At 44.2% G+C, this 72,089-nt stretch overlaps 1 long non-coding RNA gene across 12 annotated transcripts; it reads right to left on the reverse strand.

Moving 5' to 3' along the window:
- Positions 1 to 16,534: 16,534 nt before the first annotated feature.
- Positions 16,535 to 40,426, reverse strand: Gm46177. Of its 12 annotated transcripts, none has more exons than XR_003948562.1 (8): positions 40,247 to 40,426; positions 35,335 to 35,397; positions 34,777 to 34,887; positions 33,928 to 34,046; positions 24,568 to 24,616; positions 24,083 to 24,456; positions 23,726 to 23,843; positions 16,535 to 18,362 (listed from the first exon to the last, which is right to left on the reverse strand). It is a non-coding gene; the product is annotated as a predicted gene, 46177 (long non-coding RNA). The 12 variants fall into 12 exon arrangements; XR_003948558.1 differs by having other exon boundaries at positions 24,083 to 24,459; XR_003948560.1 differs by lacking the exon at positions 33,928 to 34,046 and adding an exon at positions 39,924 to 39,977 and having other exon boundaries at positions 24,083 to 24,459; positions 34,665 to 34,887.
- Positions 40,427 to 72,089: the final 31,663 nt, after the last annotated feature.

Raw genomic sequence — 72,089 nt, forward strand, 5'->3', positions numbered from 1 at the left:
TTCTTAAGTGGTGGCCATGGTGGGCTGCCATTGAGACCCAAAGCATTAAAGCCATATTGCGGGAAACAAAGAGTAAATTGGGTTTGCATTTTTAAACTGTAATTAACATTCTCTTCTCTTCTTCAAGAGAGATTTTGCTCCCAAGGCTATTTAAGGAAGCAGAGAACAAAAAGTTGAAGGCTGCAGCATCCTCCTTCCATCTATAATTACCAGAATTACAAAAGGCTGAAGAGCCCCCAGAGGAGCAGGACCAGTTCCCATGGAGCCAATCTGCTGGACAGACAGCAAAGGGGGCGGGGGCGGGGGCGCGGGCGCGGGGGGTGGGGGGGGTCTCCTCCCAGAATTCTAAGCAGCATCAGAACAAGGGGCAGCTCCAAGATCCATGGGTTTCCCCTAAAAGACTGAATCATTCTTCTGGGAACCACCAAGATGCCCCGTGGGTCGGTGAGGCAGAGCCTGCATCTGTGCGGAAGCCCAGCTTCTCTGTTCTCTGGGTTCCTGCCCTGAAAGTCTTAGTATTAAAGGTATTTCTGCTTCTCCCAATCAATCCTTGGCATTTTTGCTAGCCACGTTCTCTCCTATTGACTTGCAAAGTTGTTTTTTAAGACAACTCCTGGCTTTGTGGTATGAACATTCACACTGAGGGCTAGTATTCTGCATAGCTTGTATTTCTACCAACCCACCACTCAGATCTGTACATTTATGCAAACTAAAATCTCCCATGTTGAAAAGTTTACCCTCAAAGCAATGCTACTGGGAGGTGGGAATCTTTGGGAAAGGATTAAGCTCTGAGAGTAAGACCCTTAGGACTGGGATCCACACTGTGTGCTGGGGTTTCTGTTGCTATGACGAAACACTATGGCCAAAAGCAACCTGGGGAGAAAGAGTTTATTTCACCTTACAGTTCAGAAGTCCATCGTGGAAGGAATCCAGGGCAGGAACCTGGAAGCAGGGACTGGAGAAAAGGCATGGAAGGATGCTGCCTATTGGCTTGTTTCTTGCAGTGTGTTCAGACTACTTTCTTATACAACTCAGGCCCCACCCACCACCTGCAACCCAGCCCATCTCTGTGTGAGGCTCCAATGAGAGGATAGCTATCTGTGAGAAGTGCCCTTCAGCCAGAACTAGGTGACCCAGCATCTGTAGCTCGGATGTCACAGTCTCTAGAAATGTAAGAAATAAATTTACATTTTCTATGAATGACTTAGTCTAAGGTACTTTATAGTTGTAGCCTGGATGGGCTAAGCAGCTCCTACACCAGCAATGGTACCATTATAAATGGAATATTAACGCAGGCAGAAGGCACACTCCTGTAATCCCTGTCACAGGAGGCTGAGACAGGAGGATCACAAATTCTTGGTCAACCTGGTCTACACGATGCAGTCCAAACTAGCCTGGGCTACATAAAGACACTACCCTATCTCAACAGATAAGTAAAAAGAATAAATAAATGAAGGACTCCAGTGAGTTGAGGATTCTCCCCAAATTCCTCTTAACAAAGAATTGGCTGAAAGGTGGGCAAATGGGTCAAGTATCACGAACAGGTCAAAGCCAGGGTCTCATCCGAATGGAGAACAGAGCCTCAGTCAGTACACAGTGAGCAGTGGGGGTGGGGCACTTGGGGTTGGGGAGTGAGAGGACCTTCCTTATGAACTGGCTCAGAGAGAAGATGAAGAAAGAATCCCAGACAAAGCAAAGCTAAGACCAGGCTTCCATTACAAACACGCGTTTAGACACCTGAGCCAGGGAAGAAGCCTTGTATTGGGGAAAGGCCCAGGACAGAGCAGACTCACTCTTCCAACACAGGACATGTTGCTGTCAGAACACAAATTAAACTTAGCCTGCAAGTAAGGATTGAGAAAGTCCATCAGTAGACATCATAACTCTGTAGAAAGTCTCAGATAGACACCGTCCCCACCCAAGCATTGTGGTTGGAGAAACACAGGATGAACAACTTGCCAGAGTATACCTCCTTAGGCCAGGAGTGAGGACGAATGAAACAAAGAAAAAAAAAAAAGCATTGCCATCCTGCCAAGGGCAACATCACAGGCAAACTAAGGATGTGTGCCCATCTGCCTTTGGGCACAGCACTAGAGCAATACCCACAAGGGAGGGGCTTATGAAGAACCAGACTTTGTTACTCACAGACCTAGAGGTGGGGGATGTTCCACTCACGGTGAAGGCTCATTCCCTGCTTCCAATATAGCTGTATGTTACTGATGCAATGGTGCTGCCCAAAGTTAGGAAAGGTCTTCCTACCTCAATTAACCTGCTCTAGAAAATTCCTCACAAGCATGCCCACAGGCTCTTGTCAAAATCCACATTACACAGCCACCCCAAATGTTACAGAACATGTCTCCTCACTCAAGTGATGTAGTACATGTGAGCCTCTTTATCACTTTCTGAACTTTAGAAGCCAGGTATACCGAGTCCCTGATAGGGCAAAAGAAAGTGCTATTCTTCAACACCCCAAATGTCAGTCAGTCTGGACAGATTAAATCCTTCTAGATTTAAGCAGGTAGGGGCTGGTCATTTTAAACTGGTCGTCCAACTGGAAGCTTTCAGCCCTCTCACCTGGATGCTACAGTTTCTGCAAGAACATAGGTTATCCCATGCCAATGCTGCATGCTCACTCCCTGTACCCCTCCTCACCCCCACACCCCCGCCATGGGTGCACTACCAATGCTCAAGTCTCTCCTGCAAAATATGCACTCCACAAACAGTGGTTAAATGAACTCATGCATTATGTTGTGCCACTAACTTTTACAAGTTTACATCTGGAAAAAAAAGCCTTCTGATTAAAACCTGGAGTGTAAATCATCAATAACTAATCCATACAAAGATAGTGGGTCTTATTCCTGCAGAATATTCTTGCCCCACTATCTTCTCTCCCACTAGTGAATAATCAAGCCCTAGCCCCCGAGTGTTCCTTAGTGGGGTCCCCCTGCTCAGACCTCAGCATCTACCTGCTTCACCTGTGGGACTTTCTTCACTTTTCTTTTCAGCTCTTCCTTGGGAATCTCTTCAGAATAATTACATTAATGCATGCTTAGCAAATGCTTAGCTAAATTTTAATTATTCATACAGTAATAATAGGACAGCATGGCCCATAAAGAAAATGAGGTGATTTGTAGGATTAGAAATCATATCAATAACTTTTGTTATAAATAAACTTAGTGGACTGCCAGAGCAGGTGAGGAAGCCACCTGTGTCCCAGGTCCCTCAGAGACCAGTCTGCCCAGGTGAGAGTCTGGACTGCAGAAGCAACACAGCTTCTGGGACAGACCCCGTTTCAGGCTCCAGACATCCAGGCACCTTCCCTGCCAGAGGAGAGGTGGCCACCTGGGAGGGCTCTGACCACCAGAGCAGGTGAGAGAGTCATCTTGTGTCCCAGGTCCCTCGGAGAGCAGCCTGTGCTGATGAGCCTGAAGACTGCAGAGGCAACACATCTTCTGGGACAGGCCCTGTTTCGAGCCTCCATCTTCAGCCAGGAGGCAGGTGTGAATGCCAGACCTCTGTGCACCTTCCCTGCAAGAGGAGGGCTTGCCTGCTGAGAGTACTCTGACCACTGAAACTCAGGAGAGAGCTGGACTCCCAGCACTGCTGACAGAGGCTAACAGAATCATAGGAGGAACCAGCTCCAACCAGAGACAACTATAACAACTAACACCAGAGATTACCAGATGGCAAAAGGCAAACGTAAGAATCACTAACAGAAACCAAGACCACTCACCATCATCAGAACCCAGCACTTCCACCTCAGCCAGTCCTGGACACCCCAACACACCCGAAAAGCAAGACTCGGATTTAAAATCATATCTCATGATGTGGTAGAGGACTTTAAGAAGGGCATTAATAACTCACTTAAAGAAATACAGGAGAGAGGTAGAATTCCTTAAAGAATTACAGGAAAACACAACCAAACAGGTGATGGAATTGAACAAAACCATCCAACACCTAAAAAGGGAAGTAGAAACAAAAAAAAAAAAAAACCACCAAAGTGAGACAACTCTGTAGATAGAAACCCTAGGAAAGAAATCAGGAACCATAGATGCAAGCATCAAAAACAGAATACAAGAGATGGAAGAGAGAATCTCAGGTACAGAAGATTCCATAGAGAACATACATGGGCACAACAATAAAAAAAAAAAAATGTAAAATGCAAGAAGAGCCTAACTCAAAACATCCAGGAAATCCAGGACACAATGAGAAAACCAAACCAACGGATACTAGGAGTAGATGAGAATGAAAATTTTCAACTTAAAGGGCCAGCAAATATCTTCAACAATATTATAGAAGAAAACTTTCCAAACCTAAAGAAAGAGATGCCCATGAACATATAAGAAGCCTACAGAACTCCAAATAGACTGGACCAGAAAAGAAATTCCTCCCGACACATAATAATCAGAACAACAAATGCACTAAATAAAGATAGAATATTAAAAGCAGTAAGGAAAAAAGGTCAAGTAACATATAAAAGCAGGCCTATTAGAATTACATCAGACTTCTCACCAGAGACTATGAAAGCCATAAGATCCTGGACAGATGTTATGCAGACCCTAAGAGAACACAAATGCCAGCCCAGGCTACTATACCCAACAAAACTCTCAATTACCATAGATGGAGGAACCAAAATATTCCATGATAAAACCAAATTCACACAATATCTTTCCACGAATCCAGCCCTTCAAAGGATAATAAAGGGAAAACACCAACACAAGGACAGAAACTACACCCTAGAAAAGCAAGAAAGTAATCCTTCAACAAACCTAAAACAAGACAGCTGCAAGAAACAGAATCCCAACTTTAACAACTAAAGTAACAGGAAGCAACAATTACTTTTCTTTAATTTCTCTTAACATCAATGGACTCAATTCCCCCATAAAAAGACATAGACAAATAGACTGGATATACAAACAGGACCCAACATTTTGCTGATTACAGGAAACCCACCTCAGGGAAAAGGACAGACACTACCTCAGAGTGAAAGGCTGGAAAACAATTTTTCAAGCAAATGGTCTGAAGAAACATGCTGGAGTAGCCATTCTAATATCGAATAAAATTGACTTCTAACCCAAAGTTATCAAAAAAGAAAAGGGGGGCACTTCATACTCATCAAAGGTAAAATCTACCAAGATGAACTCTCAATCCTGAATATCTATGCTCCAAATACAAGGGCAACCACATTCATTAAAGAAACTTTAGTAAAGCTCAAAGCTCAAAGCACACGTTGCACCTCACACAATAATACTGGGAGACTTCAACACCCCACTCTCAGCAATGGACAGATCATGGCAACAGAAACTAAACAGATACACAGTGAAACTAGCAGAAGTTATGAAACAAGTGGATTTAACAGATATCCATAGAACATTTTATCCTAAAACAAAAGGATATGCCTTCTTCTCAGCACCTCATGGTACCTTCTCCAAAACTGACCATATAATCGGTCACAAAACAGGCCTCAAAAGACACAAGAAGATTGAAATAATCCCATGCCTCCTATCAGATCACCACAGACTAAGGCTGATCTTCAATAACAACATAAATAATAGAAAGCCCACATACATGTGGAAGCTGAACAACACTCTACTCACTGATAACTTAGTCAAGAAAGAAATAAAGAAATTAAAGACTTTTTAGAGTTTAATGAAAATGAAGCCACAACATACCCAAACTTGTGGGACACAATGAAGGCAGTCCTAAGAGGAAAACTCATATCCCTGAGTGCCTCCAAAAAGAAACTAGAGAGAGCATGCACTAGCAGCCTGACAGCACACCTAGAAGCTCTAGAACTAAAGGAAGCAAATTCACCCAAGAGGAGTAGACGGCAGGAAATAATCAAACTCAGAGCTGAAATCAACCAAGTGGAAACAAAAAGAACTATTCAAAGAATCAACCAAACCAGGAGCTGGTTCTTTGAGAGAAATCAACAAGATAGATAAACCCTTAGCCAGACTAACTAGAGGGCATAGGGACAGTATCCTAATTAACAAAATAAAAATTGAAAAAGGAGACATAACAACAGAACCTGAGGAAATCCAAAACATCATCAGATCCTACTACAAAAGGCTATACTCAACAAAACTGGAAAACCTGGATGAAATGGACAACTTCCTAGACAGATACCAGGTACCAAAGTTAAATCAGGATCAGATTAACTTCTAAAGAAATAGAAGCAGTCATCAATAGTCTCCCAACCAAAAAAAGCCCAGGACCAGATGGGTTTAGTGCAGAGTTCTATCATACTTTCAAAGAAGACCTAATTCCAACTCTCCTCAAACTATTCCACAAAATAGAAACAGAAGGTACTTACCCAATTCATTCTATGAAGCCACAATTACTCTGATACCTAAACCACACAAAGATCCAACAAAGAAAGAGAACTTCAGACCAATTTCCCTTATGAATATCGATGCAAAAATACTCAATAAAACCCTTGCAAACTGAATCCAAGAACACATCCATCATGATCAAGTAGGCTTCATCCCAGGGATGCAGGGATGGTTTAATATACAGAAATCCATCAACGTAATCCACTATATAAACAAACTCAAAGACAAAAAACACATGATCATCTCGTTAGATGCTGAGAAAGCATTTGACAAAATCCAACACCCCTTCATGATAAAAGTCTTGGAAAGATCAGAAATTCAAGGCCCATACCTAAACATAATAAAAGCAATATACAGCAAACCAGTAGCCAACATCAAACTAAATGGAGAGAAACTTGAAGCAGTCCCACTAAAACAAGACTGCCTTCTTTCTCTCTACCTATTCAATATAGTACTTGAAGTCCTAGCCAGAGCAATTCGACAGCAAAAGGAGATCAAGGGGATACAAATTGGAAAGGAAGAAGTCAAAATATCACTATTTGCAGATGATATGATAGTATATATAAGTGACCGTAAAAATTCCACCAGAGAACTCCTAAACCTGATAAACAGCTTCAGTGAAGTAGCTGGATATAAAATTAACTCAAACAAATCAATGGCCTTTCTCTACACAAAGGATAAACAGGCTGAGAAAGAAATTAGGGAAACAACACACTTCACAATAGTCACAAATAATATAAAATAAGTTAGTGTGATTCTAACTAAGGAAGTGAAAGATCTGTATGATAAGAACTTCAAGTCTCTGAAGAAAGAAATTGAAGAAGATCTCAGAAGATGGAAAGATCTCCCATGCTCATGGATTGACAGGATTAATATAGTAAAAATGGCTATCTTGCCAAAAGCAATCTACAGACTCAATGCAGTCCCCATCAAAATTCCAACTCAATTCTTCACTGAGTTAGATAGGGCAATTTGCAAATTCATCTGGAATAATAAAAAATCTAGGATAGCAAAAACTATTCTCAACAATAGAAGAACCTCTGGTGGAATCACCATGCCTGACCTTAAGCTATACTACAGAGCAATTGTGGTAAAAACTGCATGGTACTGGTACAGTGACAAACAGGTAGATCAATGGAATAGAATTGAAGACCCAGAAATGAGTCCACGCACCTATGGTCACTTGATCTTTGACAAGGGAGTTAAAGCCATCCAGTGGAAAAAAGACAGAATTTTCAACAAATGGTGCTGGCACAACTGGCGGTTATCATGTAGAAAAATGCGAACTGATCCATTCTTATCTCCTTGTACAAAGCTCAAGTCTAAGTGGATCAAAGACCTCCACATAAAACCAGAGACTGAAATTTATAGAGGAGAAAGTAGGGAAAAGCCTTGAAGATATGAACACAGGGGAAAAATTACTAAACAGAACAGCAATGGCTTGTGCTGTAAGATCAGTAATTGACAAATGGGACCTCATAAAATTGCAAAGCTTCTGTAAGGCAGAAGACACTGTCAATAAGACAAAAATGCCACCAACAGATTGCAAAAGGATTTTTACCAATCCTAAATCTGATAGGGGACTAATATCCAATATATACAAAGAGCTCAAGAAGCTGGACCCCAGAAATTCAAATAACCCCATTAAAAATGGGGTACAGAGCTCTCTACTGAGGAATACCAAATGGCTGAGAAGCACCTGAAAAAATGTTCAACATTCTTAATCATCAGGGAATGAAAATCAAAACAACCTTGAGATTCCACCTCACACCAGTCAGAATGTCTAAGATCAAAAATTCAGGTGACAGCAGATGCTGGCGAAGATGTAGAGAAAGAGGAACACTCCTCCATTGCTGGTGGGATTGCAAGCTTGTACAACCACTCTGGAAGTCAGTCTGGCCATTCCACAGAAAATTGGACATAGTACTGCCGGAAAATCCAGCAATAACTCTCCTGGGCATATACCCAGAAGATGTTCCAACTGGTAATAAGGGCACATGCTCCACTATGTTCATAGCAGCCTTATTTATAATAGCCAGAAGCTGGAAAGAACCCAGATGTCCCTCAACAGAGGAATGGATACAGAAAATGTGGTACATTTACACAATGGACTCAGCTATTAAAAACAATGAATTTATGAAATTCTTGGGCAAATGGATGTATGTATCTGGAGGATATCATCCTTAGTGAGGTAACCCAATCACAAAAGAAGTCATTAGATATGCACTCACTGATAAGTGGATGTTAGCCCAGAAACTTAGAATACCCAAGATACAATTTGTAAAACACAAGAAAATCAAGAAGAAGGAAGACCAACATGTGGATACTTCATTCCTCCTTAGAATAGGGAACAAAATACCTATGAAAGGAGTTACAGAGACAAAGTTTGGAGCTAAGACGAAAGGATGGACTATCCAGAGACTACCCCACCCGGGGATCCATTCCATAATCAGCCACCAAACCCAGACACTATTGCATATGCCAGCAAGATTTTGCTGAAGGGACCCTAATATAGCTGTCTCATATGAGGATATGCCAGTGCCTGGCAAATACAGAAGTGGATGCTTACAGTCATCTATAGGATGGAACACAGGCCCCCAATGGAGGAGCTAGAGAAAGTACCCAAGGAGCTGAAGGGGTCTGCAACTTTATAGGTAGAACAACAATATGAACTAACCAGTACCCCCAGAGCTCATGTCTCTAGCTACATATATAGCAGAAGATGGCCTAGTTGGCCATCGTTGGGAAGAGAGACCCCCTAGGTCTTGCAAACTTTATATGTCCCAGTACAGAGGAACACCAGGGCCAAGAAGTGGAAGTGTGTGGGTAGTGGAGCAGGGTGGGGGGAGGGTATAGGGAACTTTCAGGATAGCATTTGAAATGTAAATAAAGAAAATATCTAATTAAAACAAAAACCAAAAAACAAATAAATAAACTTAGTTATTTTGTTGAGACTAAAAATAACATTTTCTAAAATTGATGACAAATGGATGTAACTGATTTTTTTCAGTTTCCCTGTCTCTGTCAGGAACGTGTCTGCTGCTTACTGACAGATTACATGCACAGTCCAAACCACACTAAGCGGAAATAATTTCTACCATTTTGCTGTCACTGTGATTACCAACATCAAAATTATAAGATCGGGGATTTTACTTTTTGAAGAGGGAAACTTTCCATAAATGATATTTAAAGCTCTATGTTCCCATCCCTGGAGCATTAGGCCAATGTCTCTGTATTTCCCAGCAGTCTTGCAGAGTGTGATCAAGTAGAGAGGGACAGCCACAGTCAAGTGACTGCTACTCCTCCCCCAAACTAGTGAGTCCTGAACCAGGAGCCCAAGTGGCCTGTGCTCTGCTCAGCTCAAGAGGAGGCAGAGACCTTATCAAAGGCCTCAGCACCATGGTACAGAAAACAGAGTTAATTACTATCAAGTGCCATACAGCAAAAGCAAGGCCCTGCCCTTGGTGCTGGTGACTAGGTGTTTAATAACACACGATAAGGCTCCTCAGAGTGTTTTATTTTGCTCCTTTAATACTACATGTCTACTAATTATAAATAAACTGAGTCATTAGTACATATAATTACATTACATACTATTGCCCAACTTACTTAATTTTATTTATTATTGCTGGTGGAGATTGCACTTGGGTCCTCACACAGGCTAGGCACACGTTCTACCTCTGAGATATACTCCCTTTCAACCCATTCAGTGAGACAAGGGAAGGAGATCAAGAGGGCACAAGTAGGAAAGGAAGAAATCCAAATACCCTTACTTGCAGGTGATATGATTCTATGCACGAAAGACCCTAAATGCTCTATCAGAAAACTCCTACAACCGACAAACACACTCAGCAAAGTAGTAGGACACAAAATTAACATGCAAAAATCAGCAGCCTTCCTACATCAAAAGAGGAAATAGGAAAGCAATCCTGTTTGCGATAGCCTCAAACATATATATTTGAATAAATTTATCCAAGAGAGTGAAAGATATCTACAATGAAAACTTTAAGACACTGCAAAAAGAAAATGAAAAGACCTCCCATACTCATGGGTGGTTAGGGTTAATATTGTGAAAATGGCCATTTTACAAAAAGCGACACACAGGTTCAAAGAAAGCCCTATCAAAATTGCAATGCAACTCTGCACAGAAATTGAAAAAATAATCTTCAGCTTCATACTGAAACACAAAGATCAGGATAGTCGAAACAATCCCAGATAATAAAACCACTGCTGAAGTATCACCAATCCCAGGTTTCAAGTTATTCTACAAAGCTATAGCAATGAAAACTTCATTGTACTGGCATAAACACAGATGCATTGGGTGACAGACTAGAATCAGCGGCCTACATTTAAACCCACCTGGTTTTTGACAAAGAAGCCAACAATGCCCACTGTAGAGAAGACACCGTCTTAGATAAATATTGCTGATCCAACTGGATAGCTTCCTGTAGAGCAAGTAGTCTCAATTTTCGCATCACAACCATTGGAAAACACATACTCCTGCTGGTCTTAGGAACCCCAACCATAACGTTATTTTCTTTGCTACTTCATGACCGTCATTTTGCTGCTGAGTGGTGTCTCGGTTCCTAAGGCCATTGTGTTTCCCAATGGTTGTGACTCACAGATCAAGAACCACTGGTGTAGAGGAAGAGAGACTTGATTCACATCTCTCATCCTACATGAAACTCAGCTCTGAGTAGACTAAGGACCTCAGTGAAAGCCTGATACTCTCAATCTGGAAGAAGAGAATGTAGGGAATATACTTAAACCCGTGGACACGGGATGTTCTGAATATCACTCTGATAGCACAAGCATTAAGACCAACAGGACTTCATGTAACCACAAAGCTTCTGTATAGCAAAGGCCACCATCACACAGGTGAAGAGGCAGTCTACAGAGGGGGATCTACAGAGGGGATCTACAGAGGGAGATCAGAAGCCCCCACTCAGCAGCTTTTCTAGTTCACTATTTGGTTCCTGAAGGCATAGATCTTTTTGCAATTTTTAGCAAAGAATAGCAAGGTGGAGCAAAAATAAGGGTTTAACCTAATAAGAATCAAACCTCTCCTCTCCTCCACCACCCAGCAGAGGTAGTGGAAGAGAAAAGTTGTTAGGATGTGGGGGAAGTGCACCTGTTCAGCAACAGTTCTTTGAGGGTGAGCTCGATCTTCTTTCAGTCCTGTAGCAAACACCAAATACAACTCAGCAGCTGCCAACCAGTCCTCTAGGCAGGCAGACACCACACACGAACCGGCAGCTACAGACCAGTCCTTTCGGCAAGCAGACACAAGGCATGAACACCAACTGGCCTGAGGCAAGGCCGCAGAAGTGGCAAGGTGCCACAGGTGCCTCACGAGCAGTTCTTCCTCGAGTTTCTCTCAATGGCAGCATTACCACAAGTTGAGCTCAACAACACTATGTAAGGCAAACCAATACACGTGTGTCATTAGTGGAAAAATATCAAGGCAGAGCAAAACAAACCAAAGCTCAGTGCTCTGTGGGGTCATATTTATACTCCTTCATCAGGAGTATAAATGTTTGCTATATCAAAACACCCTTTCACCTGTGTCTGCTTCAGGACAACATCATTTCACGTGTCTGCTTCAGCAAGACATCCTTTCACCTGTGTGCCCCAGCAAAGCATCATTTGACATAACTAACTTCCCAAAGAAACTAGAAGTTTCCATTCCAGGTTCCCAGTTGGTGGACTGTTTAAGGAGGGTTAAGAGGTGTGGCCACGTTGGAGGAAGTATGTAACTGGGGGTGGGATGTGAGTTTTCAAAGCCCAGTTTAGTTTGATCTCTGCTTTGTTCCTCAGAAGACGATGTGATTTCTCAGCTACTGCTCAGCACTATGACTGCCTCCCTGCCTCCAGATGCCCTGCAGTTATGACCAAGGGCTAACCCTCTGAAACAGCACACAAACCTCCACTTAAATCGTTTCTTTCATAAGCTGTCTCGACTGTGGTATCTCTTCACAGTGGTAGAGCAGTAGCTAAGACACCAGCTTTATATTTGACAGAGGGTTAATGTCTAGAACATATAAAAACTCAAAAAATTTCAAACTGAGAGAGCTTTTGCTATTATGATCAGTGCTGGTTTTAGAGAGGACCCTTAATAGTGTTGTTGGCTTCTTCCAGAGCTGTCAGTACTAACAGCCAGGTAGCCTTACACAGCCAACCCAAACTGTACTGCTCATTTTTCTAGATCATCAGCAAATGGTACCTGTGCTTCATCCCAGAGTTTCCTCATTAGATCAAGGTGATCACAGTTTATAGGCCACCTAGAAAAAGAACATCTTATATGCTACGGGCTGATTTTAGTCTCCCACCCCAAATCTGTACATTAAAGCCCTTGTCTTCAATGTAGGATTATCTGGGGACAGTTTTCAGGAGGTCTTAATGTTAAGAGAGGACAGAAGGAGGGAGCCACAGAATTAGTAGCTTTCTTAAAAAAAGAAAAGTCAAATGTGGAGATTCAGTTTACCCCCACCCTCACCCTAAAGAAAGACCACGTGGTCACACATTAAGAGGGCAGCCATGTATAGACTCGGGAAAGAATACTCTAGAGGAGCCAACCACACTGACAATAATCTTGAGTCTCAATCTCCAAAACAGAGAAAACAAATTCCTGCTGTCTAGGGGAAATGGAAGGAATAGAGCAGGCCAGGCAGTTAGAGAACCAGAACCACCAGCAGCTTAAAGGGGGCCTCGCTTCTGCAGGAGTTCTCATCTCCACAGGGGAAGGCAGACTGCATGGGGTTACCAGGCTTGTACCTCCCACCGTTCAACTCTTCTAGTGGTTAGCGAAGGCCACCCAGACTGATCCTTGTTCAGTCTTGAGGTGAGCCACTGTGCAGGCGATTCCCACTTACACAGTCTCCGAAGTGTGGATGCAGCCCCTATACACAAGGGTAGTCCTCACTGACTAGCCAACGTTCAGCCTTGGGTGGAGGCTGGTTCTCTGGTGCAGCATCTCTATGGTGCCAAGTTACGCCAGGATGCAGCTGGATAAGAGATATGTCTGTGAGGGGAATTTGATCTTAGGGGAAGTGCCTAATCAGAACCATTTCCTCTTCCAAGAAAGACTCTACCAAAGGTTGTACTGGGGAGCCAATCACCTTACAGAGCCTAGTGAGAGGTTGCATAAAACAGAATGAGTGACTGCAAAGCAGGCACACTGGAAGGCCTAGGCCCAGTGTAGATGATGGGTCCCATGGCTGTGTAGATGGAGCCTCTCTTCCCCTCATCTTCCCCAGTCTTTAGATTCTAACCCTCCCATGTACAGTAGGGACAGACTTGTATGAAACTTAATGGAAGAACTGACTGGATCCACAGACAAGGACCCAATGACCCTCTCACACTGCCCTATGAGGGAACGCCCACAGTCAACAAGGCCAGTTGTGAGGATCTTCTGCAAGCAGGCACAGTTGGACTTAGGAAGATGGGGTCTGTTCAGTCTAAAGGATGACACTCTGCAGCAGGGAGTGAGGTTACCAACATGACACATGTAAAAGGAGCTTACATAGAAACCAGGTTTTTACAAGGATACCAACAATGTATGCACAGGTAACATTTCAGAAGACTTAGTGCCTCTGAGTAGACAGCTGATAAAACAAGCTTAAAAGACAGCAATAGACCAAACCTTACTTGAATCTCTGCCATGTCTGTGGCCAGAATCTCAGAATCTACCTTAAAAGGATAGCAAAATAAGCCAACAGTTTCTTTTCTTGGCTTAAATGACTCAGAGTGACTGCTACTTAAAACACAGGGAGTCTGAAATATGAAATGACACTATTGTAATATACCAATATTTCCCATTGAAAATCAAATTTCAAACAATATATTTTTATACTCAGAAGCATCTTTCAAGAAGATTTTGATTTTGATTCTATTTCTGAGCCACAAACTTTGCAGAGAAAGCAATCTATGATCACCTGGGTAAGTCAGACCCCTCCATGCCAGGAAAACCTCTTATCTTCTTTCACCCCAGGCTAGGTTCCTCTTCTTGTTCTTAGTCAAATATCTCCCAAGCCAACTAGCCCTAATTGGTTAATAAACTGGCTCCAGCTGCTGCTCTTGCTGTGAAAAATTCAATAGAATGAGAGGGGGGGAAAATCGATTAGCAGCACCTGACTATATTTAGAAGCAATTTTGAAGTGGCTCCTTACTATGACAATCACAGCAACAAATGTTGAAATTGTTACAACAAATGTTAAGAATACAATGAGATTGGAAAAGAGAGAGCTGTATCTCCACCTGGGTTAATGAGACTGGCTGGGCCAAGCAACCAGAGTGATGGATAGCTGTCAGGGAAAGCCAGTCAGTCAGCTTTCCATGACTGCAACAAAATAGGTGATATCATGGTTGGAGGATGAGCGGGCTCCATAGGCTCACGTTTCGATTGCTATTACCCAATGCTGATACTATCTGGGGAGGTCGTAGGAACTGCCAAAAAGAAATTTTTGCTTAAGAAAAGAAGTCACTGTGTGTAGGTCCTTAGGGGTGCGATTACTCTCTTTGGCTTTTTCTAACCATTTTTCCTTTCCTTTGGGTCCACCATGAAGTGAACTGTATTGGTTCACTGCCATGATGCTCTGCCCAAGTGAAGGAATCAAAGTGACTGTCGATACTACAACCATGAAGGTGTCACAGTAGCCAGAAAGCAAGGGGTGTCCTAGTTAGAGTTTCTATACTGTGATGAAACACTATGACCAAAATGCAAGTTGGAGAGGAAAGGATTTTATTCAGCTTATAGTTCCATATCATCTTTAAAGGAAGTCAGGAACTCAAACAGGGCAGGAACTTAAGGGCAGGAGCTGAAGCAGAGACCATGGAAGGGTGCTGCTTAATGGCTTGCTCTCCATGGCTTTACTTGCTCAGCCTGCTTCCTTATAGAACCCAGGACCACCTCCACAACAGGCTGGTCCCTTCCCCATCAATTACTGATTAAGAAAATACCCTGTATGCTTGCCTATGGTCAGATCTTATTGAGTCATTTTCTCAATTAAGGCTCCCTCCTTTCCAGTGATTCTAGCTTGTGTCAAGTTGACGTAAAGTTAGCCAGCATGGGGTCGGGGGTAAGGAGGAAGAGGCTGTGTCACAGGATTTTCCCTGTTTGATTACATGAGGGCAGTGGGAGGCCTGTGATTGGACAGGGAAAAGGGAGGCAGAGCTAAGAGTTGCAGAGACAGAGAGCATGTTGGGGTATCGGGGAGAAAAGAAGATGGTGGCAAATGTGAATCAGAGTGGCTATGACCAGCCCCAGGTTGTTATGATATCATACAGGTTAGAATATTGGAATGATTTGTCTAATCAAGGTGGGCAGCTGTTATCATTATCAATTGGCTCTGAAATTATTGTATTGGCATCTTGTGTATTGAGAATTTATTGATATATAAATCTGATTGGTTAACTATAAGCATTGTGTCTTGTTTTTACCAGGTTACTGGGTATTGTGTTATCAAATCTCAAGGATGGCAGATCTATTTGGTTATTGCAATGTGGGACCAAGCCAGCGGAATGAGCTGACTGATCATTATTACTGCCTTGTGCAGCTCCCAGGGTTTTCCCTCCGAGTTCTGAAATGTGTAGTTATCCCTTCCCTAACATCCATGCTTCTGAAATGCACAAGTCTGGTTAGCATTCACCATCCCTGTCAAATGATAACTTGGTAGCTAAGATATAGTTGGTCCCAATTATTGCTCTGATGGCTGGTCCCAAGAGAATTCACTTTAGTTTTCAGGGTCATCCTATAGGCAGCTCGTTCCTGCTTAGCTAGGATCTGGCAGATATCATCCTCATTTTGTGGGTCAAAGAACAAAGGTACATGAGTGTGAGCGCTCCCAGACACTGAGTAGGGACTCCATGGGTCATTCTGAGTATACTGGCTCTCTCACCTCTAAGGGGATTTTCTCCAAGACCCACCCGCTTTAAGGAGAAAACTTGGCAAAACTTTACACATTGTGAGATTTATGAGAACACCCACATACAACTTATTTTTCCCACAAAACTCCATTTAAAAGACCCCTTTTAATGACCCCGATTTCCCACTTCCCAGTCCATAATTCTTGTCTGGAAATAAGTTAGGAATTTCCTCATGCTCCCAGACTTCTTGTAAGAACTTGTCTCAAAGTCCACTGCTTACAGTTGTATATGAAATGTATTGGCCCAACTAAACTACAATTTCTCAAGAGTTGGAACATTTTACATTTTTTATTAAAAACATCTGATGTAGAATTTTTTTTTTATTTTGGCATAGCACACATTTAACAATCACGTGTCAGCTGAATTAACGTGTTCAGCCAAAACTGATTTTTGCCTGACGTGTGGGGGACAAGCGATTGTCTCATGTGAAGCTTTTGAGAGAAAGACAAAATGATGATTCTGGAGACGGCAAATTGGGATAAATAATCAGAAAAAAGAGCTGGGTACCTAACAGTGGTGATGTAACAGTGACTCAGAGGACCATGAACCTTCACCCCACATCCTAGTGGATAGCCATCACCAGTCTCTGACATCACCTCAACCATCCTGTTTACACAATGAAGACAAGGCAGCCTCTTCCAATCTTACGGTGAGAAAAATGATGAGAAAACAGAGGTGAAACTTTAACAGTGTCTCGAACTTAGGGGGGAAAGCAAGACTAACCCATGTGTGCTAATTCATAGTATTCTTTAGAAATGGATTCATCGTTCTTCCGTGAAAGCGCACGGTGTCGAAGGAGCATGCGCATAGCGTTGCACGTGTGGGGGTCAGAGGTCAACTTCATGCAGTTAGTCCTCTGCTTTCCGTTCTGTGTGGGTTCTGGTTGCCAGGCCTACCTAGTGAACACATTAGCTACTGAACTGTCTCGCTAGCCCAGATTCCTATTACTCTCATTGAGTATTTAGAATAATAACGGCAAGAATAGTGTGAGGACGATGCTCTCAATTGTAAAAGCTCCATCATGCCAGCTGTAGTACATGATGCTTTCTGGGATCGCCTTTCTTGAAGACGGCACACTGTTGGGCACCATGGCCCACTGAGTTAACATTCTGAGGCTGAATCTAGAGCTCCTGGATTAAAAGCCTCAAAGGAAGCCTTTTGCGTGCTATTTCCATCCTGAGAGATGCTAATGACAGACAAAATGTCGTAGAATCAAAAAGACGTTCAGACAGCATGCTAAGGACTGCCAACAGCAAGTTGCATATAAAAAGCCCTCATTGCGTCTGAGAAGTTATTTCCAAGGTGTCTTAGCTCCCTAACATTAACCATTCATCAGGAAAACCCATTTACATCCTAATTGGAACAGAATTCACAATCAGGAGTAAAGATGTTATCTGTTTGGTAATGCTCCCAAAATGACCTCTTAGCTCTGCGGTCCCTGCAAGCATTTCTTAGAAGGCAATGGTATTGGAAGTTATTGATTAATTATTGATTGATGTAATTATTCTGTTATAAATCCTTATTTACATATTGTGTCATTTGCCAAATCAAGGCTTTTGTCAGTAAGAACATTCTATTCAATCTCTATCTATTAGCACCCAGACGTAAAACATTTACGATCATCCTGGCTACTTATTCTATCTATCACAGCAAGAAGATAATACAATGAATTTGGGAGGTAGGAAGAATCATTTGGCTTTTTTTAAAAATCTGTAATGGCAAACAGTATTTGGGTTTTTTTTTTTAAATTTCTAAAAGGTCACATTTTCTATTTAATTCAGTTTTTTGAAGATTCCATGGTACAATGTATAAGTTGGTTAACTTCAAATTTTCTAATGGCTCATCCTAAATAATGGGGGAAGATGACAGAGGTGCAAGTGAGTTTCTAAAGAAACACCCAAGAGAATTTCTAAGTGAACTCTTGAGCACTCCTTCAACATTGGCTCCCAGTTTTAATGTGAGCGGATTTAGTAGCAAACTCCTGAAGCCTGGGATAGTCAGCATTTTTCTCAGAGGCCCAGGGACATCTCATCAGCTGGCAGGGCTTCACAGAAGGTCTGGATCGGACTGTTCGGTGACTCCAAACTTGACCTCAGTTGTCATCTGGTGAAACAAAGATATGTAATTTGGCTCTCAGCCAAACGCAAGGCTCCCTTCCGACCCCAGGGAAGCCCGCTAATATGGATCATTCTGCTTGACTTTCTTGGACTCCTGGAAAACTCACATTTTTCCTTTTTTAAACCTACAACTTTTCTGTATTTCATTGTAGACTCATTGTGTTAGCTCCACACTCCCCGTCCCTTACCCTCATGACAATCCCGATGTTCTTCATCAAACTACAATAGCTGTGTGCGCAGTCTCCTTGATCTAATCAAGCTAATGGGAACATAAGTTGGGAGTCAGCCTGACTTCAATTAGCAGGTACTACTTATTGTCTTTCTTCTTAGTCGAGGAGGCAAGTGTAATCACCTTTGCTTTAATTACCAGTGTATCATATTTCCAAGCTTTTTGACAAATGAGTCTACAAAGTCCAAATCAATTTTGCCATCATAATGACTAACGCAAACACTTGATCAATAGCTATGTGCTTCTGGCACTTCTGGGTTTCCTCCATATAAAATTAAAAAAAAAATAAAATAAATGAAAGTAAAAGAAACTGACAACGTTTTCCCTAGTGACAATCATCCCCAGATGTGGAATCACTGGGTGCAGAGATTCCTGCAAAAATAGCTGTTCTCAGGGTCTTCTTCCAAAGAACTTCTCATCCAGTGCAGCACTGTTCAGTGTTTAACACGTCAAAGTCATGTCAAGTTGCCCAACCTTCTGATCTTCCTCGTGCCAGAGGTAGGTGGAATACTGAGTGGCACTTCAGAATTCTTTCCTAAATCGGAGATAGTAAGATCTGCAAAGTGTGTCCCTGGGAACAGCGCTTTCTTTTCCACCCTTGTCTTCAATACAAAGAGGAAACCCCATGTCTGCAGGAAAAGCTGAGTCCCAGAGGCAGGAAAACCTTTCAAGGGAAACCCAGGTTGTGGTCCCCATGGGTGAGTCACAGCCCAGCAGGTGAGCAGCACAGATCGGTCTTAGCCGCCCAAAGGACATGAGGTTGAGAGGGATTGGGAAGAGGGGTGAATCTGAGGATCTTGGGGAGAAGTAGAGGATAAATATGATCAAAATACATTGCATGAACATATTAAATTCCCAAAGAATAAATCAAAATGTTGTATTGATTATTTTTTAAGCCTGCATATGTAGAGCTGGGTGCCTAATACAAAAATCATAGCTAAGGTAGGAGGACTCAAAGTTCAAGGTCCACCTTGGCTTCATTGTGACTTGAAGACCAGCATGGGCTACGTGAAACCCTGTCTCAAAATGATGATGGTGGTGGTGGTGATGGTGGTGGTGGTGAAGGAAGAAGAGAAGGAGAATAGGGAAGAGGAGGAAGAAGAGGAGAAGGAGGAAAAGGAAGAAGAGGAGCAAGAAGAGGAGGAGGAAGAGGAAGAAGAAGGAGAAGAACGAGGAGGAAGAGGAGGAGGAAGAGGAAGAAGAAGGTGATTAATAACTCCAATCTAAAAAAGAGAAGTACTTACTTGAAATTACAGTACCTAGCTTCCAGAATAACCTTAGGGTTGATTCCTGTGAAAATTAACAGAGGTGGGTGTCTCCTAGACTCTCAGTAAAGAGCAGTGGTTTTAATTATTTTCACAGACAGAATCTGTTGTTCCTTTAAGGCCATTTAATTTGCCCAGCATGGGAGAAAGAGGGAGCTCAGATGAGAAAATGAAACAGAACTCCAGCCTCAGCTCACAGTGAAGGACTAGAGTGGGGCTCAGCCACTCCTTGCTGACTGCCCTCCTGAGGCCTCACACATCAATCCTCTCACCCCACCCCCTTTTCTCCTCTTTCCTGCATCTTCCCACCTCATGGGTGTGGGACCATGAAAGGTAGCCTGGTTCCCGATTGAGCTAAGGCTAAAAGCCCCAGAGAGCCTAAGGGGACTTTGTCTGTTCCCAGGCACCAGGCCCCTATCACTAGATGCAGCCCCCATAGATTTGTGGCCATAAGTCACATGAGGGCAACATCCCAAGCCTGTCCACATATAGCTCTAACATCTCAGACCAAGACAATAGGAAAAGAGTTGTGACCACAGGTCACGTAGGCTCAAGACAGAGATCTCCATTTTAAGTCCGGGAGAGCTTAGCCAGTAAGCTTTCCTTCCCAGAAATTCCTCCCTGCAAAAGGTATTTAATCTTAGACCCACCTTCAGAAGTGGAGTACAGTTTTACACATTCACTTTCCGCCATATCAATAAATGCCTTAAAACCATAAACTATCTCTTTTCATGGGGATCCGTGGAGAGCCATGGAGAAAGCCTTCACCTATAGAGCTGCCTGGTCTCCCACAGAAGGCCTCTCCGCACTCCCAACCAAGACCACCACCAAGCCCAAACCCAAGCCTCCCACCAGAAAAGCCAAGGACAATCACCATGGGGCCAGCTGGAGCCTCCTTCCCCTCCCTCCAGCCCCAGGCCAGATCGACAACATCCTCCCCACCCCCCACCCAGATTCTATTCTCAGCTCTTCCTTGACTTCCAGCAGCACCTGGGTGTCCAAGAGCCTGAAAACCTCACAGCCCCAGCCTCTTCACAGGCCTGGGAACCCCAAAACCAGCTCCGCTGTCCCATGCCTCAGACTGTGCCTTCTCACCCCCAGAGCAGTGTCCCAGGGCTTCCCTGTGGCCCATACCCTCCTGGTATGGAGTAAGCACAGTCAACTTCCTTCGTCCTATCTCCCCATGCTGCTGTGCCCTGTGGTGGAGCTGACTCAGGACCCACAACCCTACACTTGTGTATGTTTATGTCAAAGTTGGTTAGCACTGTGGGGAATACTATATGCTCTCATGTCATTTATTTTGAGTTTGGATAGTTTGAAATCAAAAGAGACATGTTTTGCAAGTAGCACGGAGAGCCACACCCATGCCGTTACTCCCAGACTTGATGTCAATGTCTCTTAGGTTCTTAGGTGGATTCTCACTCTGGTTTTATATTAAATATTATTTTGTAATCTTCCATAGGCTCTTACATGTGTGCATGTGTGTTATGCACATGTGCACGTGTGTGGAGGCCTTCTGTCTGGAGACAAGGTCGCTCACTGGTTGGGCTAGGCTGCCTGGCCAGCAGCCCCTAGGATCCTCCTGCCTTTACCTCCCTATGCTCAGATCCCAGACATTCATCACCATCCATTCCCAGCCTTGTTACCTGGGCTCTGGGGGTCTAACTTCTGGTCCTTGAGCTTGCCCAGCAACAATATTACCACCTAAGACATTTGCATAATTTGAATTTGAGCAAAATCTTTATTTCCAACAACTGAGTATTTATGTAGGTTCTGGGTTCTGGATATATTATAACCACTCAAACGTAAGACCCCTGGTACAATGACAATCTTACAGTAAAGGAATCTGAGAAAGCATACTTTCCCTTCCATTCCCCTATGAAGTAGTTGAACGATTTTCTGCGATTCCCAGAAGCTGGTCATAAAGTTCCATACGAGAAGGGCCCCCTGGTACCCAGGACACAAGGTTGCAGGGAGGTTAACTTGATGAACCAGCCTAGCTGAGCTCCTCCCGATTATTACTGTTCTATTAAACTCTTTTATCTCTATCTTATTTATTCTCAACTCTCCATCCTCTACCAAGCCTACAGTAGAAATCACTCCAGTTTAGCTGTTTCTTACAGTCTTAGTTTCCTTGTGATGGCTCCCTGTTGAGTCACATACACTCTCTCCCTCACTTACCCTATTGTTGCAGAGGACTATCGAGTGAATATAAAATGGAAAGGATGTGAAGAGCTGGCTTGTTCCTCACATACAATGTTATCTGCCTTAGAGATGGTGCTTTACTGCCCTGAAAAGTCATATGGACCCCCCCCCCAGAAAGATGTAAGCTGTTTCTGTAAAGTTAAGCTGACAAGAAAAATTAAATTGGTTTTGTCTGAATTAGACAAGCAATTAATATTACTACCAACACTGAATCCTGAAGCTTCCAAATTCCAAATTCCAATCTGTAGAGCTGACAATGCCTCTATCACCCAAGGCCAAAACACTGAGAAGATGCCAGATTAGGACATCACTACTCCATAATCGGTCATAAAACATACATGTTATGAGATAGATAGAGAGATAGATGGATAGATGGATAGATAGATAGATAGATAGATAGATAGATAGATAGATAGATAGATAGATAAGTGATAGATAGATAGATAGATAGATAGATAGATGAGATATCAATATATGGATGGATAGAGAGACAGATAGATGAGTGATAGATAAATAGATAGATAGATGAGATATCAATATATGGATGAATAGACAGATAGATAGATAGATAAGTGATAGATAGATGGATAGATAGATAGATTGATTGATTGATTGATTGATTGATGAGATATAAATATATGGATGGATAGATAGATAGATAGACAGATGAGATATCGATATATGGATGGATACATAGATAAGTGATAGATAGACAGACAGATGAGATATCAATATATATGGATGGATAGATAGATAGATAGATAGATAGATAGATAGATAGATAGATAGATCATAGATAGATAGATAGATAGATAGATAGATAGATAGATAGATAGACAGATAGATAGCTCCAGTTATTTGGAAGCTGTCTCATGTTGAAGCTACAAATTGTTACTATGGGGACTTGAGACCTGCCCAGCTGCCTAGGGTACTTGTGAGGTAAGGTTGTGCCTGCTAAAGGCATCCATAAGGGTGTGCAGCAGTGTGAGGGCCTCAGGTACCATGAGCATCCTCAGCAGTGTGAGCACCAAGGGTACAGAGGTGATGTCCCAGACTGATGCTAGATCCTTCTGCACCACCGACCGTCAGACACTGCCTTTCACATATTTGTGTTCCTGCAAGAATTAAGCCAAACTGCCACTGGCTATGGAAGAGAGCCTTCTCAGACTTCAGAGTTGCTCCTCGACTATGATGGCTCAATGGAAAACAAATCTCCCTGTACAGATGCTTTGTAGCCGGGATGAGATTACACACCAATCAACCCAATGTAAATTGGAAATGTCACATCAAAAACCTCCTAACATTACACCTTAGTCTCACCTGCCTCAAATGCCGCTAGAACATCCTACCCATGGGCAGTTAAGGGCATCGTGCCGCATAAAACCTGTTTTATAAGGCAGTGGCCTTTTTTTTTTTTTTTTTTTTTTTTTACTCTACATCAGTTATGCCTCTCATGGTTGTTACTAAGACTAAAACAACATAGGCAAAGGGTTTATTTTGACTTCCAGTGCCAAGAGCCACAGCCTGTCATGGCAGCAGGGACACGAGGCAGCTGTCATGACACTGCGTGATACACAGGAAGCAGAGGAATGTTTGTCTTCTTGGTTCTATGCAGCCCAGAACCACAGCCCGTAAACTGGAGCCACTCACCTTCGAGGTGGGAGGTGCTATTATCAATTAGCCCAATCTAGACACTCCCTCAAGGAATGCTCAGGGGTTCGGTTCCTGGATTACTTTAGATCCCGCCATGCTGACAATCAATGTTAACCTGTGAGACATGAGAGATTCACCAGTGGTTAGAGCACTTGCTGCTCATGCAGAGGACATAGGTTTGATGCCCAGCATCCACATAATGGCTCCCAACCCTCATTCCAGTCCCAGGGGATCTGTCACCCTCTTCTGACCTCCATGGGCACCAAGTATACCTGTGGCACACATACATACACGCCGACAAAACATTCATCCATGTAAAAACTAAACAAATTTCAATTTAAAAAAAATATTAACCGCCCAGCTCTACGATACCAGGTGGAAGGCTTATCGATGTGGGTTTTACAGAACAGCAGCCCTGACAGGTGTCATCTTTGGCTTCAGTAAGAAGCAAGCAGAAGAAAGTAGGTGACATCTTCTGGTGCTGCTCTCTTACACAGGCAGTGAATGTTCAATGTCGCAGCTCTTGAGTCCAGGGTGTTAGGATTCTTAGTCCTTAGGCTTGGATATTCTCTGGGACTCCTCCAGTAACCAAAGCCTGGAGTGCCCATCTCTAGATCTTCTTATCCCTCATTTTCTTTGCTTCTGCCCCGCTCATCCTGACCATTTCTGACTCCACTGTTCTCGGCCACTGTCACCAAGGCTGCCTTGTCTGCTGTCCTTTATTCACGCTGCTAGTGGTGAAAAATCAAATACAGACAAGGGTCAGCCTTGTATCGTAGGACCAGAAGGAGCCATAAGCCACTGGGTCTGTGAGTCCAGCCTAGACATTGGGTACTCACCTGGATTTGCCAGCATTGGAATGGCTTCTCACCTCCCTAAAGTTCTTATCTAGAAAAGCAAAAGGATTCTGGCTAGCTGACCAGTAACACTTTCAATGGCATTAACCTCTTTGTATCATCACTCAGTTATCTCTTGAAATAAAAGTCCCATGAGTAGAAATAAGATAGAATTTTTTCCTCCAAAGACCTTGTCTTAGTTAGGCTTCTATTGCTGTGAACAGACACCATGACCAAGGAAACTCTTATAAGGACAACATTTAATTGAGGCTGACTTTCAGATTCCAAGGTTCAATTCATTATCATCACGGTGGGAACATGGCAGCATCCAGGCAGGCAAGGTGCAGAAGGAGCTAAGAGTTCTACATCTTCATCTGAAGGCTGCTAGCAGAATACTGGTTTCCAGGCAGCTAGGATGAGCATCTTAAAGCCCACACCCACAGTGACATGCCTACTCCATCAAGGCTACACCTACTCCAACTGGGTCACAAATTCTAATAATGAGACTTCCTAGGCCAAGCATATACAAACTGTCACAGACTTCAAATTAATTCATTAACTAATTAATTCATAAAATAAAAGCCCTGCAGAATAACAACAACAACAACAAAACCATATTAACCTCACACCATTGAAACTGTGCTGAGAGTCAATAGACAGTTATGTAAAGGTACTTCTCCCCGTCCGAAGGACAGGGAAACCATCACGCCATCAAGATATCCTAAGTAAGGGGTCTTCTGTACTCCTCCTGAACACTTATGCAAACTTCTTTTAATTAAAAGATGGTACCTCCTACCATACCCAACCTGGAGGCTTAATCTGTCTCTCATGACCCAAACAAAAGAGAACTCTTAGAACTAAATTATCTTGGTTGTGCAGAACCACCAGGACCAGTTGTTTTCATAATTAATTTAAAAAAAAATGACTTCAACATTAGTTGCTGTGACTCATAATATAATGTCCCAAGAATCAGTCACCCTTATGGATCCCATTTCCGTTGTCTCATGTCATCGCAGATGGCACACAGATGGCCTTCTCATATAAGACTTTGTCTTTCACAACAGCTGAGTCAAGCTGGATTATTGAGGCCTGTGACCCCGCTACTGGAAGCTGAGGCCAGAGAACCACAAGCTCAGCCGGTTAAAGAGCACCATCAAGACCAGGCTAGGAACCTCAGTTTGACATCATCTCAAAATACAAACTATTTTCCAAAGGAATGTGGGGTGGATGCTGTAGTCCTTGAGATTCCATTTCCAGGACTGCCGTTGGGGGTGGGCTGAAGCAAAGTCCTTAGCTCCTGGCTTAGGTGCTTAGCTCTCCACCTCTTCCCTAGTATGTTGTGTGCATTCACGCTACTATGAATAAAACCTCAGAGGACTAGTTTATAATGCTGCATTCATTCAAATATACAACACATGCTGCTTGTCACCCTTTTAAATCATGAATTTATTAGTAGAAGTGCCTTTTTTCCTTCATTTACTAATCTCATTACCTCAGTGACTAGAAGCCACCTGCTCAATGGTGGCTTCTGATTCAAATCTAGAATTTGGAACAACAACAACAGAAAAAAAAGGCAGTGAAAACATAAAGACCTTGTGGGAACTAAAGGGGGTGAGGGGAAGGGAGGATAGCCCAAGTCCAACCAGAGTTCCTCCTATGCTCTGGGCAGGCAGATGTGGGAGGGCTGCCAGATGCTTTCCTCTCAGCCCTGGGTGGGCATCTAAGCCACTGAACCCACTTGACGGGGGGTGGACAAGGGGCCACCCCTGAAACAAGGGGGCCCCAGGGTTACAGGACAGAGGGCATAGGGAGAGAGGTTCCCACGCAGGCAAGAGTCCTTAGTCTGGATCTTTACTGGAGCACAGGGAAGCCTTCCATTGGGAGATTAGAAGCGGCTCATTAGGAGAAAGCCTGTCCCATCATCCAAGCACAGCAAGCTTTGATGAGCAGAGACAGTCTATGGTTTTAGAGCTTTATTATAGAAAGGCAGGGGAAAAGAGAGAAGGTAGAAAAAGAGAGAGACCAGCCATGGCCAGGAGGAGAGAAAGGGGAAAAGAGAGAAAGTGGAAAGGCTAGAAAGTAAGAGTGAGAGGAGAGGAGAGAGGAGAGAAAGGGGAGTAAGAGCAAGAACATGAGAAAGGGCCAAACAGCCCTTCTTATGCTGTGCTGCTATCTTTTCTGTTGCTAGGTAACTGGGGAGAAGTTTATCATGAAGGTCAGAAGCTTGGGACATTGCCTATGTGACTACTAACCATGCTTCTCTTGTGGGGGCTGAGGGGGCAGTAACTTCAACAGGAGCCAGAGTTCCAGGAGACATGAGAGAACTCCTTCCGTCCCATGTAGGTGAATTATCACCACCGGGTCCCGGGGTTCTGAGCTCAGCTCAACTGGAGACCAGACTGTCTGTGTATAGCCCAATGCTCCACAATACCTGAGAACAAATGTCTCAGTGTGTTCATGACAGAGGAAAATGTTAATCTCTTTAAAGATATGAAAGTGTGTGTATATTGATAGGAAAATTACTAAGGCCAGATAAATGGAAAGCTGTGTTCTTTTCTAAGGAGACTGGAGAGGACAAAGGGGAATATCAAAGAGTGAGATGTGCGGAAGTTAAAGTCAGCGAACAACACCAGCATACCAATCGAGTGGGTGGTAGACAGAAATATAAACCAGAGATCAAATGAAGAGTAGAGGTGTGGGGACCAGAAGAACCCAGACAACACTGAGACAGACCACTGAGGCCATAGGGAACGTGTGCAAAGACAGAAGAGAGCCAAGGTCAAGGAGCAGAGACGGTTAGCACGGATAGCAAAGAGTGAAGAGGCACTTGTGTAAGACAAGGGGGAAATGTGGGGATGAGGTGACTGAGAAGCCATGAAAGAGGGCTCAGAAGAGAGAGGGGCACAGCTCTTTGCACAGCATATAGCAGGATGAGAATGGAAAGTTATCAATGGCATGGTTATATCTGCTTTTCCTAACAGCTAAGTGGGATTACCCTTATCTTCATACTGATCGGACTGTAAACTCTTAAAGGCTGAGACTGTGTAATTCTAGCTATCACATGGTCCTGATATTTAGAGGATGTGTTCAATAGCTACATCGTGATGGACACCACTAGTAGGAAGCATAGGGGTTACCTAACCAAATATCCTTGGCTTTATAAATAAGGCATCCCACACCAAAGAGTGGTTAAACGGTTTCCCCACAGTCTCTTTATTAATAAGCACATGCTCTGATGGAGATATAGCCCAACACCTAGAATGTAAAGGCAAAGGGAATTGCAAGTTCAAGGCCAGCCTAGAATATCTAGCAAGACTCTATGACCACTTCCCCCAGATAATACCCGTCATTTATGCCACATGAATTCCTAATCCAGTGCACCTTTTTACTTATTGCATGTATTTCACTTAATTTTACAACAAGGTCAATAAAGAGGATTTTTTTTTTCCTCCTCTGTAGTTAGGCTCCTCTTTCTACAGAGAAGCCAGGGTTTGGGGTCTGAATCAGACAGGCTATAAACAGAAAGAAAACGTTAAAAGGAGCTGTCCCTGTGTTGAGTAAAGATACGCATATAACAAAATATGGATGCCTCCATGAAGAAGACTGAGGGGAAAGAGAAGTTGTGCTTGTATGTGAAACACTTGGTCACCAGACGCCTCTCACTCACTCTTACTCCAAACCATCAAAGTTGAAGTCTTTAGCGAACACACTGAGAGAAGTGGCCTCCTCCTTACCTCCCCCAGGTTCCCACATCCCTGCTGCTGTCTGTGGTAGAGAAGATGTCGACAAGTTACCTCAAGACCACTGTGGGGTGTCTGTCTGTCTGTCACACTTGGCAGTAATGCAGCGTTACACACTCAAGTGTTTGGTTGCATTTTGGATGCTGCCCACCAATAACTAATCAATTAAAAAGGAGCATAGTATTCCTTGTCTTCTATCTTGCCGGCTCCCGTGCCCAACCCTGGAACCCAGTGTGTTCCCACTCCCTGAGTAGTATGTCAGACGGATGGTCGTTCTGGTTTCATTTCTGTTGCTATGACAAAACATCCTGACCAAAAGCAACCCAGAGGATATAAGGAATCATTTGGCTATCAATTCCGAGTTGCAGTTCTTCCAGTCAGGGAAAACAAGGTAGAAACGCAAGCAGTGGGTCCCATCGCCTCCACAGTGAAGAGCAGAGAACAAGGCCTGTGCCCCCAGCTGCCTGGTGCTGCTCTTCCATCCAGAGAGTTTGCGTCTCTCTTTTATAGTGCACAGCTCAGTCCACGAAACTGTGCTGCCCACATCCAAGGTGGATCTTCCCACCTCAATTAACAATCAAGACGATTCCCCCTCAGACATGCCCACAGGCCGACCTGACTTAAACAACTCCTCAACTGAATCCCTTTTCAGCTAATTCTAGGCTGTGTCGGGCTGACAGTTAAAACTGATCAGCACAATGATTCACTGTGAATATTAAATAAATCAGTAGAAAAAACCACGTGTGTTCTAAGATTGCTTCCTATGAGGCCGACACCATGAGGCTAATGGCGGTGATTCCTTCACCCTGAGCGCACACAGTCTTGAGGGGGTACTGCTGTGTGTACCATAATTCCATGGGGTGTTTCTGGGGTTGTAAAATACACTCTAATATCTGTATTCAGGCTAAAGATTTCCCACTACTTAGAATTAAACTGTGAAAGCATGACCTTTCCCATTTTTGACGCAGAGAGGGCTAGATGACCAAAGCACTTAGTCGGATGCTAGTTTAGACATTTTTTCTTTTCTTTTCTTTTCTTTTTTCTTTCATCAACAAAAACAAAAATGGGAAAGAGTCGAAACCGGAATTAGGAATATGCAAATTCAGAAGACCGTGGGGGTGTTTTAAAGAAATCTGCATTTTCATTTCCAGTTAGATTGATTTTCCTTCTAGCACAGAGGGTAAGAATCTCTGATCAGACTTCTTCCATCTGATATCTCTTGAAAGAGAAGCACAGCTGACTCCTAATTCGGAAAGTTTTTCCAGTCGGTGCCCTTACCTCCAGAGAGCTCAACAGACTTGGCAGAGATACATGGCACCTGCTTTTATCCACAAAAGAAGTACCAGAATGATGTCTTAAAGAAAGGACATAACCTAGGAAAAGCCTGGCGCACAGTCTGTCCATGCTCAGTGATTGAAGCTGGCCAGTTCTAGTCCTTGACGTGAATATGCCTGTGGGGCAGACCCTTTCATAGCTTGCCTGTGCGGAATAAGTCACCACCATGGTTTGGCATTCTTTTAGGGGCTGAATTCTTACTTTGTTTGTTGTTTGATTGTTTGTTGGTTGGTTTTCATGGTTGGTTTTTTGGCTTGGGTTTTTGTTTTGTTTTTTGTTTGTTTGGTTTTGGTTTTTGTTTTGTTTGGTTTTGCCCATATCATGGGAAACTGTGTGGGGCAGTGGTCTGTGCACAGACAGCCTGGTCTCCAGTCAAGCATAGGTCTGGAACCCCAGGGACCCAATGGGTGGTGATTTCTACCTACATGGGACGGAAGGTATTGGATCATGTTTCCTAGACCCCTGGCTCCTGTGGAAGTTACCGCCCCATAGTCCCCCGCAGGAGAGGTGTGTGACTATCACTCACATAAAGTCCAAGCTTCTGGCATTCTGGCTAGACTTCACACCCACAGTTACCTGACTATAGCTGGGTATGCTCCTCCCCACAGCTACCCTGCAACAACAGGATAGCCTAGCCCACTATAAAAGGGGCTGCTTGGCCCCTCCTTTCTCTCTTTAAGCTCTGACCTTTCTTACTCTCATCTCTAGCCCTCCTTCTCTCTCTCCCATCCCCCCTCTCTCCACATGGCCATGGCCAGCCTCTCTCCCTCTTTTTACCTTCTCTCTTTGTCTCTGCCTTTCTACAATAAAGTTCTAAAACCATAGACTGTCTCTGCTCATCAAGGCCTGTCATACTTGAATGATGGAATAAATAGGCTTTCCCCGAAAGAGCCTCATCTAACCTCCCACCAGAAAGCCTTCCTGTGCTCCAGCCATGGACCAGACCAAAGACTCTCGCCTGTATGAGAACCACCCAGCGTCCCCTCTCTTGATGGCCCCTCCTCCCTTCAGCCCTGGGGATGACCAAGCCTCCCGCAGGGCCCCTATTTTGTTCTCAGCTCTTCCAAGGTGTCCAGCGGTGTCTGGGATGCCCAAGGCTGAGAACCTGGTACCTAGGACTGCCCCTTGTCCACCCCCATGGGCTGGGTCCATAGCCTCCCACAGCCAGACACCCACCCTGGGCCACATGGAAAGCATGCAGCAGTCTTCCACATCCGCCCGCCCAGAGCACCAGAACTCTGGTGGGATGCAGGCTTTCTCCCACTCCCTTTATTCCCCTATGCCTACCTCCCGGCAAGCTGAACTGAAATGTTTCTTCAAAGAGTCTGGACCAGCTGGCTGCAGTACAAGTATCATACTCCTCTCTGGGAGGAAAGATCCACAGGTCTCTCTCTGCCACACTTACTCTTCGTTCAGGGCACAGCATGTTATGGCTCTGTGATCTGACAGGCCACTGTGTTGGAAGAGCTTCATTACCTGCTGTAACGTGACAAGAATATCTGTGTCTCCTTCTCCATAAAGCTTTAGCTCATCCCAATGGAGAGGACCACACCTTACTTGCAACCATTTTCCACAACACACATATCACATCCTCTATGAGAGAATAGCACTCCTTGAACAGATGGTGAAGCCCAAGCCGTGGATAGGTGGGTTCACAGCTTCCGTGTAACTATAGTCAGCAAAATCATAACTCTAGGTGAGATGAAACATCTTGAGCAAATTGACGAACGTTGAAATCCAAATCCCTGGTGTGATGGTTTATATATGCTTGTCCCAGGGAGTGGCAATGTTTGGAGGTGTGGCCTTGTTAGAGAAGTTATGTGTCACTGGGGGAATTGGCTTTAAGACCCTCATCCTAGCTGCCTGGAAACCAGTCTTCCACTAGAAGCCTTCAGAGGAAAATAGAGATCTCTCAGCTCTGCCTGCACCATGCCTGCCTGGATGCTGCCATGATCCTACCTTGATGATAATGGACTGAACCTCTGAACCTGTAAGCCAGCCCCAATTAAATGTTGACCTTAAAAGATTTGCCTTGGTCATGGTGTCTGTTCACAGCGCAGTAAGACCCTAACTCAGACATCTAGACAAGATCTCCATGGGGTCTTGATTGAACTTCTCACCACCAGGCGGCTGACCTACCCATCATAACAGCAGAGAAGTCAGAGCATCTGACTGAGCCCAAACTCTACTCCTAGAGCAAAGCTACGAAGCATAAGATGCTAAGAGTGTTCTCAGTCTCCATGGCCTATTTCCTCACTGCGCAAAGGGGCTGCCTTTGTTGAAGCCCTAGACCAATTAAAAGCATAAAAATCTATAAAACAGTACCGTGCTTAATACTAAGCACTGCATATATGCTTGTATGTGTGTTATATAATATACAAACACACATATATGTTAGCAATAAGCATGCAAAGACATCGAGAGAGGAAGCAAAGAAACAAGTGGACTCTGTGAATGATGAAAGCGAGAAGCAGAGTGTGGTTCTGTGGTGTTTTCTCCGTTAACCTGTTGGGTTGGTTTTCCCTCATTTTTTTCTTATTTGAGTTTTGGTTTTATTTTGTGTGCAAGGGTATTTTGCCTGCACATGTGCCTGTGCATGAGACATACTCAGTGCTCACAGAGGACAGAAGAGGATGGCAGATCTCCTGGAGCTGGAGTGACAGCCAGTTGTGAGGCCTCTGGGTGCTAGAACTCAAACCTGGATCCTGTGGAAGAACAACAGCCAGTGCCCTTGACCACTAAGCCATCCTCCCTGGTCCCTCCTTTGAGCCATTGAAGATGAAAACTCAGGAATCGGGTCACCAACAAGAAATCCTTCAGTGTAAGGCAGAGTGGACAGGAGAGGAAAGAATTTCCTGTTCAGGGCTAGATGTTGTCACATGACCTCTGTTTATAAAACTACACTGCCTATGTATGGCCATAAATGTGGGTTTAAAGTTGAATTTCAAAGTGCACAGTTAGTGTCTAACAAAAAAATTTAACTATCGCTAAACCTGTGTTTGCTTTGCAGTTATAGATGGAAGCATCTGGCAATCCCACAACGGTGACAGCACTGCGTGAAAACCAACAAGGACGCACAGCAGCCTGCAGTGCAGGCGACAGCAGGCGCCCACGTGAATGACGTGTATGAGGCCACAGACCCGTGATAGGATCGTAAATGAGTACCTAAGGAATCGTGTATTAAAGGCTTGGTGCCCGGACTGCTGTGAAATTGAGAGGTAGTGGGAACTCTGAGGATGAGGTCTACCCGGAGGAATGTAGATAACTGTATACATGCCCGTCAAGGGGATGCTGGGCCCGTGCCCCTTCCTGTCTCTCTCTTTGCTTCCCACATACCACGATATGCACAGGCCTCCTCTGTCACACGCTCCCACCATGACATACTGCACTGCCACAGGCCCAACCTGGCAGAGCCAAGGAATCACAGAGTGAAATTACAGATAAGCTTTTCTCCCTTAATAAGTTGTTTATGTCAAGTGTTTTGCCACATTAACAGAAAGCTGACTAATGCATGCACATATCTTATAAATTCATATTATATAATTAAAACTATTCAAAATGTCATTGGTGGGGCAAAGGAATGCCCCTTCCTTCCTCCACCCCTTCTCTAGTTTGTCTGGAATGAACTGGACAAGCCAAATTATTTGGATAAAACACTCGCAAATTTCTTATGTGCATGGAGTCAACTACATGATGTCATTACTTGCCAAGGATTCCGAGTCTTGTACCTAGGAGAAGAGGAGAATGGACTGACGAATTGACATTTCTGGGAGATCATAAATGGTCCATTTATTTAGAGAAAGATGTCAGAGTGCAAACAGGGCAGAATCATGTTCTGCCCCAGCGAAGCCTCTAGCATCTGACAGCTTTTCCGGGCCTTTCATTTGAATCACCAGTGTACCATGGTGCCATAGTTTGTGGTGAAATTCCCCAGACTCCTTCACTACAAACATAGAGACAGACTTAGGAAAGAATTCAGCAAAATGAAAATCGCTTAACTTCATAAAGAGAGAATGTGGTGGGTCAATGATATAATTTTAAACATTCCCATTGATGTTTATAATGTTTTTAGGTGGTATACGTATATTCTACAGACTTAATTTTTCAAGAAACTAGTTATTTGGATTGGGCAAGTAGCTAATTATCTCCGATCACACATGCTAAAAACCATAACTAAAATTCTCTGAAAGATTGTTCTGCAATTGTTTTCAAAATCTCATTTACATCTATTTCTCAAATAGACCACCAGGTTCCCCATAGCAGTCCAACAGCCAGCTAGAATACTTACGTTTTAACTGTGAGCATCGCTCCACACACATGAGCTCCTCAGTCTCTGACAGTCCCAAGACATATAAACGCTGCTCTTGAAACTTTTCTCAGCACAATGAGAAATTCTTTTTTATGTAACTATTTTTATTAAGGAGTTTTATTTTTTTCAATATGGGTTTGATTTGTTGTAAGTACACATGAAAAGTTCTTCCTTATGCAATTATACCTATTTATGAGAGTAGTGTGCGAAACACCTTTGGCATTAACAATTGTAATTAAATACAGTCTTTGGTGCTATTAAAGATGTAGAAGAGACCCTCAAGAGAGATGTAATTAACATTGGCCACCTCGATGCATTAGCATTACGGTCCATTACCCCTAGGAGAACAGTTAAATTCTTTAATACCTGAAAGTTACCCTTTCCTTCCCTATTTGGCAATAAGAATTTTTGCATAGACGCAAAACCATCTATAGAAAGAAGAAAATATGGTGGGCCACTGAGAAATGGAGCCAAAGGCTCTTTCTTCTGCTGGCTGGGATGTGAGGGGCTGGCTGTCTATCCCACAGGAGCCTGTGGCTTGTCACCTGACTCTCAGAATGGCTCTGTTTGTGCAGACTTGGGCTGCACTAGACGTTCAGTGAAGAGAATGGCAGCAAATGGAGGAACAAGAATTATTCTCTCTAATTCTCTGCCTACTTGAGGCAAATGCTTCAGACTTGGGTTAACTCCTCCTTCGCAGTGTGAGATTTACTTACTGTGAGACACCAGGCTAAGAGTCTTTTCCAAACAAGCTTTGCACACTAGCAGGCAAGCTGGTCTCTAAGTCAGGCATGTCTTGATGCCTATGTCCACCTAAGGAAAGGATACAGCCTGTGTGATGACTCAGTCAGAAGCTGAACAGGCAACATCTTACAGGAAAGGCAGTTAGAAGACTGTGTGGCTGTTTGACCATTCTCCCATGTAATGTTCATCCCAGCACTGGAACAAACAAACCAAAGGGTTTTATCAAGGACAACATGAAACTCTGTTGTGCTTGTTGTCCTGGTTTGAATGCATTCCTCCGTGTTGATCTGTTTGTCCTTTTAGAATGTTGAGGGGAGTGGGTAAATTCAAGCTGATTAATCATGTTTTCCTTTGAGTTTGTTTTTTTGAGTCCCAGGGTTCGGTATTTACATAAAGGCGGCCTGCTGCTGTGAAATCACTCAAGCGTGTTTGTCTAGAAGCAGTTTTCTATAAAGCAAACCATGCTTTGCGAAGGCCGTTTGTTCTCCTGAGCATGCACCTGGCCTCACGCCCTCCAACGTCAGTCTTTGTTCAGACGTGACCTCTCGTAATGTCTCCTCCTGAGAGACAGCTAGCAAATGAATGCTAAGAACCCATAGACTATGCCTTGCACAGAATAACTGGCTTCTATTTCATCTGTACCTTGAAGCTCCGTTATGCTTCGCCATCATCAGAAAACCCAGCAAGGAGGCCTTGACATCATACCTGTGAGAATGAAAATGACCCTTCAGAATTTTGACCATTAAATTATAACCATTATTTCTATCATTTTCTTCAAAGAGCAAAACTGCTAAAATTGTTTTTTTCCCTCATTTTTGAGTACTATAAAGCAGTCGCTTAAAAAAAAAAACTATTTTACAATGGTCATAAATTTAGACAACTGAAGCCAAGCTACTGAATCCATTTGTGAAGAAGCTCACAGTGCGACCTTTCCAACCTTGCCAAAGCAGAGGGAAAAGGAGAAAGGTCACAACTTGCTTGTGCAAGATATAGTAAATTATAGTGACTTATTCAGGTCATCAGAAACACCACATCCCAAACCAAACACAAGGGTCAGCCCTTCCAGGACTCAGGGAAAACCCAGGTTTGCAGAGTAGAGGGACTGCAGTCAGACCCTGACACACTCTTGAGCCTTGCTACTACCCTTGTCCAGGAACACCAAGGCTAATGGTCGACATGGTCTGGGCTCTCTTTCCTACCCCCTCAAATTCGCAACCCTTTCAGCTATTTGATTTCAAAACAAGCTGTGTTTTGCTTCAGCTCCCTTCCACCCCGTTTGGATGATGGGAACAGGCCTCTATTTTGCCGGGCGGTGCTCTCTGCACGCCCTGCCTATTCTCCACATTTCCTCTCAGAAGAGATAAACATGTCCTTGTCTTCCACAGCTGTTCCTCCAGATGGTCCTGAACCAGGACCAAAATCAGCTTTTCTGAGCTCTCACTGTGGTCTGGTCTCCTTGCGAACTCTTGTGAGATCTGCTGTCTTCCCCGTGTGCTCCTACACAGCTCCAGAGCGTAACAGGGCAGAGCCCCTTTCCTTCTTCTGGACCTCTGCTTCCAAAGACTGGGGCTCCCTGCCTTCTCAGTAAGGGAGAAACAGACCCAGATCGAACAAGAACCTGACAGCCAGCTTGCTGTTGAAGTCCCTAAGTATGGAGTGACTAGTGGGCTGTGTGGTTTTTGTACATACTTAAATTTTATTTCGTCTTACTCTGCAAACTTAGAATTATTTAATGTATAAGAGAAGAAAACCACAGGGTGCACCTGAAATAAGGTCCCCGTTGTTTGAAACTGCCAGACAGCCACTCACAGTTGTTTATATAATAAAGTATTGACCATAGCAGCATCAGCTCCCACAAAGTCTACAGGGCTGTGTTCAACCCTACCTGACTCCACAGGGTAAATGTTTACCAGATAATTCCATTATGTCATCGAATTTCTTCCCGAGGCTCCCTTCTGTGCTGTCTTTATTCTCAGAGAGCCTCTCTCTGTGTGTATCAAAGAGGACCTCCAGAGCCAGGCTGATGTCATCCTTACAGCTAGAAATCCCAGCAGGAAGATGGGTTCTGTTTTTCTGACGATTAAAAAAAAAAAAAGGCTAAGACTTGAATCAAACAGTGAACAAGTCACTTGAATGGGATGCTCTGGCCAAGCCAGGTCATGTGTCCACCTGTGCAGCAAGATGGTGGAGTCAGATTCTACAAGCCACATGAAGCTAGTGATCTGTTGAAACGAAGAGTTAATATCCAGCTTTTAAAGTAAGAAGGGGGGGGGGTGCTGGAGAGACGGCTTAGGGGTTAAGAGCATTTGCTGCTCTTACAGAGGACCCTAGTTGGGGTTCCCAGCACACACATCAGGCAGGTCACAGCCACTTGTAATTCCAGAGCTAGGAATCAAAGCCTTCTTCTGGATTCTTGGGCAACACACACTAAAAATAACAAAAATAAAATCTTTTTTAAGTGAATAAAGAAGCAGATCCTTTCGAGATCTACACTGATACCACACTCTTGCTATGGGAGGTAAAACCCTACAGCTCTGGGATTCACGGGCATAAACCGACTCAAGTTCCAGAGACTACCCTAGAGAAGGCAGATAGGGACATACCATCAAACCCACTAAGCAGCAAAGAATGACAGGCTAGGCGAAACAGCTCCTAAAGGCTCTGCAAGTCAATTAAACACCAGCTGTTAGCGGCTTCGATTCGCTCAACCACAGCCCCACAAAGCCATTAGAGAAAGTGTCTCTCTGAGTGATGGATTTCCAGTATTTGACTTCACGATCATAAAATGTTTGTTACTCGGCCTAATTTGTGATTAAAGTATTCTGAAATACAGTTCAAATTTCCTCACCGTCTTAAACAGGGCATTTCAGTAGAATATAATGACAGGATCGTCATCGTAGACGTCAGCCGTCGTGATGGATAGCAACATAATCACCCTGCGTGCTTTCACATGTTCTAAATTTACAGTTCATGTCTGCTTCTGTCATTTTTCTCTTGCAGACTCATTTGTCGAGACAACATAAAAGCTAAAATGAAATAGTATGTTGAGCAAGATGAAAGAGCACCCAGCCTCCACATCTAGTCTCGTCCATGCTTTCTGCTGTCTTTTTTTCACATGCATGTAAGTGTATAGATGAGTGTTGGTGTGCACAGAGATGCATGTGTGTGCTCATGTGCATGCATGAGTGCCTGTGGGTGTTTGGAGACCACAAGTTGATGTCTAGAGTCCAGTGCTCACTCTTATGGTCTCTTGCTAAACTGGAAGCTCACCAACTCACCTAGTCAAGACAGCTAGCTGTCCCGTGATCCCCTGTCCCTGCTTCTCAGAGTCACCACATCTAGCTGGGTTTTACATCAGTCCCTGGATAGGGATCCAAACTCTGGTCCATTATGTTTGGGAAGCAAGCACCATACCCACTGAGCCATCTCCTCAGCCCCCTCTGCTGTCTCCTCACCTACTGCTTCAAAGCACATTAGCTGAGCAATCAAATAACCAGTCACCATGGCAGTATCCATGTGTCTCTGCCAGTGGGCTCCTGAATATGCTGATTGCTGAGTATGGTTTGGTTGCATGGCTGAAGTGTTGAGAAATAACACTCTAATGAAAAGCAGTCAATCAGCAACTACGCGGGCGGGCAGCTACTCGAATGTTTAAGGAGAACAACGCATGAGCCTCTTCCTCCTAAATGAGCTTCATGAGACACAGAGGATGAGAAGGATGCGGCAGCTCTTCTGTGTGTCCGTTCTCCTCTCACAGAGTTCAACAGGTGGAAGCAGACAGACTCAGGCCTAATTCAAACACAGCGTGATTGCCTTGTACCCAGTGATCTTCAACATACCCCCTTGTACAACACAGGAATTTAAAGGCTCTGTAGGAGCCTGGGAAGATACTGCTTTGAAGTTCTGGTTACAGGTGCTTGGAAATGATGTTCAAATTATTATTGGCATTTTTGTGGCTATTGTCACTAGTGCTTGGATCCAATGGACCCCAATCAAATGGTGGGAAGGGTGGACCAGAGATGAACAGTAGCTGCTGAGGTGAAAGGGAGATAACGGCTCAACAGTTGACGTGCTATGTTTTAACTTCCTGAACTATTTTCTAACCTTGCTGGAAGAAAGAGAGAAAGAAAGAAAGAAAGAAAGAAAGAAAGAAAGAAAGAAAGAAAGAAAGAAAGAAAGAAAGAAAGAAAGAAAGAAAGGAAAGAGGGAGGGAGGGAGGGAGGGAGGGAGGGAGGGAGGGAGGGAGGGAGGGAGGGAGGGAGGGAGGGGTGATTGCAAATTTTTTTCATTCTGAAAATTGAAAAAGTGGGGCAGTGGGCTGTGCACAGACAGGCTGGTACCTGGTCAAGCAAAGGTCTGGGACCCCAGTGACCCGGTGGGTGGTGATTTTCGCCTGCATGGGATGGAAAGTGTTCAGCCATGCCTCCTGGGCCCCCTGCTCCTGTTGCAGCTACAGCCTCCCACAGCCCCTTACAGAGAGGTATGTGGCACCAAGCCCACTCACATGCAAATAAGGTTTTCCCAAAGCTCTCAGGCCAAACCAATGAGAAGTACCTGCTGTCAGACCCTTACCCACCCCAAAACTGTATATAAGAATCCTATCTGGAAGGATTAAAGGTGTTCAAGAATTACTCCATTGTCCAAGCCTTCTGTTCTAAGAGCTGTAACACTTGGGAAGAGATCTGCTCTCCCAAAGAGCTGCCTGAAGCTCCACTGCACTCCTCACTGGCTAGTTGACCTCTGGTCAGCTCAGCCCCACCCTACCTTGTGCAGGGCAGTGCAGAGTTACCGAGTAACCTGGAAGGCATGGCAGAGGCAGAGGTGGAGCCAACTGCAGCAGCAGAAGCCTTGGAAGCGACTTTCCCTCCCTGCCCGCACTCGCTTCCCTTCACTGGAACTCTTGCACCAGGCTGGGCCAGAGACCTCTGTGGAAAGTCTCAGTGCACAGGCCCACACATGCATGCAAAGAATAAATTTGTGCTTATTATTGCAGGTGTTATGTCCTGAGTATAGATGGCTGTCGAACAGTGATAAGACGCTAACACAGTAATATCTTTATTATTAATCATCTCTGTTAGTAGTTATAAGGTAACCCTGTGGAAAGGCACACTTGTCCCACATTCTATTGGCAGTGCACATAGCATCTAGCAGGTGGTGAAACAGGTTCTAAGGCAGAAACACTGTTGTGTGACAAAGATTTTCCTGTAGACATTACAGAAATATCTACTTACCCCAGATAGGAGGCTCACCACAGAACCACAGTAAGGAAGCCACCAAAGTCCAACCTGGTAAAGCAATGAGTGTTGTCGCCTACTTACAGGAAATGTGGGTGACGGGTTATGGGGACAGAAATGACTCCAAGACAGCTGCATCTGTAGAAGTTAGGGCATTCTTCCTCAGCCCCACACTCCCAGAATCTTTTCTGCCTCCCAGATGCCCCACCCCCAATTTCCTGCATAAGCTATAGGCCACGGGCTTTTTAATTGACAGGTGATGCATCCACACACTGCAGAAGATATTCTCTCTATACACATCACCACACCAAAGTTCATACCTGCATGAACGACAGCCCACAAAACCTCAGACGGTGGAGCACAATGCAAGGCCTGCAGGCACACAGGCTGGAGGTGTCTTTAGGAGTGTCTCGGTTGCTCTAGACCTCTTCTAGGCAGCTTGGCTGGTTTTGCTTCTTTTGACAACTGATCTGATCTCAGAGTCTTCTTAGCAGCTGACTGTTTTGTTGACTTTGTCGGGGAGGGTGATCAGATCTGGTCAGTTTTAGAAACTTCCTGAAGCTGTTTTGAGATGTTTACCTTCTTGCTTAAGGAGCATCCCTATAGAATGGAATGTTTGAATCTCAAAGGAAGCCGTTACACAACCCTGGTCACTGAGCCGTCAAATCTTATGCTCCGTGACCAAGGAAATGTGTCCCTTCTGATTAACCACATGCAGGTGCAGTATGAATTGACAGAGCCTTGGTTCTGGTCCTGGGTTTCCATCTTTTTTAAAGGTTTATATACTCACTTGTTTTATAAACATATTTATGTGTGTGTATATATATGTGTGTGTGTGTATATATATATAGTGTGTGTGTATATATGTATATATATATACATATATATATATAAACTTACATCATACATCATTCACACATCATACATCATATATTATATACTACATACAAAACTATGCAGGTACACACTGAAGCCAGGAAAGGGCATCAGATCCCTTGGAACTGGAGTGGGTTTTACCCCTGAGGTGATCATTAAAACACACCTAGAAGCGTGCCTCTCCAATCTCCTACATGAAGAAGAAGAAGAAGAAGAAGAAGAAGAAGAAGAAGAAGAAGAAGAAGAAGAAGAAGAAGAAGAGAAAAAGAAGAAGAAAAAGAGGAGGAGGAAGAGGAGGGAAGAAGAAGAAGAAGAAGAAGAAGAAGAAGAAGAAGAAGAAGAAGAAGAAGAAGAAGAAGAAGAAGAAGAAGAAGAAGAAGAAGAAGAAGAAGAAGGAGAAGAAGAAGAAAGAGGAGGAGGAGAAGGAGGAGGAGGAGGAGAAGGAGAAAAAGAGGAGGAAAAAAGGAGAGAAGGAGAAGAAGGAGGAGAAGGAGGAGGAGGAGGAGGAGGAGGAGGAAGAAGAAGAAGAAGAAGAAGAAGAAGAAGAAGAAGAAGAAGAAGAAGAAGAAGAAGAAAACCAGCTAAGCTACCAGAATGAGAGTGTCCTTTCTTTCTTCTGTAGGTAGAAGCTAGCTCCTTCAGAACAATTGATGATTTTTCCTTTCCTATTGTGTGTCTTTGGAAGATGCACTTGATTATAGGTATGTTTGGATCTCCAAAGCTATTTGCTTGCCTTGACGCACACCGTGTGTCACAGTATGATGCTGTGGTTGTTACTGAGTCTGTACTGGTCAACTCTGCATCGCTGTAACAAACAATCTAAGGACACTCACATGAAAATGAAAGGTTAAGCCAGGCAGTGGTGGCACATGCCTTTAATCCCAGCACTTGGGAGGCAGAGGCAGGTGGATTTCTGAGTTCGAGGCCAGCCTGGTCTACAAAGTGAGTTCCAGGACAGCCAGGGCTACACAGAGAAACCCTGTCTCAAAAAAGAAAAAAGAAAAAGAAAAGAGAAAAGGAGAGGAGAGGAGAGGAGAGGAGAGGAGAGGAGAGGAGAGGAGAGGAGAGGAGAGGAGAGGAGAGGAGAGGAGAGGAGAGGAGAGGAGAGGAGAGGAAAGGAAAGGAAAGGAAAGGAAAGGAAAGGAAAGGAAAGGAAAGGAAAGGAAAGGAAAGGAAAGGAAAGGAAAGGAAAGGAAAGGAAAGGTTGACTCAGGTCATGGTTTTAAGAGTCTCTAAGACACAGTATCTGCGTGAGCTTAGTTCTGGTGAGGATGACAGGCAGTGGCATATCGTGGAAGCAGAGTGTGAAAAGCTGGTATGGACAGAGAGACTAGAATCTGTGCTGCCTTTGTCGGCGCACCTTCACTGACTCATGGGCTTCCACCAGGCTTCACCTCTCACAGGACCACAGATGTTCACAATGCTGTACCCTGGGACCAAGCCACGGCTTGTGACCCTTTGCAAGACGTTCCTCCAAACCAGTGTTTCTCAGCCTGTGGGTTGTAACCCCTTTGACAAACCTTTATCTCCAAAAGTATTTACATTAAGACTCTTAGCAATAGCAAAATTATAGTTATGAAGTAGCAATGAAAACAATTTTATGGTTGGGGTCACCACAGTCTAAGGAACTGTGCTAAAGGGTCTCAGCATCAGGAAGGGTGAGAACCATGGCGAAACCATAGCAATGAGACCAGGGAGATGGTTCAGCAGGTGGAGGGGCCTGCCGAACCTGATGCTCCTAGTTTGCTCTCTGGGACCCACATGGCAGAAGGAAAGCATCAAGTCCAGCAAGTTGGCCTCTGGCCTTGTCATAAATGCTGAGGGATGTGCATGCACACACACACACACACACAGAGGTATACAAACACACACAGGTATACAGACACAGGGAAGGAAGGAGGGAGGGAGGGAGGGAGGAAGGAAGGAAGGAAGGAAGGAAGGAAGGAAGGAAGGAAGGAAGGAAGGAAGGAAGGAAGGAAGGAAGGAAGGCGAGGGAAGGAGAATTTCTAAAACGATAATGTCAAATCATACCATACCAACAGTTTTATAATATCTTTTGAAAGCTCGTAGTATGAAACCTTCAGCTTGATCTTTTCTTATCAAGACTTTTGAGCTATTTGGAGTCTTTTTGTGGTTCCACACAAATTTTGTGATCTCCCTCTTTCTACAAAGAATAACTTTGAAAGTATAATGCTTGCATTCAGTTTGCTGTCACTTGAGTGGTGAGGGGGAGTGAGAAGGAGGCAAGTAAGAAGGGAAATCTGGAGAAAGAGCTCTAAGATGGTTGCTTTGCTCCCAGAAGACATTGTGGGGAGACATGGCATACAGAATGGAGGTAGATATCTGAACAAGACCAGTAGAGCAAAGTGGGGAATCTAAGAGCCCTATAGGACACTCAAGCAAGGGCCCTCTTCCATCCCAAAGGAGCTCTTTACTTCAGTAAAGCTGCTTTAACTTTGTGATCCCCTAGACCAGTGTTTCTCAACCTTCCTCACGCTGTGACCCTTTAGTACAGCTCCTCATGTGTGGTGACCCCAACCATAAAACTACTTCATAACTATAATTTTCCTACTTCAAGAATCATAATGTAAACATCTGATTTTCCCCATGGTCTTAGGTGACCTCTGTGAAAGAGTCATTGACCTCCAACAGGTCAAGACTCATAGGTTAAGAAATTCTGCTCTAGACAACCATCAGCACTGCCATGGACATAGTATGGGCATTTAATGGTACAGACAAAAAGGTGCCCATACTCCTGTGTAAAGTGCAGCCTTAGTTGTAACAGTCAAGATATAGAACCCAAAGTGCTCATCAGCACATGAGCAGAGAAAGTGGTACTTGGTGGAATACTACTCAGCCCTAATTAAGCAGAAGGTTCTGTCATTGTGGCATAAATAAACCTAGCAGACAGTGTGCAGAATGAAGTAAAGACATGTCCCACATGGTGTGGCCTCTGTGCACAATCTGAAATGGTCAGTGCTGAGAAAGAGAGTATCAGATATCCAGGCTGGGATCAGGGGTGAGGAGGAGAGGGGATGTGTTGGTCAGAGCAGACAGTTTTGACTACAGGAGAGTAATGGGTTCTGGGGCTCACTGCACACTTTAATAATAACAGTTAATGGGGTGTACTACATTTCAAAATAACTTTGAATGTGGGTTTCAAATGTTCTCACCATAAAGGAATTAGTATTTGAGGTGGCAGATATGTTTACTCCCTGATCAGACCACTCCATAGCAAATACCATATTGTACCCTAGAGCTGTGTACCATTATCGTCTGCGATTAAATAAAACCTATTGGGCGGAAGAGATGGCTCAGTGGTTAAGAGCACTGACTGCTCTTCCAGAGGTCCTGAGTTCAATTCCCAGCAACCACGTGGTGGCTCACAACCATCTGTAATGGAATCAGGTGCCCTCTTCTAGTGTGTCTGAAGATAGCTACAGTGTACTCATATACAATAAATGAATAAATAAATCTTAAAAATAAAACTTAAAAGTAAGAAATCAATGCCCATGAGACAATCACAATCGTTTCCCTCTGTCACTTCAAGGAAAGCCACTGGTATGACCAAGAACACTCCTATCAACTGTCTGGTTTGAGTCTTTCAATAACCTGGAGATACATATCCCGACTTCACAAATGAGAAGGCTGAGGACTCAAGACAGGAGTGAGCGACCTTCAGTCTGTAGCTGATGAGCGGCTGAGCAGGTAACCCATTTCTGTTGGTCTGAATCCAGAGCCATCGTCACAAAGCTTCAAAAATGGCCTGCTATTCAAGCACCAAAACCAAACCTTACACACAACACAGTCACTTCACTTGCTATGTGAGCTGGCCAAAGTCCCAAGTCAGGACCACACACAGGCTTTCCATTCCAGAACACGGCGTGGGATTTCCACAGCAAATGCATGGCCTTTGGAGCTATAGAAATGCATTCACTTAAGACCACAGTAGATGAGGAAGAAGCAGGCACTCGGTAGGGAAGAGACAGATAGAAGGGAGGCTTACTGGCCACACTAAGGAGTTCAGATACAATCAGATACAGAGGAGTGATGAGGAGCTGTTGGCCCAGGAGGGAGGGATAGAGTCTGGCTCATGTGTGACCTGGCTGACAGGGAAGAGGCTCACTTTGTGCTAGACACAATCTTAGTGTCTCCCCTACTCACCCCTCAAGAAGGTCTTACTGCATGTGGGAGAGAAAAGGAGTCACAAGGAGTCTCTCGTTCAGTAGCCTGAGCTACACAGGGAGATTTTTAGCTCAAAGCAAACAAGAGAGACCAGGGAGAAGGAAGGAGGAAGGAAAGAAGGAAGGAAGGAAGGAAGGAAGGAAGGAAGGAAGGAAGGAAGGAAGGAAGGAAGGAAGGAAGGAAGGAAGGAAGGAAGGAAGGGGAAAGGAGGAAAGGATGGAGGGAGAAAGGAGGGGAAGAAAGAGATGGAGAAAGGGGAGGGAAGAAAATAATCAAGTATGAGGGAGCTAATTAGAGCTCAGGGACTAGCGGAAGACACATGGCTGGCACCAACCAGAGTGTTAATTTTCACAAAGGGAAAGAGTGAATGAGGAAGTCCTTGATAAAATACTCCATGGGCTCACTATTTAGTGCTTAGTAACATACTGCACAACACAACGGCAGACAGCAGTGCAAATAAAAACAGCCTGAACCCTTTCATGGGAGGTTTAACACAGGTGTGTGTGTGTGTGTGTGTGTGTGTGTGTGTGTGTGTGTGTGTGCATGCATACGCGTGCATGTGCATCTGTGTGTTTGTTTGTGTCAGTGGCCCGGGGCATCTTTAGGCTCACAATTCAGTCTTGAGACCTCCATCTTCTCTGCTGGCCTCCACTAGGAAAGCATGGAGCCACCATCTTCTAGTTCCCTATCTGGATTCCTTCTCAGCCTTATTTCTCTACCCTATTCTTTTCCAAAAGGTCTTATTCTTTCTTTGTGATTTATAACATCCTTTTGAACATTGAGTACCTATAGATTCCTGGTCATTGCTCCTCAAGGGGGAGGACGGAACTGTCTGCATCAGTTGTGACGTTGTGTGTCGCTGTGACCAAATGCCCGATGTAAACAACCAGAGAGGGGTTGATTTTGGTTCAGTCCACGGCTGTCCGCCCCCGTGCACTTGAGTGAAATGTCCTGGTGACAAGAGCATGGATGGAGGATGTCCTTCACTTCTTGACAGATGGGAGCAGAGAAGAACACAGGGGATGTAGCCAGCAAGAACTGGTTTCCTGTGCCCCAGTTTGTCAGCTTTATATCTTTGACCACATCCCAACAATGTCAGAGTCTGTCATTCACATCAGAGAATCTGTCAGTCATTCATGCCACAGAATCTGTCATTCACATCACAGAGTCTGTCAGTCATTCATGCCACAGAGTCTGTCAGTCATTCGTGTCATAGAATCTGTCTTTCACATCACAGAATCTGTCATTCATCAAAGGATTTGTCCCATCGTTTCATCAGCACCCACGGGATACAACTCTCCCTGCGGACACCATAGGTACCTCTAGAGATGTGTGTTAGTAATCTCCTAGGAGTTTCTTAATTCAATCAACTTGAACTGATAATGAAAATTAGCCATTACACAATCTGTCTTATGAATGACATGACTTCCCACAGAGATTTGTGGTGACATGCTATTATTTTTAGCTATATGTAACAGTAGCAGGAAGCGCTTTTAGAACGTTTACTGAAGCACTGAGCTGAGCATGCTCTCAGAGCTCCACACTCACCCTTTGACCCTGCTCTGCACTGATGTTATCCAATTTTACAGGCGGTGAAACTAAGACAAGACGTTAAGTACTGTGCTCAGACTCCAGAACAAGTAAGAGATGCCGCCTGAGTTGAGTCCCAACTGTCTGACTTCAAGAATGTGTCTTTACTTCCTTATTGTTTCCATAGAAAAATCTAGAAAATATTTGAATTCATGAGCCACCTGGTCCTTTAATGAATGTCTACTGCTTGACAGAGCATGAAGGAATTTAAATGTACTTAAGAAAGCAAAAGTGAGGAACATTAATGGTTCTGACGTGGAGCAGGGAGTCCAACCAGCTTAGCATTTCTCCTGTGAAAGACAGGCAAATCGATGTTTTAATAGAAAGACATGGAGGAAAACATGAACTAAAACCCTTTGAAAGAGCTTTTGCCTGCTGAAACTGTGCAAGATGGAGGATAATCCATCAATCTGTTTCTTTTACACCACCCATGAAGCCTGAGCCTGGAAGGGGAAGCCGGCATCCTAGCAAATACACTCACTTTGGTTCAAATGCTCATTGTTCCCTATGGTGGGCCTGACCTAGAGTGTTGTACAATGCCCTAAATCGTATGGAGCAGAGTAAAGTAGTGGGCGAGTCCCAGGGAGCCTCCAGTGTCCTGCAGAATTCTCCTGAACTTGGTGAGCTTGGTGGTGTAGACACTGGGTCAGGCACCTTAGGAAAGGACAGGGTGTTCATCCACTGCTTGAGAGTCTCCTACTTGTGGCTCTGGGCATCTCCCAACATGGGGCTTTGTCCTACCTGTGGCTCTGGGCATCTCCCAACATGGGGCTTTGTCCTCCCTGTGGCTCTGGGCATCTCCCAACATGGGGCTTTGTCCTCCCTGTGGCTCTGGGCATCTGCCAACATGGGGATTTGTCCTACTTGTGGCTCTGGGCATCTCCCAACATGGGGCTTTGTCCTACCTGTGGCTCTGGGCATCTCCCAACATGGGGCTTTGTCCTCCCTGTGGCTCTGGGCATCTGCCAACATGGGGCTTTGTCCTCCCTGTGGCTCTGGGCATCTGCCAACATGGGGCTTTGTGCTGGGAATTTTGTGAGAAGAGTCTTTGTAAGGCAGCCATTGAGTGAAAAAAAAGGGTACCAATCCAGGATCACATGATCCCTCAAAGAGCACAGCTCCAGTGCTCTAACTTCCTCTCAGTAAATGCCACCTCCTAAAGGTTACACTGCCTTCCACTAGTGCCAACGCCTGGTGACCCAGCCTTCACCACACTGTTGAGGTCATTGCAGGTCCGAACTAAAGCAGCAACCAGCTCCCAGAGGTCAACATTATATGGAAGTGTCGATTCTTTCCAGCTTTTTGTCTCCCTTCAGAGAGCTTCCTAATCACCCATGCTGTGGCTCCTCCTGAAGCCCCATTCTGGTTATGTTCCTCATTGCACAAGGGTCTTGACTGGAATCCTCATGGGAAATCCAAATGACTGACAGGTCACCAAGCCCACTCTTGACTCGAGCTTCTTTTCGTAAAGCATGTTCCCACTTTCCCTGGATCAGCAGAAACACACAGTTTACCCGTGGAGTCTTCAGTACAGGAACAATGTAATCAAAGTCACTCTGACAGACATTTAAATATCATCTCCCACCTCCTACAAAAAGAAGAGGAGGAGGAGGAAAAGGAAGAGGAAGAGAGGAGGAGGAGGGGAAGGGAAGGGAAGGGAAAGAGGAGGAAGAAGGAGAAGGAGGAGGAGGAGGAGGAGAAGGAGAAAAGGAGAAGGAGAAAAGGAGAAGGAGAAAAGGAAGAAGAAGGAGAAGAAGAAGGAGGAGGAGGAGGAGGAAGAAGAAGAAGAAGAAGAAGAAGAAGAAGAAGAAGAAGAAGAAGAAGAAGAAGAAAGAAAGAAAGAAAGAAAGAAAGAAAGAAAGAAAGAAAGAAAGAAAGAAAGAAAGAAAGAAAGAAAGAAAGAAAGAAAGAACCCAACAACTTTAGGTTTTAGAGCAAGCCTACCTGTTGGGAGTGACCCTGTTTGAATGTTAACTGCCTTGTCAGCCATCAGTGCTTACTTACAAAGTCTTGGCCTTAGTGGAAAAGTACCAGCTTAGTTGATATTTCTGTGGGAAAAGTTGAGGCCTCTGAAGGAAAGTACTACCCCCAGTTAAGAATAAATAGCTATAGATCTTGTGGACAGGTACCTAGCAACCTATTCTATTCTGTTCCTCCTGCTGAACTTTTTACCTAGCCAATATCCTGCTTTTGGGAACAGGTGCATTCCCCCAGAAATAAAGTGATTCTGCATCATACCCCTCCCCATTTCCTGCTTCTATGAGTATAAAACCTGCCTGGGAAAAATAAAATTTGTCAACTTGATCAATCAGACTTGCTGTCCATTCTTTGTGTTTCTTGCCCCCGACCCCATTCTCTCCACAGGTGGTTCCTCAAACCCTGTTTGACGGTCCAGAGGGCCGGGACACCTACCACCCAGTGTGTATCCTTCCATGAGGTTCTGATAAGCTGTGGAAGGATCACCCATGCCATTTTGTTCAATAGGATAGGAAACTCAGGCAGTGGGGATAGCCCAATCTGTAAAACACTTGCCTTGGAAGTATGGGGACCTGAACTCTATCCCCAGAACCCATGTTTTAATGAGGAAGAAACAAGCCAAGTACAAAAGGGTGGTGGCAGCCATGACAGCACACACTTGTAACCACATGGCTTGTCAGGCAGTGTAGCCCAATGCACAGCAATAACCCCAGTACTGTGAGAGGTCTTGCCCTAGAGCAGGTGGGTTGCATTTCCAGGGATAACAATGGAGGATATCTTTTGGGCTTCATACATGTGCAGTGTGCACACGCACACACACATACACACCACATGAACACATGTTTAAATTAGGGACAGTAGGAAGCTTTCCCTGGAGACGGATGAATCTGGTCTGGATACTTTCTCACATCTCTGATGTAGGCTGTCATTACTACAAGAGAACAGTGAGCTACGGAGGCTCAGGCACCTCTCGGCTTGGAGGATGAGAGATGATAAACACAAAACAACCTCAGACTATTCATCACATATTTCAGAAGAAATGTGTTGTAATATGGAAAATCACAAGGAAAAATCTCCAAGGGAACTATAGCTGGAGGTTCAAGTGTCAGCGAGGGCCCCTCTGAGGACGTCGCCACAGAACTCTGCACACAGGGAGAAACTGTGTGCCTGGACAATCTTTTACAGCAAATGTCTCTGCTTTGGGTATTGGATGGATGCAGCGCTTCTCCTCAGCTGGGGGTGCTTTGAATTGATTTCTCAGAAAGAACTCCTGTTGTCACAAATGATGGTTACCTCTGAATCTATAGAGAGGCAAATGGAACTCACCAGGAAGATGATGACACAGACAGGCTTTTGCCTAAATCAGAGAACAGGGAAATAGATAAGTATCAACTTGAAATTACCTACTATAGCAGGTAAAATGGGAGACGGAGCAGTAGATGCTGTGCTGAGAAAATGGGAAAGCTATTTGTGTGTAAGAAAAACACCATGTGAGATAGATCTGAGCCAGAGAAGAGGCGCCATGGGCATTCTTAACATGGCAGAGGTGAGTCCTAACATAGACTATGAAGAAAGGGGGGGGGGTGTCTGTGTGTGTCTGTGTGTGTGCATGTATGTGTATGTGTTTGGATGAACAAACGCATGTTCATCTATTCACATGTATACAGACATCAGGGGTCAACCTTCAGTGTCCATCCTTAGGAGTCATCCCCTTTGGCTTTCCAGACAGGCTCTCTCACTGGAGCTCAGCAAATAGGTTAGGCTTCCTGGCCAGTGAGGCCCAAGGGTCTGCCTGCCTTCCCCCTCTCCAGGGCTGAGGTTTGAGGTGTACCAGCTCTAAGGATTGAAGTCAGGTTTCCATGTATGTGCCACAAACATTCTATTGAATTATCTCCCCAAGCTGGAAGCATTATATTTAAGGGACTTCTCCTACATTGATCTAAGACAGTCTAGCCAGGTGGGTTCAACAATGCTTACTTGGCAGAGCAAAGCAGAGCCTAAGAATGAAATCACTTGGAGCACAGAAGTAGGAAGTAGAGGCCACCTCCGAAACAGCGTACTCAGACGCCCATCACCTACATTTCTGCATTGAACTGGCTCTGTACATGCCACCTTGTGTGAAAATTCACGTGAGCGGGAAGCCACAGTGGCTTGCCCAGACACAGCTGATTCTCATGCATATGAGAACAGTGACCTTCACTTGGATGGAAGCATGAAGAGAAGTCTCTTCTTACCCTGTCTTGTAGCATCCTCTTCTCTGGAGCTCACCAGGTCTGTGGTGCAGGCAGGCAGGTCTCAGCATGGTGGAGACAAGACTGTGGGGAAAGCTATCTTGGGGATTGCCTCACAACTTGTACAAGAGAGGGGGACAAACCCAAAGGCACATGGAATGTATCAAGTATGATTTCATCAACAAAGGCCAGCCCTCTTTCTTCCTGACTACCAAAGTATAGATTAGGGTTTAAAGTAGTTTTCCCACCACTAGGATCTATTTCTCCTTGTGCTTCACAGAGACCTCGTGCTTTGCAAGATCCTTATCCACTGAATTTCATTTAAGTAAATTAAATTCAATCACCACATTTTATTCATCAAAGACGTAAGTGAAGATCAAAGCTCCTAATCTGCCTGAGATAACTAATATTTCCACGGGGTGCTAATTACAATTCCAGGCTAATGCAAAGACAGTTGACATTAAATTAGCGTGGGCATAGGAAGCGAGGCGATTCTGTTGATTCTTTTGCAAATATTGAAAATAGCTTCCAGTCCTTTGGTGGTTCCAGGAAGCTCAAGCTCAGCAGGTAAGGAGAGGTGAGTTCTCCACCCTGAAACTGCGTCAAAGGCCTGGGATGTGATCCCAGAGGGCCACTGCACATGACCCAGCATGCTTTCTACAGGCTTTGTGATGTTTGCATATGTGCATAGAGTCTGGTCTTTGCATTCATTCCTAACCGCATGATCTTCCACACCTGTGCTTTGCCCAAAATTCTAATGATTACAATTCTCCCTAACTCACGTTGTCAATACCTGTTTGATTACACATCTAGTCAAATACACTGGCACACATACAGAGAAAAATTATTCATCAGAATGTAAAAGGGTCTTTCCCCTCACTCCTAACTCAGATTTGGTGGACAGTGTCACGTGAGTAGAGACAAAGTTCCATGGCCACAGAGAACCACTAGGAACATTTGTAGGAGACAGGTAGGCATTAGAGATCATGAATTGGGGACCAGTGTGTAACTGACAGGTCAATAACACAGTGGGAGGGACTGTGAGTCAACCCACCCCTGCCAAACAGATATATTCCTCACAGACAGACCAGAATGTACACCCTGATGCATTCAAGATCACAGGGCTAAAGACAAAAAGCAGATGCAGGAAGCTCCCCTCACACACACACACACACACACACACACACACACACACACATATACATACACACACACACACACATATATATATATATACACACATATATATATATACACACTCACACATGCATACTCATATGCACACATACATACACACACTCAATACACATACACACACACACATCTGAAAGCACAACAGATTTGCAAAGACAAAAGGTATCTTGTCTCCCTTATTCAAGAAAAACAAAGATTCTTTGAGTTGAATGTGTCCCCTAAGAACTTCTGTGCTGACCGTGATCCTTGGCCTGGAGATGTAAACAGGCAATGGGGGGCTTTAAGAGGTAGGATTGAGTGGAAACGCCTTAGATCACTGGAAGCCCTGCCATTGGTGGTGTTTTCGTGAAATTCCTCGAGAGAGCAAGTTCTTTCAAAAGCTTAAGCCTGACGGAGAGCCACCTTTCTAGCTCTCTATCTGTCCCAGTATCACCTCTACCCTCTACACACATTCTGCTACTGTCCGCCCATGAGTTCTCCCAGAGTGCAGGCTAATGAGACTATCAGGCCCCTGGACCCCCAGAACTCTCACATGATAGATAGATAGATAGATAGATAGATAGATAGATAGATAGATAGAGAGAGATAGAGATAGAGATAGAGATAGAGATAGAGATAGAGATAGAGATAGAGATAGAGATAGAGATAGAGATAGATAGAGATAGAGATCCAGCTTCAGGTGTTCCATCATAGTAACAGCAAATGAACTAATACAGGAGGTAACCATCAGTATCTTTGGCCCCGTAGTCAGATGATGCCGTAGGAATTTATATAAGCATGTTTTGCTGACTAACTGTTATCAGTGGTGATTTGCCATCTCTCAAGTTGCCACCCACAGGGATTCACGGTCCTCCCCTTTGTCTTGTCACTTTTCCCTTGTTGAGGACATATTACGAGAATAAATTCAAAACTGCATCCTGGAGAACTAGTTGTTCTCTGGTTTGTTACTATTTATATGCTGTGTGTGTGTATGGAGACACACGCCTGTCTTCCTTAAATCTATCCTTTAACCAGGATCTGTCCCAGCTCTGAGCCCTTGGGGACTGAGGACAGAAACCACCGGCTCCTCATTTCCAGGGCTCACCTCAGGCCTCTCTGGTTCTCTGCTCTCCCGTTTCCTTCCACCTCAGTCTAACAAGAAACCCAGTTCTCTCAGCTCCAGAAGCCCCCAGCTATTGGGTAGTTTTGTTGTGTGCATTCGTGGCTGTTTGGGATTGAAAGCTATACTGAAGTCTCTGGGAAGACACAGCAAGCTGGAGGAACCGGAATCGTTCTTTCCCACCACCCTCTGGCCTTCTCGCCACCTCTTCCTCACCATGGGTGATGCCCTCTCTGCTCCTGTTTCCTCCAGACACCCCGTCCTGGTGTCAACTCTGAAGGAGGAGTGCAGACAGTAAGACAATTACTCAAAGGATAGACACTGAGGTTGGGAGTCAATGGAGAGTGATTGGAGACCAACTTTGTGGAGAGAAGCACAGAAGCTAGGATGACTCTGCCTCTGAAATGAAAGAGATAAGCCAGAGGGAAGGAGAAGGTAGAGTAGAGAGTCTCTGTGGGGTCACCATCCTCTACTGCCCCTCCTCCCCGCCACATACTTTATGGCTTCAAGGAAATCTCTGTGAGTTTCCACTGACTTGGAATTAAACGGCACCTACATTTCTTCCTGGTTCTCCTGACTACCTACCTCAGAGCTCACTTCTTATCAGCAGGTGATAAGAATATTCTAGAATATGACTTCCCTTTATTCACGGGTGAGCAGCCATTGTCACTGATAGAGCAGAGAATCTCCAGGAACCCAGTCTATCGTGAGCACAGCATGAGCCACTCAGGGTAGAATTGAGCCCATTCAGTGGCTGCACTGAATGTCTTAGGTCACTGGGTCGGGTGCTATTGTTCCAGATAGTGAAAGAATAAATACAAGTTGCTAATGTGGCTATTAGGCGAATCCGCCTGAGGACAGAGGTAACCTGATTTTTTTTTAATCGCATTTTCTTCCTCTACTCATTATTTTCTGACAGGCACAGGATGGTCTTTCTTGGTGTGAGCAGCCTCGGTCCGATGTCTCCAGATATGGTTGCTAGGAGAAAAGTCCACCAATAAGAGATAATGTCCTGAGGCTGGAGAGATGGCTCAGTGGTTACGAGCAGTGGTTGTTCTTGCAAAACATAGTGGCTTGCGGATACCGGTAACTCCAGTTCCAGTCAACCTGACAAACCTTTCTGACTTCCAAAAGTACCAGCCAAACTCTCAAAACATAAAAATCTAAAGAATAGACAATAGATAGATAGATAGATAGATAGATAGATGATAGATAGATAGATAGATAGATAGATAGATAGATAGATAGATAGATAGATTTAGAACAGTGTCCTATCTGCTGAAAGGAAATGGTCCCTAAAAACTGTTCCAATGGATGTCACAATTTGACCAGCCACACTTTAGGATCGAGACATTCTTCCCACAGGCTGCTGGGCACTCATAGCTGAGACTCACCTCATCCAAGTTTGACCATGGGCATGCACAGTCCACACCCATGGTGAGTTGGTGCAGGGCACAAAGCCAGACTACTGCTTTGGCTCCTATTCCCTCCAGTCTGGAAAGCTCTCATCAAATCAGACAAGCTCCAGGTCACCCTCTGGAACCCGCTGGGTCCTCTACACCTTTGAGCCACAGTTGGTTTTATCCCCAGCCTAAACCTCCCTCCCTTGCTCACTGAGGCATCTCCCCCCCTGGTACCTCTCTGAGCTTCTACCCAAACCCCAGTGTCTCCCCGTCTATTTTCCAGGGATGCAAAGCTAAGACAACAGGCTTGCTTGGCCCTTTTCTCGGAGACTGGAGCCTGCGGGTCAGACTCCTGAGGGGTTTAGTGCTAAGGGACTCAGGTTCTGCAAGCACAGGACACAAACAGACAAAACAACTCTAAGGCACCTCTGTGTCTGTCTACCATCCGCACCGTGTGTGGGAATAGTCTGGCTAAGAACCACCACATTTGCCATTTCCCTGTAAAAACGCAGCAACAAATGTTGGCTTTTTGTCTCTTCTCCTGCTCAGGGAGAGAAGTCTCCCTTCTGGAGGGTTTCCATATGCTGGGTGTGCCTGGGTAATGGTGCTCCTGTTGACTACACGTGAATGTCTCCTGCTGTCCCTTCTGACTTCTTCCCAGCTATTGGCTATTTACAGTGACTGGGCGTTTTTACGTACCTGAAATCATTGTCGCTTTGTGAACTTACAGAAATGTTTACTTTGCCCTGGTTTCCCTGACTCTTTTCCACCCCAGCTTCTAGATGACATTTTTGAGGAAAGCCAGGACTTTCCTTCCATGTGAAGTCCATCCTGCTGTGGACTTCAGTGAGGATGGGACTTTAACAATGCTGACTCAACAACCCGATACTTCTGTTGTTCCCAATGATTGCCCTGATTCCTCCACTGCAACAAACCTCAAAGAACTAAACCAGCGTTCAGACACCCTCTGAGAGGGATTCACACTCATGCTCTTGGGTCTGTCCACCTGTCTGCTTGTCTTTCTGTCCATTTCTCTGTCTGTTCACTTTGTCTGTTTTTTTAAGCACACCTCTGTCTTTCTTAGTGCCCATGCTGAAAATGATATTAAAACATCTTTGTCAAACCCTAATTGTGCTTCAATTGACAAAAATTCAGAGAATGAAACAAATGCCCAGAAAATGGAAAAAGCTGGGGGGGGGGGCATGAAAAGAAATAGAGTGTGCTGTTCTAAACCTGGGAAAGGCAGGCGTGCTCAGAATCCTTGATAGAAAGCCGCCCACACACCGACTCTCTTCCAGTGGGTTAAACAGCACAGGAATTCTTTAGATCACCAATGCACTTCAGCAGAGAAGCCAAGAAGAAAAGAAAGTGCTGACCTGGAATGCCGCTCTCTCTAGTGAGGTTGGAAGAACAGTCCATGTGTACGTGCGTAACCTCTCCCCACACACAATGATCCCAGCTGTGCTATCACACACGGTGCCAATGATGGGAAGACTGTCCTTTCTGCAGGAGAGAGAGACTGGGGAAGCAGAAGTCACAGACAAGGTGAGCTGTGCCTAGCTCCTGAGTCACAGGTGTGAAATGTACATGCGTGTGAGCGCGCACACAGAAGCTAACGTAGAGAGGCTATGTGTGCTAAATTTCTGTACTTTCAAGACATAGGATAACAGGACAGAAAGAAGAACCCTTATGCACATTGCAGGGGCTGTGGGGGTTGTTGGAGTTTGCACCAACTCCAGGGCTGCAATGGTGCAGAAATGATCTGTTCTACCCTGTGGTGAAGAACGGCTGCCTGACTCAGCCTCCACAAGTTCCTCCAAGCCCAGCATGCTCCATACCTCTTCACAATCCTTCACTGGGTGGCAATGGCTCTATGAGGGGCTCCCAGAGCCCTGAGCTAGCATAATAGCTGCTGCCCACTCTGGCTGATCATTAGCCACTGCCGATAACAGACCAACTGCCAGACACTTTGAATATCAGCTTCATGCTCATGAATCAGCAACTAAAGGAGCCACTTTTAGGTTTGGATTTTGTAAGGACTATAAAGGAGTTGGTGCAGAATCACCACGTTACCAGAATTGGCAATGTTTCCTGTCTGTTCATCTCCTTCCAAAAGCTTTGCACACAATGTACACATAACATGCATCCCATTGCTCTCTCTCCTTCATAGCTAAAGAAGTCACCACTTTACAAAGTCAAGTCTTGCTCCCAAATCTGAGAGAGCACGTGTTACAGGGCAGTGGATCCTGGTAACAATGAGCCTATTTCCCTGCTCAGAAGTGGTGCAATAGTCTTATCAGGTTTCTCCATGTGTCTCCATCTTGCTCTTGGCCAGAGTGGTCCAGTCAGTATTAAGATATAAGAAAGATTCTTGCTTCTTACTAAATGGGCAGTGGTTGAGTAGGGAATGGTGCTGTGCAGACCAGGGGCTGGGTCTTCCCACATCAATTAGTAATTAAGATAATTTCCCACAGATATGGCACAGGCACTTCTGTCAATCATAGCATCTCTGTCAGTCATGGTAGCCTTGTCAATCATGGCATGCCTGTCAGTCATGACATCTCTGTCAGTTCTGGCACACTTGTCAGTCATGGCATCCCTGTCAATCAGGGCATCCCTGTCAATCAAGGCATCCCTGTCAATCAGGGCATCCCTGTCAATCAAGGCATCCCTGTCAATCAGGGCATCCCTGTCAATCAAGGCATCCCTGTCAACTATGGCATTTCTATCAGTTGTTCCCCTCTTGAACTCTGTGTGTGTGTGTGTGTGTGTGTGTGTGTGTGTGTGTGTGTGTGTGTGTGTGTGTGTGCTGGTACACTCACATGCTCATGAATGTTTGCAGGTGCACATACACATATATTTTTGCATTTCAAGGTCAGAGGTCAACATTAGGGATCTTTTCCTATTGCTCCTCACCTTGTTTCTTGAGACAGGGTCTCTCATGGCTTGAAACTCACAAGTAAGCTAGGCTGGCTAGACAGCAAGCCTCAGGTCCCTCCTGTCCCTCCCACCATAGCTGTGGCATTACAAGTGTGTGTGCCACCACACCCAGACCCTTTACATGGGCTCTGAGGGCCAGGCACAGGTCCTCATGCTTGCACACTAAGCACTTTACCTCCATAACCCTGTCCATTAACTCTCACTTATAACCACCCAGTGGGTAGATTCGGGAGTGACAGCCACCATCTTTGTCACCATTCCTGCCTTCTCCTTGTCTCCTTCACATAGTAATAGAGGCCCCAAGTAAGTGTGTGAATTTCCTCAGCTCTCAGGTGTAATCTCATATCTGTAATAAAGTTCATGTTCTTATTTTTTAAGCCTTGCCTATTTATTTATTCATATATTTAGCCACTTAACAAACAATTACTACAAGTCTGTTTCAAGCAAGATACTGCCTTAACTGTTGAGGATTGAGCCATTGACAAAATAGACAAAATAATTTTGTATTCATAATTAGACTGGTGCTAACATTATGGCCAAAGAAACACACACTGTAAATAAGTAAAATCATATTATTTCAAAACTGGGGAAAAGAGAAAGAAAGGGTTTGGACTTGTGTGGGTGGGGAGTTGGGAGGATCTGGGAGGAGTTCAAGGAGAGGGCACCGTGATCCAAATGTATTGTATGCAAAAAATCTATTTTCAATAAAAAGAAAGAAAGACTTGGGCAAAGAATAGAGAGGTGCCCATTTTGACACACACAGCCAAGAGTAATGGATGTCATGGAGTTTTTAATGACATCTGATTAGCATGCCTGATTATGAGAAGTCGGAAGGAATCCTAGCAATGTGCGTGTATATGTGTATATGTATATATGTGTGTGTATATACATGTATGTGTATATATATATATATATGTATATATATATATATATACACACACATACAAAGATAGATAGATAGATAGATAGATAGATAGATAGATAGATAGATAGATAGATAGATATGGTTAACAAAGAAGAAGAACAGCAAACAGCATTCCACCCAAAAATTCATCAGAAAACATTTTCAGAAAAAGACAGAAGATAACTGAAGACAGTAGAAGACAGAAAGAAGTCTCACACTCAGGAATCAACAGAATTAATATCATGAAAAAAATCTATATTCCCAAAAGTCATATATAAGTTCAATACTCTCTCCATTAAAATTGTAGTAGTATTCTTTGTATAAATATAAAAATAACACCAAAATTCATATAGAAACATGAAAGACACCCAAAAGACAAAGCAATCCCAAACACAGAAAGACCAATACTGGAGGTATGAACATAAGTGACTTCAAATTACACTTCAGAGCCATAGTGACAGAAACAGTATAGTGTTGTCATGAGAACAGACACATAGATCAGTATAATGAGCTAAAATACCCAGAGCTAAACCTATATGACTAGAGCCACATGTGTGTGTATATATGTGCACGCACAAGTTCAAGAACAGACTCCTGGGAACAACACCACAGAAGACTCAAGTAACACAATGGCCAGCAGTCAGTCTTCCGTAAAACGGATAGGAAATGAGATGTTCTACGTATCACGTTGTTCAAAAGGAAATGACAGAGTTATGAAAATATACTAATTTTTTGGATGCTATTTGGATGTAATTATCTTCTAGAGGCCCCAGGTTAAGGCCATCATGGGTGCCTAAGAGAAGCTGTCCTCAGAAGACAGAGTATCCTGCCAACATCAGACTAGCATCCACTTCATTTGACATCAGCCACCTTCACAGCTGTCCACACTGCTGTAGTCAGGAGCCCAATTTACAGGAGCCACCACCTCTGCTAAAAACAGAATTTCTCATTCTGACCCCCATATGTCACCTCAACTCCTCTGTAGATTTATTTTTTTTCAAATCCTACTTTTAATAATGGTTCTTAAATGTTTTAACCTCCCTTCTAGGCCATGACCCACCAAAGGTAATGGAAAAGAAAGGATATGGGGAAGTGGACCTGTTTAGAAAGGTTCTTTGGAGCAACTCCCATCTGTGTTGTCTGGAAATCAGCAGTTCAGTTCACAGGTCAGCAGAGGCAGCTCGATCCATTTGCAAACACTTCCCAGATACACCAGCAGTCCACTTCAGTAGCATTGGGATAGCAGCAGCAGTGGTGGTGGTGGCTTTCAGCATTGAGTCCTATTTATACTCCCTCCAAACATCACTTGTCCTCCACAGGTCTTGCCTCAGCATGTGTGTCTGTCTCAACTGATATCACTCTGCCAATCAGCCCAGGTCCTCAGAAGCTGTAAAAAAGCCACTAGAACACCACCAGAAATTTTTTGGTGTGTTTCTCTCTACAGAGTCCCAACAAGTGGAGCTCAAGTACACAATGTAAGGCAGACCAATACATGCGCGTTGTTTGTGAAAAATACTTCATCATGTGTCCTTTCACATGCTTACTTTATCAGAACATCCTTTCACCTGTGTCTGCTTCAGGAAAACACTTCTTCTTCATGTTTTTGCCCAAGCAAAACACCATCTAACACAAGTGACTCTCCAAAGAACCCTGAAGTTTCCACTTTGCTCTTCCTCATACGAAGTGGAACCAGAGGGCTGCTGAGAGACAGAGTGTGGAAAACCTGATGGTGCCTAACTTGAGGCACCTGTGGGAAAAGGAAGGCTTTATCTACAGCCACTGGACTGGCAAAGACCACAGCCCATCACTAACTCCCGTGCCTTATCATGGAAGTGAGACACTTGCTGAGATAATTGCCTGAAGAGTAGGATTCTACAGGTAATGGTGTTCAAGATTTTTTTTAATAGCTAAAATGATGGTTTTTAATGGGAACCAGACATATGGTTACAATTAGGGTAATCACACACACACACACACACACACACACACATACATACAACCACCCTGCCCTGCCCACCCCCCAAAATATCCATGGGTGCTTGGGATTTTTATGAATGTATTCCATGAGTAAAAATCTCCTTGACTGGGGCTGGAGAGATGGCTCAGTGGTTAAGAGCACTGACTGCTCTTCCAGAGGTCCTGAGTTCAATTCCCAGCAACCACATAGTGGCTCAGAACCATCTGTAATGGAATCCGATGTCCTATTCTGGTGTGTCTGAAGACAGCTAAAGTGTACTCCTACAAATAAAATAAATAAATCTTATAAACAAAACAAAACAAACAAATCTCTCCATTGCAATACTGGATACTAATTTACCAGAGGTGGAACACCATGTAGACTGCCATACTTGCATTATCTTGGTTTTGAGAAAATAGAAGTCTTCAAAACCCCATTGTCTCCCGAGCTTTCTTTCTGTTTGTTTTCCTTCCGAGATTTTTTTTCACATCCCTAATTTTTTTCATCCTGGGTTTTAATAGAATTTTATTTGAAATATTAAAACACCTAAAATGAAGGCAGTTGAAGAATATTAAACTATATGGATTTTTATTACAAAGACTTAGGCATAGCCACGTTCCCTGAATCTCAGATTATACTTTCAAGCATCATGTAATGAGCCCACACAGTGTGCCAGGAAACAGGGTCTGATATTAAAGCAGAATTTCCAGTAAATAAGTTTTTAAAATAGAACATGTTCTACCCTACACATCTATATACCTGATATACTTTGCACTGTTTCACATAGTAAACTTTTTTCTTTTTATTAAATTTCTATTTTCTTCAACAGAAAATGTATCCCAGAACCTTCCCTTTTGCTGTGCTATGGATGGAACCTGGTAAGAGCAGCATTGCACGTCCATCTGGGATGGAGGCCTGGCTCTCTGGTGGTCCACCGTTCTAACCATCTCTACATAGAAACTGCCATCGCCACACACATGGACCCTGCTCCAAAGCTGTCTTATATGCAATGGATTAAGAAAGGTCTTGGCTGTCCTTAGAAAGGCAGCTGACTCAGACAGATGCAGACATCCACAGCCAAACAGTGGATGGAGCTTGGGGACACTTGTGGAAGAATAGGAGGAAGGATTACGGTCCCTGAAGGGGACCAGAACTCCACAGGAAGACCAACAGAGTCAACTAACCTGAAACTTTGGGGCTCTCAGAGTCTAAACCACCAACCAGAATGGATACATGGGCTGGACCTAGGCTCCCCTGCACATATGTAGCAGATGTGCAACTTGGTCTTCATGTGGGTTCCAAACAACTGAATCAGGGGCTGTCCCAAAAACTGTTGCCTATACTTGGGATGTGTTCTACTAGCTGGGCTGCCTTGTCTGGCCTCAGTGGGAGAGGATGTGCCTAGCTCCAGAGAGACTTGATGTATCAGGATGGAGGAGTACCCAAGGGGGCCCCACTCATTCAGAGGAGAAGGGAAGGAGGAAAGGCGGAAGGGGGAAGGACTTTGGGAGGAGTGACTGGGAGAGGGTGCTAAGAGGGATGTAAAGTGAGTAAGTAAAAGGAAGAGAGACAGAGAGACAGAGACAGAGACATAGAGATAGACCTTGAGTTGCAGCAATGAGGGCAGCAGGACCATTTAAAAGCCTCAAGCGGCAAGGCTGCTTCAGCATCTGTGGAGTCTGAGGGGCCATGTCTAGAATTTATAGCTGGTCTCATTTCTCACTAAGGAAAAGAGGATAAAGTGTGAGGCTGTGATGGGGTGGCATGTAACGAGAAGGACAGGCCTGTGTGAGCATGTTCATGCATCTGCTCTAAGCACTTTCTCATCTCTGAGTTATAGACTAACTGAGGAGCAGCCCAATGGATGGGCACTGCTGAGAGGGCAGACACACAATTCACCTCCCTAGAACCACCTGGGAGTGGCCAGCAGTGAGCACCCTGTCCTCTCCCTGGGGAGGACCACCTGGGAGTGGCTAGCAGTGAGCACCCTGTCCTCTCCCTGGGGAGGACCACCTGGGAGTGGCCAGCAGTGAGCACCCTGTCCTCTCCCTGGGGAGGACCACCTGGGAGTGGCCAGCAGTGAGCACCCTGTCCTCTCCCTGGGGAGGATAACCTGGGAGTGGCCAGCAGTGAGCACCCTGTCCTCTCCCTGGGGAGGACCACCTGGGAGTGGCCAGCAGTGAGCACCCTGTCCTCTCCCTGGGGAGGACTTGCACCAGAGAAGCAGCCCTTGTCCCAATGTCTCCAGTCAACTCCAGATTTCTTTACTTTCCGTCCCTGTGGTGCATGCCCCTGCACTGTGCAGCTGTGTCTACACTAGATACATAGAATTTTCATTTGAGATATAGATATAAGCCACCTCTGTGAGCAAAGGTTTGTCTGTCCATCTTGAGAGCCTGCATTCACAGATGCAGAGCAAGACACAAGCAGGCACGCTTGCCATCCCTGCTGATTGATGCTCTGTTCACAATTGTTCAGATACTGGAGCACTGCAGATGTCCAACATATGAATGGATAAAGAAAATGCACCACATATTGCAAAAGGAATCTATGCATCTGTGAAGAAAAGTGAGGTCATGCCACTTGAGGGCAAAGGGTGAGGTAATCCAGAAAGACATGCATCATGTATCTCCTCTCACATATGTGGAATCTACATTTAAATTTATACATATAAGTTTGTGATGTATGTGTGTGTGTGTACAGTTTGGTGTATATATATAGAGAGAGTACATATGAGGATGTATATGTGGTATGATGTGTGTGAACATGTGTATATATATATATATATGTGTGTGTGGTATGTGTACATTTGTGTATGTGTGTATAGTGGTCTGTGTGTGCATGGGGATGTGTAGAGGAGATAAGGGGTGTGTGTGTCTGTGTGTGTGTGTGTGTGTGTGTGTGTGTGTAGTATGTGGTTGTATGGGTATGCATGTGTGTAATTTGTGGCTTTCATAGCCATGCCCAACACAAACTACAAGCAAGCAAAGGCAGGGATGGTGGATCAAGCTTCAGCTTAGGCAGAGCCATTCCAGCCCTGCCTCTCAGCAGAAGTTAGAAGACATCTCTGCTGTCTTACATGGGCTGTTTCTGCTTCAGGTTTTTTTATCTTGGTTTTCTGTCCTCATGCAAAGTGACATGCAACCAGCTCCCCACCGCACTCTCTATGGCCACAGCATTCCTTGTGTCTGTTGGATATAACGTTGAGTCAAACCTGTCCCTGAAAGGCTCCTCACAGCTCTCCCTTCACAGAAGCCATCTAAGCCTCTTTTCTCCTTCTCCATGCTCTGTCTTCGCCATCTAAGCCTCTTTTCTTCTTTTCTCCTTCTACACGCTCTCTCTCTCTCTCTCTCTCTCTCTCTCTCTCTCTCTCTCTCTCTCTCTCTCTCTCTCTCTCTCCTTTACAAAAAATAAAATGAGATTACCAGAGGGATCTATTTTCTACCAGTGAACATTCCTTTCCTCCTTTTTCTTCTTAACATCCACCCCCAGGTTCCCTGTTCCTTCCTGTCATCCACCTCTGAAAGCTCCCATCTGTTTGACAGCAGACACTGACAATGGCCCTGACTGGAGCCAAGGTAGGAAAAGATGAAGCTTCAGATGTCCAGACGCCCACGTGTCCAAGGTCCAAGGCCCTGTTGACCATGACTCTGCAGGATCTTTCTCCAACAGGCTCTGGGTAATTTGAACCCACATCCCCCATATGCATAACTCCTATTCCTCTTGCTTCCTGAGTCCCTGACTCTGTGGGTTCTTTGTACCCATCCGTATGTTTGTCCATTCCTCCATCCCTCCATCCATCCGTCTATCCCTTCATTCATCTTCCAATACTCCATTGATTTCCCTCTTTTCACTCCTGCTATCTCAAAGTACACCCATAGAAACCCTTCAAGTGATCATTAAGACACACTCACACATACACACATACACACATACACACACACACACACACACACACACACACACACACACAAGACACACATACAAAGATTACCTCCAATTTACAAGTGAGAAAACTAATTTGCACCAGCATGAAGTGATTCAGTTCACAGTCCATGGTCACATCAGCCATTGATTTCAGTGCACAGACCAAAAGGCAGGCTGATCATGTCTTCATGATGAACTGATGTCTGCTACCTTCTTGTAAGCAGTTAGACACCTTGTTCCTTCAGACCAAAAGATTTTGCTCATGTCCAAAGATTTAACTGAAGCCTTACTTACACAAGAATAATAGGGAAAAATCAAAACCCTCGAATCCCTATAGCATTATCAGATTGCCTTTTCTTTGAAAAGTTCTCAAGCTTTCCCACACATGTGACATTTCAGACTCATAATGAAATATTTATAGTCTCACATGATGTCTTTGACAATTATTTCAAATTGTCCAGATAGTAGTGGGAAAATATTGAGATGGCTTTATAAATATCAAAACAATCCACTTTCATCTCATTGTCAAGGAGTGAACAAATATTAAATCTGAAGATATTGCTTATTCCTCAAAATATAAGCATCTGAGTGCCACATCTAGAAAAGGAAGAATCCATCACCAATAGCCTGATGCTTCCCACAAAGATGCACAACAACTGAAATTGGGAGAAACAAGAATTCCCCTTGAATTTACATTAAGAGCTTGGTCTCCCTCGTGGGCTCACTAGATAAAAACAGACTTCCTCCTCTCTACGCCCACCATAGAATTCTCTCAGAGAGTTTCAAAAAGTGAATGCTTTGTTTTATACTCACCCTGAAATAGGAAACGAAGTAAATGGTGGGCTTTCTGGGATATGATTTCAATATTCAATGAGTATTCAACATTGAAATTCTGCATGTTCAAATGGCATGCACTGTCTCCGTGTGTTTTGGAAATAAGAATTGCTAAAATTCTCAAAATGTTTGTAATAATTTCAACCTGTATTTGAACATTAAAACGTTGGTTCTCACTCATCTACCTGTATGTTCATAAAAATCATGGATTCTTATATAATTTGGGGTTGATGAAGTTCACCCTGGACTTTGGTCTGCGTGGTTTCCATGTATATACACATACATATATGGAGCACACATATGAAATGTGTGGAGTAAATATATATATGGAATATACATATGGAACACATACACTGACATGATGTCATTTTGGAGCATCTGCTGGACACTGCTTCTCCAAGGAGAAGGGAGAGCTCTTCCACGTGGTCCCCTCCTCAGCCCAGCTGCCTGGTCACTGGGGCTGGTTCTCCCACACCAACAACCACTTTATTGGACAGTTCAGCCTGTAGTCTTTACAGGAGCAGTGCAGTCTCTCACACCCATGGGAGCCAGTCTCCATCAGTTCAGCCCACATGAAAAATCCTTCCTCTGGCCACTCTTGTCCTCTGACTCAGACTCTGATCTTTCTCTTCCCTCCTCCCTCTTCTGCAGTATCCTCTCCTCGATGACTCCTGTTTAAGCTTGACTCACCTCTGTTACTGAACCTAAAGATGGTATGAGAGGAAAGAGAAGGGGCCCAGATCAGTTGGTGTGGTGGTTATCTTGACTGTCGACTTGACGTGGAGTACCTAGGAGACATATGTCTGACTATGTCTGTGATGACACTTTAGGGGCTTATGTGAAACAGACCCACTCTGCATGTGGGTGGTGCTAGCTCACACTCTGGCCTCTTGGGCTGAATAATAAAGCAAAGGAAGCAAGTGAGGGGAGTGAGCCGAGTCCCAGCATCCCTCTGTCTCTGCTTCCTCAGTGTGAGCAGCTGCCTCAGTTCCTGTGCCTCAGAAGGAGCCTCTTCTGCCACCACACCTTCGCAGCCATGAGGAGCTACGCGCTCATGATTAACCCTTCCTACACTAGGTTTTGTGGGTTATTGGGTCACACCAATGAGAAAAGCACCAAATTCAGTCAGTCCCCAGACACAGTGTCCATGCAGAGCTCTGAAAAGGTCTTTCTAGCATATGTCTTTTTCACGTTATTGAAAATAGAATTGTTTCCTCACATGGCATATCCTGACTATGGTTTTCCCTCCCATACTCTGCCAAGTTCCTCCTCACTTCTCCCTTCATCCACATGACTCTGTCTCTCATAAGACAACAACAGGCTTCTAAGGCGTAGTAATAAAATATAAAAAGATAAAATATCGTAAATTAACGCAAAGTCTACCACATCAAAGTTGGAGTAAACAGACTGAAGGAAAGGAGCCTGGTAGAAGGCACAGGAATCAGAAACCCAGTCACTCATACCCGAGACTCCCATGAAAACACTAAGCTGGCAGCCATAACATATCCTCAGAGAATGTGGTGTAGACACGCGCAGGCCCTGAGCATTTAGACAAGGATTTGGACTGAATCCAGACTTGTAGGAACTGTGCAGAATAAATCCAAAACAGATGGCTATAGGACCACACCTGGAGAAACGCCGGCCTCTGTCCTACCATATAGAAGCTTGGTTGGTCCTCTATAAAAAGAGGAATTGCCCTCAGCTCCTTATGATGAAATAAGCCAAACTGTGAGCCAGAAAATAGAAGAGTTGGTTTCTCAATTGACTTACTCTTGTCCATATTTTGAAATTTTTTCCAAGAAATAAAGATCCTGAAATGCCAAGATGGCCCTTCACCTTGATGGACTGAGAATAGCTAGTAACACAAGTCACTCAGGATTCAAGAAGCAGAAAATGTATTACATGAATATGCAAATTATGCATAATTGTTTATAAATTATTCATAGTTGCTGGGAAAGACTGCCTGGCAGAAACAACCTAAGAGTTGGAAGAGACGCTTTAGCTCTTGGTTTCTAAGGTGTCAATCTGTCATGGAAGGAGAGCCGAGTAGCTCACATTAAAGGCAGCCAGGAAGCAGAGATGAAGATCCAGGCAAGAGATGACACAAAACCCTGCCCCCATTAACATAGTCACTCCTCGCATGGCTCCATCCCCTGCTCAGCACTTCTCAATCATGTCCTCATACCTTGAATCCACCAAGTAACAAATATGATTGCTAGGTCAGAGCCCTCAAAAGCTATCTATCTCTGGAAATTCCTTGGCAGACATACCCAGAGGTGTGCTTTGCTAGCCACTCTGCCTCCAGACCAGTTTTTTTCCTAACCCTAAAGCTGGTTGGCAAAATCAACCACCACATACAGTTTCTGGTTTGCATGTGGTTTCAATGTCCATTTATTACAAAGCTTAGGGTTGCACGTATTTGTGTGTTTAGTGGGAAACCACAAAGCAATTCCTTCCTTACAGAAGAGAAAAAAAATGCTTATTTAAATGTCACCTCATGGTTTGTGTGCATTTCAACCTGAGAAGAGGCAAGGGAAGAGCACGAAGCTCAGACTTTCAAGTGAATATCCCTTCTCTCCCCCCAGCTCCTCCCAGAGAGCACTCCGAAACATCCGTGAGTCATATCTAGGAAGAAAGCTCCCTTTATGAAAGTTGGAAACACAGAAGACTGAAACATAAAAAGTGTAAAATTATAATGGTAAAAAACATAAACACTGGCCTCTGGCAGAAGAATGAAACAGAAAGTTCAGAAAGTTTTCACTCCACTCAAGACAAGAGCCCCGGAAGGAGAGTGTGTTCCTGAGACACTTGTGATAATAAAAGCAATATACAGCAAACAAGTAGCCAACATCAAACTAAATGGAGAGAAACTCGAAGCAATTCCACTAAAATCAGGGACTAGACAAGGCTGCCCACTTTCTCCCTACCTATTCAATATAGTACTTGAAGTCTTAGCCAGAGCAATTCGACAACAAAAGGAGATCAAGGGGATACAAATTGGAAAGGAAGAAGTCAAAATATCACTATTTGCAGATGATATGATAGTATATATAAGTGACCGTAAAAATTCCACCAGAGAACTCCTAAACCTGAGAAACAGCTTCAGTAGCTGGATATAAAATTAACTCAAACAAATCAGTGGCCTTTCTCTACACAAAGGATAAACAGGCTGAGAAAGAAATTAGGGAAACAACACACTTCACAATAGTCACAAACAAATATTACATACCTTGGTGTGACTCTAACTAAGGAAGTAAACGATCTGTATGACAAGAACTTCAAGTCTCTGAAGAAAGAAATTGAAGAAGACCCCAGAAGATGGAAAGATCTCCCATACTCATGAATTGACAGGATTAATATAGTAAAAATGGCTATCCTGATGAAAGCAATCTACAGATTCAATGCAATCCCCATCAAAATTCCAGCTCAATTCTTCACTGAGTTAGAAAGGGCAATTTGCAAACTCATCTGGAATAACAAAAAACTTAGGATAGCAAAAACTCTTCTCAACAATAAAAGAACCACCCCTGTCTTTGAAATAAGTCCCAAGAATGGTTGGCACGTCTGTGCTTCACAGACAGGGAAATTCACTGAGTGAGAAATCAATATATCTGCACATAAACTCCTTCCTCTATTGTATTCCTCTGTGGTGCACAATGTTATTATCTGACAGCCAAAAATCCAGCCTCTGTTCACCCTGAGAGCCGCCAGCCCCGAGAGCCGCCAGCCCTGAGAGCCGCCAGACTGGAAGTGGCTCCCACAGCAGTGCAGATTTTTTGCTTCATAGAGATGATTTTCTAGACAAGCGGCAGGCTCCCTTATTCTCCCTTTACTCCCTGACTATCCAGACAACTGGAACCTTCATAGGTAAGACCTTCCTATCAGTCACCAGGGTGTGCCCTAGAGGAGACGGTGAGCCACGCCCCTTCCTCACCTCCCTCTTTTCCCTTCCTGACAGGAAGTTTGCAGGTTCCTGATGTGATGTCTTCCCTCATCCTCTGGCCCCCAAACAATGAAGGTGACCTGAAATTGCTCAACTGTGAGCCATAATGAACCTTTCTCTCTATAAGGTGACTGTCTCCTGTGGTTATCAACAGCAGAAACGGTGTACTAATAACCTCCAAAATACCACCAGTGTCTTGGTTCATCTGTGAAACTATAATAAAATACCTAAGGCTGGATAATTTTAAAAAAGAGAGAGAATATTTCTCATCGTTCTGGAAGCTGAGAAGTTAATGTGAAGGAAACGTGAAGGTATTGTCTGAGTCGCTACCTGGGAAGGACTCACCCTCTTCAGTGGGAGGAGAGATGGCACAGGGCCAGAAGGTTTTCTTGCAGCCTCTTTCACTGCGCCATCATCTCTTGCAGAAAGCTGTCGCTTCCTTGAGTTAATGGCCTCCTACATACTTGACCCCCTTAGTGTTATCAGACTGGTGGCCAAGTTTAGCACATGACATTAGGGGTTACATTAAGACCATTAAGAATCTCCAGCCTTGTGTCTTTGTGAGTCACAGTAGGAAACAGCTATAAACTATTGTGTAGATACACCGACCTGAGAAATTTTAAATCAAGAGTGGGGATGGCTGGGTGTAGTTTGCCTCTCACCCTGGCAAGCTGTGTAGACTCTGCCAGGCACACACCTCGAGTTGCATAAATTAATGAGTGTGAGCCAGTCAGAAGAACTGACTCAGAACTCTGGGGGAATCTCAAAGTTTGTTTGGAAAACTGTAATTTGTTGTTATTGTGTCATGGCTTCCTCTTCATCAGCTGAGAAATGTCAACCTGTATTTTCTGCCCTGAACACACTGTCAGCCATACGCCCTCTCCCTTTCCTTGCTGGTCATCTCATCTTTGAATGCTGCCTCAGCTTGGCTCTTTCTTCTCTTCTATAAAAGTTTTAAGAGTGTTCTTCACAAAAATACTTTCAGAAACTGACTCTGGCATTGGGACAGTCATTTCAAAAAGCTCTTAGAGTGACTTCAAGAATTCAGGAGTTTCTAATAAAATTGAACGTTCTCTCACAGTGAGCATGGAAAGCTGGAAGATCAGTTAAAGGGAAAGGATTTAAAAGGATTAAAATGTATTCTACTCAGAGAATTCTAACTAATTATCACCTCATTTTGTTATTTTTTTTCTCTCAATCACCAGTATTTCCACAATAGCGTGGAGTCATATTCTGCCGTTAGAACTTTCCATGTTTTTTCCATTCACGGTATTTATTGTAACCGGCTACAGTGAGCCCAGTCCATCCTCCCTTCCTCACGAGTATTTGCCTTTTTCCAGCACACAAATGTTTCATGGTAAAAGCTGATGTTTAAATTCTACTGTGCTCTTTTCTTCTTGACTTCCAGACTATGCAGTGGGGGAGGACAGGGGACAGGGACTTAACCTAAATGGAACAAGTCACAAGCTTTATTAAGGGGCTTTGGGGAAAGAACAAGCCTGCCATTGACACTCAACTGTTGGAACTCTGTGTCTCCTCTGCCCTGACTGGAGCATTAATTCATAGGAGAGGAAGCCATAACTGTGGTGAGAAAGGCCAGATGTGGCTTTCCTCTTTCATTGAGATAGAAAAACAGATATCTCTGTGTTTAGGCTGAAGTACAAAACAAATATATGTTATACATTTATTACTCTTTATATATGCCTTATACCGCTAATCTGCTATCTTATAAAAATAATAATTCCTACCTATAGAGATTATGCAAAACAACATGAGTTAAAATTTTACTTTAATATGAAGAAGACTGCTGGATTCTGCCTCTGTATTCTTGCTTGCTTTAGCAGGAGCCTCTCAGCCCCCTACCCAGGGAGAGCTAATGTTTATGAAAGCTATTTCTTAAAACAGGCATTACAGAAACTGCTCTGGCCTTGCCAGCCTCACTTCTGCAACATGCCTTGCACTCCAGTGGAATTCCCTCTTTCCGTGAGTTCCATCTTCAGTGGCCACACAGGGAATAGATTCGACACTGTCGTCCAGCCACCAAAAACTAAGAAATTGTAGCTTGGGCTGCACTTTGCAGAGCTCTGGTTTGACCCAGGCACTGGAGTAAAATACACCTAATTTCTCTAGCTCCGTAAGTGGTACTGTTAGGTTCTTCACTGGCCAGTCTTTCCTAGACCCACAGAAAAGAAAGAAAGAAGCCGTACTGGCTGGTTTTGTGTGTCAACTTGACACAAGCTGGAGTTATCACAGAGAAAGGAGCCTCCCTTGTGGAAATGCCTCCATGAGATCCAGCTGTAAGGCATTTTCTCAATTAGTGATCAAGAGGGGAGGTCCAGTTCATTGTGGGTGGTGCCATCTCTGGGCTGGTAGTCTTGGGTTCTATAAGAAAACAAGCTGAGCAAGCCAGTAAGCAGCACCCCTCCATGGCCTCTGCATCAGCTCCTGCTTCCTGACCTGCTTGAGTTCCTGACTTCCTTTGGTGATTAACAGCCCTGTGGAAAGTGTAAGCTAAATAAACCCTTTCCTCCCCAACTGGCTTCTTGGTCATGATGTTTGTGCAGGAATAGAAATCCTGACTAAGACAAGAGCTGTTAAAACTCCCCTTCTTTGTCTCAGCTTTGGGATTAAGGCTGTTGAAACAGAAATCAAATGTTCCCCTTTCATTAAACATAGAAATCTCTTTTCATATGGGTAACAATGAAAAGGCAGATACAAATCTTAGTTTTTCCCTTCCATCCTCCTTTCTCTTCCACATCCCTGATCATGTGGTGATGAGATGGATTTCTCTAATGATAGTACATGGATAGGTAATTCCCACATGCACCCCTTTGCCCCACAGCCTTAGAGTTTGAACACTTGGGAGGTTAAGAAGCCTTTACCAGGTGAAATTTTACTGGAGAAAGTGGGTCTCTGGGAGCAAGTTGTGAGGTTTTGCAGATCAGATCATCTCCTATCTACTCTCTGCTTCCCAACTGTGGGCTCAGTGAGACTCCCTGCCTCACACGCGCCTGCTGCCATTCCTTCTCCAACAATAACAGCAGTATCCTGTTGAACTTTGGATGTCATCCATTGAACTCTAGAGGTCATGTAGCTATTTACT

The sequence above is a fragment of the Mus musculus genome, chromosome 1, assembly GCF_000001635.26.
Source record: "Mus musculus strain C57BL/6J chromosome 1, GRCm38.p6 C57BL/6J".
Classification (NCBI taxonomy): domain Eukaryota; kingdom Metazoa; phylum Chordata; class Mammalia; order Rodentia; family Muridae; genus Mus; species Mus musculus.